The 66,163-nt window shown below is 37.3% G+C and overlaps 16 protein-coding genes and 1 non-coding gene across 21 annotated transcripts in view; 9 read left to right on the forward strand and 8 right to left on the reverse strand.

Moving 5' to 3' along the window:
- Window positions 1-1,140: 1,140 nt before the first annotated feature.
- LOC103834761 (uncharacterized protein At4g28440) lies at window positions 1,141-2,781 on the reverse strand. The gene is made up of 2 exons (XM_009110845.3): window positions 2,417-2,781; window positions 1,141-1,517 (listed from the first exon to the last, which is right to left on the reverse strand). The coding sequence occupies exons 1-2, from the start codon at window positions 2,682-2,684 to the stop codon at window positions 1,327-1,329; spliced, it is 459 nt and encodes a 152-aa protein (XP_009109093.1). The 5' UTR covers window positions 2,685-2,781; the 3' UTR covers window positions 1,141-1,326.
- A 4,977-nt stretch (window positions 2,782-7,758) lies between these two features.
- On the forward strand, window positions 7,759-10,239 carry LOC103834762 (ADP,ATP carrier protein 3, mitochondrial). 2 transcript variants are annotated; one of them, XM_033277160.1, is made up of 4 exons: window positions 7,759-7,969; window positions 8,282-8,754; window positions 9,268-9,639; window positions 9,710-10,239. In XM_033277160.1, exons 2-4 carry the CDS (start codon window positions 8,290-8,292, stop codon window positions 10,004-10,006), a joined length of 1,134 nt encoding a protein of 377 aa, XP_033133051.1. In that variant the 5' UTR covers window positions 7,759-7,969; window positions 8,282-8,289; the 3' UTR covers window positions 10,007-10,239. The 2 variants fall into 2 exon arrangements, with proteins under 2 accessions (XP_033133051.1, XP_009109094.1); XM_009110846.2 differs by lacking the exon at window positions 7,759-7,969 and adding an exon at window positions 7,987-8,140.
- A 312-nt stretch (window positions 10,240-10,551) lies between these two features.
- LOC103834763 (transmembrane E3 ubiquitin-protein ligase FLY1) lies at window positions 10,552-14,672 on the reverse strand. The gene is made up of 15 exons (XM_009110848.3): window positions 14,181-14,672; window positions 13,592-13,664; window positions 13,343-13,470; window positions 13,134-13,249; window positions 12,986-13,046; window positions 12,794-12,860; window positions 12,639-12,716; window positions 12,380-12,537; window positions 12,235-12,294; window positions 12,045-12,138; window positions 11,789-11,956; window positions 11,377-11,705; window positions 11,176-11,292; window positions 10,939-11,098; window positions 10,552-10,794 (listed from the first exon to the last, which is right to left on the reverse strand). Exons 1-14 carry the CDS (start codon window positions 14,325-14,327, stop codon window positions 10,997-10,999), a joined length of 1,698 nt encoding a protein of 565 aa, XP_009109096.1. The 5' UTR covers window positions 14,328-14,672; the 3' UTR covers window positions 10,552-10,794; window positions 10,939-10,996.
- An 8,626-nt stretch (window positions 14,673-23,298) lies between these two features.
- LOC103834764 (early nodulin-like protein 2) lies at window positions 23,299-24,204 on the forward strand. Its single transcript, XM_009110849.2, has 2 exons — window positions 23,299-23,544; window positions 23,645-24,204. Exons 1-2 carry the CDS (start codon window positions 23,358-23,360, stop codon window positions 24,076-24,078), a joined length of 621 nt encoding a protein of 206 aa, XP_009109097.1. The 5' UTR covers window positions 23,299-23,357; the 3' UTR covers window positions 24,079-24,204.
- Window positions 24,205-24,319: 115 nt separating this feature from the next.
- On the reverse strand, window positions 24,320-24,390 carry TRNAG-GCC. The gene has a single exon. It is a non-coding gene; the product is annotated as a tRNA-Gly (tRNA).
- A 128-nt stretch (window positions 24,391-24,518) lies between these two features.
- LOC103834765 (probable L-type lectin-domain containing receptor kinase VII.2) lies at window positions 24,519-26,739 on the reverse strand. Its single transcript, XM_009110850.3, has one exon. It carries the CDS (start codon window positions 26,688-26,690, stop codon window positions 24,636-24,638), a length of 2,055 nt encoding a protein of 684 aa, XP_009109098.1. The 5' UTR covers window positions 26,691-26,739; the 3' UTR covers window positions 24,519-24,635.
- Window positions 26,740-27,816: 1,077 nt separating this feature from the next.
- On the forward strand, window positions 27,817-31,164 carry LOC103834766. Its single transcript, XM_033277253.1, has 3 exons — window positions 27,817-28,504; window positions 30,881-31,040; window positions 31,075-31,164. The coding sequence occupies exon 1, from the start codon at window positions 27,932-27,934 to the stop codon at window positions 28,382-28,384; it is 453 nt and encodes a 150-aa protein (XP_033133144.1). The 5' UTR covers window positions 27,817-27,931; the 3' UTR covers window positions 28,385-28,504; window positions 30,881-31,040; window positions 31,075-31,164.
- Window positions 31,165-31,343: 179 nt separating this feature from the next.
- Window positions 31,344-32,347, reverse strand: LOC103834767. The gene has a single exon (XM_009110853.3). It carries the CDS (start codon window positions 32,104-32,106, stop codon window positions 31,474-31,476), a length of 633 nt encoding a protein of 210 aa, XP_009109101.1. The 5' UTR covers window positions 32,107-32,347; the 3' UTR covers window positions 31,344-31,473.
- A 546-nt stretch (window positions 32,348-32,893) lies between these two features.
- Window positions 32,894-35,009, reverse strand: LOC103834768 (trithorax group protein osa). 3 transcript variants are annotated; one of them, XM_018653891.2, is made up of 5 exons: window positions 34,772-34,998; window positions 34,620-34,667; window positions 34,243-34,530; window positions 33,402-34,162; window positions 32,894-33,368 (listed from the first exon to the last, which is right to left on the reverse strand). In XM_018653891.2, exons 1-5 carry the CDS (start codon window positions 34,898-34,900, stop codon window positions 33,083-33,085), a joined length of 1,512 nt encoding a protein of 503 aa, XP_018509407.1. In that variant the 5' UTR covers window positions 34,901-34,998; the 3' UTR covers window positions 32,894-33,082. The 3 variants fall into 3 exon arrangements, with proteins under 3 accessions (XP_018509407.1, XP_018509406.2, XP_009109102.2); XM_018653890.2 differs by having other exon boundaries at window positions 32,894-34,162; XM_009110854.3 differs by lacking the exon at window positions 34,620-34,667 and having other exon boundaries at window positions 32,894-34,162; window positions 34,772-35,009.
- A 1,992-nt stretch (window positions 35,010-37,001) lies between these two features.
- Window positions 37,002-37,621, forward strand: LOC103834770. Its single transcript, XM_009110856.3, has 2 exons — window positions 37,002-37,171; window positions 37,369-37,621. Exons 1-2 carry the CDS (start codon window positions 37,058-37,060, stop codon window positions 37,483-37,485), a joined length of 231 nt encoding a protein of 76 aa, XP_009109104.1. The 5' UTR covers window positions 37,002-37,057; the 3' UTR covers window positions 37,486-37,621.
- LOC103834769 (GPI-anchored protein LLG3) lies at window positions 37,345-40,225 on the reverse strand. Its single transcript, XM_009110855.3, has 3 exons — window positions 38,479-40,225; window positions 38,342-38,398; window positions 37,345-38,265 (listed from the first exon to the last, which is right to left on the reverse strand). Exons 1-3 carry the CDS (start codon window positions 38,558-38,560, stop codon window positions 37,982-37,984), a joined length of 423 nt encoding a protein of 140 aa, XP_009109103.1. The 5' UTR covers window positions 38,561-40,225; the 3' UTR covers window positions 37,345-37,981.
- A 1,632-nt stretch (window positions 40,226-41,857) lies between these two features.
- LOC103834771 (E3 ubiquitin-protein ligase RMA2) lies at window positions 41,858-43,411 on the forward strand. 2 transcript variants are annotated; one of them, XM_033277237.1, is made up of 2 exons: window positions 41,858-42,139; window positions 42,672-43,411. In XM_033277237.1, exon 2 carries the CDS (start codon window positions 42,676-42,678, stop codon window positions 43,267-43,269), a length of 594 nt encoding a protein of 197 aa, XP_033133128.1. In that variant the 5' UTR covers window positions 41,858-42,139; window positions 42,672-42,675; the 3' UTR covers window positions 43,270-43,411. The 2 variants fall into 2 exon arrangements, with proteins under 2 accessions (XP_033133128.1, XP_009109105.2); XM_009110857.3 differs by having other exon boundaries at window positions 41,884-42,139; window positions 42,640-43,411.
- Window positions 43,412-43,870: 459 nt separating this feature from the next.
- LOC103834772 lies at window positions 43,871-46,274 on the reverse strand. The gene is made up of 3 exons (XM_009110858.3): window positions 44,407-46,274; window positions 44,191-44,316; window positions 43,871-44,109 (listed from the first exon to the last, which is right to left on the reverse strand). The coding sequence occupies exons 1-3, from the start codon at window positions 45,712-45,714 to the stop codon at window positions 44,056-44,058; spliced, it is 1,488 nt and encodes a 495-aa protein (XP_009109106.1). The 5' UTR covers window positions 45,715-46,274; the 3' UTR covers window positions 43,871-44,055.
- Window positions 46,275-47,719: 1,445 nt separating this feature from the next.
- Window positions 47,720-48,421, forward strand: LOC103834773. Its single transcript, XM_009110860.3, has one exon. It carries the CDS (start codon window positions 47,914-47,916, stop codon window positions 48,172-48,174), a length of 261 nt encoding a protein of 86 aa, XP_009109108.1. The 5' UTR covers window positions 47,720-47,913; the 3' UTR covers window positions 48,175-48,421.
- Window positions 48,422-49,851: 1,430 nt separating this feature from the next.
- LOC103834774 (U3 small nucleolar RNA-associated protein 6 homolog) lies at window positions 49,852-53,149 on the forward strand. Its single transcript, XM_009110861.3, has 6 exons — window positions 49,852-50,325; window positions 50,842-51,507; window positions 51,790-52,215; window positions 52,302-52,477; window positions 52,558-52,741; window positions 52,839-53,149. Exons 1-6 carry the CDS (start codon window positions 49,924-49,926, stop codon window positions 52,923-52,925), a joined length of 1,941 nt encoding a protein of 646 aa, XP_009109109.1. The 5' UTR covers window positions 49,852-49,923; the 3' UTR covers window positions 52,926-53,149.
- Window positions 53,150-54,244: 1,095 nt separating this feature from the next.
- On the forward strand, window positions 54,245-55,321 carry LOC103834775 (ethylene-responsive transcription factor ERF054). Its single transcript, XM_009110862.2, has one exon. The coding sequence runs from the start codon at window positions 54,323-54,325 to the stop codon at window positions 55,151-55,153; it is 831 nt and encodes a 276-aa protein (XP_009109110.1). The 5' UTR covers window positions 54,245-54,322; the 3' UTR covers window positions 55,154-55,321.
- A 3,806-nt stretch (window positions 55,322-59,127) lies between these two features.
- Window positions 59,128-66,163, forward strand: part of LOC103834776 (protein TSS) — a 10,402-nt gene continuing 3,366 nt past the window's right edge. Inside the window, exons 1-18 of the mRNA XM_009110863.3 lie at window positions 59,128-59,479; window positions 59,589-59,650; window positions 59,758-59,850; window positions 61,963-62,035; window positions 62,133-62,447; window positions 62,526-62,590; window positions 62,668-62,799; window positions 62,893-62,934; window positions 63,008-63,532; window positions 63,615-63,772; window positions 63,889-64,402; window positions 64,549-64,611; window positions 64,691-64,792; window positions 64,885-65,193; window positions 65,281-65,373; window positions 65,460-65,561; window positions 65,950-66,054; window positions 66,129-66,163. The exon at window positions 66,129-66,163 is cut by the window's right edge and continues 99 nt beyond it. Coding sequence (XP_009109111.2) covers window positions 59,410-59,479; window positions 59,589-59,650; window positions 59,758-59,850; window positions 61,963-62,035; window positions 62,133-62,447; window positions 62,526-62,590; window positions 62,668-62,799; window positions 62,893-62,934; window positions 63,008-63,532; window positions 63,615-63,772; window positions 63,889-64,402; window positions 64,549-64,611; window positions 64,691-64,792; window positions 64,885-65,193; window positions 65,281-65,373; window positions 65,460-65,561; window positions 65,950-66,054; window positions 66,129-66,163 — 2,858 coding nt within the window. The 5' untranslated portion in view covers window positions 59,128-59,409. The remainder of the gene's footprint in view (window positions 59,480-59,588; window positions 59,651-59,757; window positions 59,851-61,962; window positions 62,036-62,132; window positions 62,448-62,525; window positions 62,591-62,667; window positions 62,800-62,892; window positions 62,935-63,007; window positions 63,533-63,614; window positions 63,773-63,888; window positions 64,403-64,548; window positions 64,612-64,690; window positions 64,793-64,884; window positions 65,194-65,280; window positions 65,374-65,459; window positions 65,562-65,949; window positions 66,055-66,128) is intronic.

Below are 66,163 nucleotides of genomic sequence, written 5' to 3' on the forward strand. Positions count from 1 at the left end.
TGTGCGGTTAGGTATAGTTAGTTTATTTAGTGAGATTTTGAATGATACAAATAAACAAAAAGAAGTGTTTGGTAGGTGGTTTTTCATGTGTAAAATACTGTAATCTCATGTGGTTTGCATGGAGTCAGTGAATCACATAAGCATATATTTATTTATATATTTTCAAAGAGTGTTATTTTGAATTTAACTCTTTTTATAAAATGTGTGCATCTAAGACTGTTGAAAAAAGAAAGCTTGATATTTAAAAACGTGAGAGTTTGACTTGTCCAAGCGACATCCTTGCGTTGTGCTACTACTGTTACCAAATGTTGATCAACTATGCAATCAACACCAAACTAGTAAAAGTCGGACGACGCAAAGATTTTTTCAAAGCTCATGCGTAGCTTATTTTTATTTTTGTATAACAATTAATTTAAAAAATTGAACTTCTTGCCGGAAAATTAAAACATACTACTAAAATCTAACACATCAGTTCTTGACCTTAAGATTACTCAATATGTTAAAAATAACTAAACTCATTAAATGAGTTATTTTTTGTTACATTGAAAATGGTTAAAACAATTCTTGTTAGAAAAATATGTAACTGTAAATATTATACAGTAAAACCGCTGTAAATTAATAAATTTAAAATCATCTCATTTGATAGAATGATATTAATAAAATAATAATACGTAATTCAAATATTTTATTAATTCAGATATTAATTTAACAAATATTAATTTTAGAATTTATACTATATCATGTATACGGACCATTTATTAAACCTTATGTTGGGCCCATTAAAGATTCGGAAATCTATTTGTTATGGGCCCATATCAACATCATTTCCTACGACCAATTCAGGATTTATCTGTGTGCGACCTCATCTTTGACTATGTTCTTTGACTATGTACCAACACTTGTTTTCTCAGTTTTGAACTTTGATAATGATATGATCTATGGAGAAGGAACCAAAGACATTATGAATCTATATGGTGTTTACTTGATTGATACATGTTGTTCAGTAATAGCTTAAACACATTGGGTTGTGTAAAATTGTAAGCAAGCTATATCCTTTCATCTGAAAAAACTTATGATCAAATCGTGAGAATCTTCCCATACAAAGAAGGGCCCAGCAGGGAAATCTATCATACAAAGAGGTAGATTAATAAGATTAAAAGGAGCAATTGCATTAATACTCATGTTTCATGTTTTAGGGTAAAAGGAAATCCTACAAGAACCACTCACAAATCTTCATCATCTAAATCAAAGACATTCACCACAGAAGAATCAGAACCAAAACACAACACTCTCAGGGGTTAACTTTCAATAAACACACTAAAAAGATCACTGATCTTTAACGTTAATCAGCTCGTATTCAACCAGAGACAGATTGTTATCCTCTTTGACTGTGAAAGACGCTGGCTCAGTTGCTTCGATGCGTCCCCATTTGTCAACCCCTAGCCTCATTGTACCCTTGTACATGTCTATCCTCGAATTCCGCAGTATCATTGTTTCCCCAGGCTTCATAAGATCAACTATACACACACCACCAACAACAAAAAAAACCCAAATCAATCCAATCACTAGGCCAAAACCAGTGCAATACTATGTAGAAAATTTAACTCAACATATATCTCAACAACTGACCAAACAAGTTTCACCATTACCAATGACAAGATGAAGTATACATTATACAACTCCAAGTCCACTAAATTGCACAAAGACAGTAGATTTCCACAGTAATAATTCCATTTCCATTATCAGACAAGATAGCTTTATGTAATAGTTTCCCGAACATGAGACATAACCAGTTTAGTGTCCGACAATAAAAATTGACGGAGATATAACAAACAGAATGAAGAGAATACATATAGAACATTTAACTCAACAACTGAATCACCAATTGTAACATGAAGTATACATTATTGAACAGGCAGATTTTCAGACAAGATAGCTTTTTCTAACATGTTCCAGAACATGACATAGACACACATTACCGGTTTACTCTCTGCCAATAGAAGCTGGCGGAGATATAAACCAGAGAACAAACAAAGGATCAGACTTTATCAACATGACGACACCATTTCAACATCTTAAAAAGCGAAAGAAAGAGTGTGACTGAGAGTAAGCAAGTTTCATCATTACCAATGGCAAGCTCAAGTATACTCTACTCAAATTTTGCAGGAAAGATATCATACAAACTCCAAGTCCACTAAATTGCACAAAGACATCATTGAATAGACAGGTTTCCACCCCATTTTCAGACAAGACAGCTTTTTGTAACATGACATAGACACATTACCAGTTCATTGTCTAGTAATAAAAAATTAACGGAGATGTAAACCAAAGAACAAAAGGATCAGACTTTATCAACATGACGATACCATTTCACCAACTTAAAAGCAAAAGAAAGAGTGTGAGTAAGTAAGTAAACCTTGGTCGTTACGAGCAGTGAAGAGAATACATCCGGTTTCATCTCCAATGAGACACTCAGCGATTCGACTGGGCTGAGACGGACGCCCCATGGAAGCACCCGGACGAGCCTTCCGGGTAACCGGAACCACCGGATTGGCGTCAACGACCTTAACAGTCAAAGTGTGACCAGTCGTTCCAGGCTTTAGCTGTTCCACTTTCACAAACACTGGTTTTCTCTTCGCCGTCGTCGTTCCCGTCGCAGCCGATGCGTTTCCTGTAGTCGCCATCGCTCTCTCTAAAGGTTCACAGAATCACTAACCCTAATGGTGGAATCTAGGGTTTATAAAGGAAGACGATTGATGCTTCACTCTCTCTCTCTCTCAAGACGGACGAGAGTGTTTTAATCACCTGCTTTACGGTATAGTGAAACTGCCACGTGTCGTTTTCTCGTTTTCTCGTTTGATGTTTATCTATCACATTTTTTTTTGAAACGGTTCTATCACATTTTCAGTACATATCAATTCGTTAAATAAAGCTATTTACTAGTATTTAGTTTTTTTTTTGGTTAAATTTTTGCTATTTAGTTATGGGCTAATTGGCTTACTAGCCATATTTTGGTGAAAACTCAAGGAAATGGACATGAATTTGACATAATGCAGTCACTAACTTTTTACCTTGATTTCTACCGGTTATAGCCTTATATGTAACAGGTTACCGGTTCTTTCACATGGAGAAAACAACGTGGTGGTTTTCTGTCCCCTAATAACAATGAAACACTTTTGAAAACATGTGCATAAACCATATTCAAAATCAAAAAAAGGAAAAGATGCAGAGAGAGAAATTGATGATAAGTAAGTGTAAAAGACAACGTTAAACAAACGGAGAATCCAGAAACTATAGTTCCATACTATATATTGTAGATAGAATAATATAAAGATAAATATAGTTCCAATTGAAAGAGAATCTACATTGGACAGTTGAAATATGCATGATAGACGCAAAATATGTAATACTTTATCCAAAATGAAGTCATATATTGCCAAAATAAGTCAGATATTGCAAAAATATAAGTTACCATCTTATGTTCCATTTATAACACTGCAAAAAAAGTTTAATTTCCATTTCACAAGTAGTACTACACATAATAGAGAATACTATTTTTTATATCGTAGAACTATTCCATATGGTAACATAACCATATCATTTATGAAGTTGGAAGCAGATCAAACAAAACGTACTGGTGGCCAGTAAAATGCATTATCATTCTACATGAGGTATATAGAATAGAAATGGTAAAAATGTATTTGCAATCTAAAGATCATCTTAACATATTTTTCAAATGCTGATATGGTCATGCCTTCATGGAAGGTGGTAATACATGCCCCAATGCCAACTCCAGTCGTACATAAACTAAACCCTATCAACTATCACTAAACCCTACATAAAAATATAAACCCTAACCCAATGTCAACTCCAATCTTCCATAAACTAAACCTTAGCCCTTAATCACTAAACCCTATATGGAAATATAAACCCTAATCCAATGTCAACCCCAATCTTTCATAAACTAAAATTCCAAGTAACATGCATTTCCATTCTACATGAGCTATAGAATATAAAATGTGACAAACGATATAGCACAGTACATATATATATTGTTCAAATTTTGAAGTGTCTATGATTGTAGGGGAAAATATTATGTACTATGTTATATCGGTAAACTAAATCCACGTGCAATAATACAAGGGACATTTATTTACATTCGTCATTAGCCACATGAAATACAAAGCTAATGGGAATGGTAATATAACATTTGAGAGTAAACACTAAACCCAAGTTAAGAAAATATAAACCCCAATACATAGGTAATCCAAATCTTTGTGAAATTAAATCCACATGTCATACTATTGAGAACATGTATTTATATTCCTCATGACCAACATGAAATACAAAGCTAATAGAATTGGTAATAGAACACTTGATAGTAAACACTAAACCCAAGTTAAGAAAATATAAACCCCAATACATAGGGAACCCAAATCTTATGGAAATATAAACCTCATGAGCCACATAAAATTTGCAGTGGGAAACGTAGGTACAATCTCATGCGAATGTTATTCCATATAATTGTGCTATGTATTTATTATTTTAAATGTTACATTCCATATACCGTATACTATGTTACTTGGATACAAATCTAATGGGGAAGTGGTAAAACTACACTTGACATTAAACACCTAACACAGGTTGATGACAACTATTACATATGAAAGAGTAGGAGGATGCCACGAACACCTCCTGATTTACCAAAATATTTTCACGTGTAAATTTAAACAATGGGTATAAGGTAATGGTTACGAGAAGGGAAATGTGTGCTATAGGGTTACGAGAAGACTTTTATTCCATTGGAACAATACTATTTCAAATGGTACTATGTGTATAGTAGATCAAGCATTGAGCACCATGATATACAAAGATAAAGGGGATGGTAACCAAACAATTGATAATAAACACTAAACCCAAGTTAGAAAAATATAAACTCTAATTCCTAGACAACCCAAATTTTACTGAAACTAAATCATGGTAAATACTTCATATATGAACACTAAACGTACAAACTTACACAACCCAATTCCAAATTTAAGCAGAGAGGGACTGCAAATAAGATCATTTCCATTTCATATACACTAAATCAAATAGAAATAGAAGCAGTTACAAGTGCAAAGTCTGAATAGCATACCGAATTGGTTTCCCCACGAAAAGCCACCAAAGTTCGAAGTCCTTCTCATTGATCAACTGTCGTGAAAGAAGGTAATGAAGAAACATAACCGAGAAGGTATGGGACCCCATCTTCAGTACTTGGCCAAACTGTGAAGCACTCAACATCGTCAGGTCCTCATCATCTAATGCACTCTTTATCACTTCAATCCAACGGAGATTGAAATAGTTGTTAACCCTTATCTTGCCACTGGGTTCACAGCCTGTCTCAAACAATCTACTTGGAAGCTCTAACTCATCCATAACAAACCTGAAGAATGGAAAGTAAGAGAGTCAAAGAGTGAAGATGGTTCACAATGTCATATGCAATATATAAATGAATAATGAGCTAAACATGGTAACAACCGGCAACCGAATGGAACAACATATCATGTGAAAGTACCATTCCATGTAAAATGGAATATTATGAATAACATACTATTCCAGTTAATATGACACTCATCAGGCTAAATATACAGATACGGACGTAACATATATGTGGTTTGGGTTTAGTGTTCCACAAAATAATCTATATTTCTAGACCATGAACAATGGACCACAAAGACAGAAACCCAAAGCAAGCATAACTTAGATTAACGACATCAGGCTGAGGACCACACCCAAACACAAAGTGAGACAAATCAAACATTATCGCAAGTGCTACTATCCTACATGGAATGGTTTAATGGGATACAAATACTTACGCTGTTGTCAAAGCAGAGAAACAGAGACGAATCAAAAAGCCAAAAAACTTACGCTGTTGTCAAAGCTCTGAGAAAACGCTACTCTGTGAAGTTGGAGATGCCGGCGGTGTTACTCCCCTCCGCCGAAACCGTCGCGCAAAACCGAACACCGACGCCCAGAAAGCCGAAGCCAATGAGAAGGGAAGATGACGGAGATGAAAAGTTGATTGCAGTGAAAGGCGAGCCGTAGGAGCAGAGAAGCGGCAGGGTCGTCTGGAATTTCAGAGAGAACCGACGAAGAAAGCGAGAAGGAGAAGGTGTGTGGAATGGGAGAATTACACGATTTACTTTGGACAGTAAAAGTTATAATTCTTTTTTTTTAATTGTAGCAGGTTAGCCGGTGAAAGAGAAAGGGTAGGATAGTATTATTATGTATTATTGACGCCGTCTATACATCTGTTAGGTAAAAGTGCTATACGGTGAATTACCTTTTTTTTCATGTCTATAACTCCTAATTTCCCTTTAGTTATACATGCGAGGTCCACCACTAGTGCTCGCTACTCCTCTTCTTCCGTTGACAGATTGAAGGAAGGTGAGTTTATTCTTGAGATAGCGAGCTCTCCAGAACGAGTGGATAATGACAGACGAAATTACATCGCGGTCAAACGGATATTAAACATATAAAATTTACTGAGGAAGACATGACACATGCGCTTTAGATACGACGTATCGTTGGATAGATTCAAGTAGTATAAAAAATAGCCACATTCATCATTATGATCATACATTACAATTGTTCAGAAAAAAATATACATTACGAATTTACTAAAATATTTTGAATACTCTTTTCGAGATATCATATATTATCTTTCGACTTTGTTCTTGTAATTATCATACTCTTGGTCGTGGACAATATTAAGCTCACTATTTTAATAGGAATCTACTTACATAAAATCATTTTCAACAAATTTCCTACACCTAACAATTACTTATATAAAATCTTGATTTTTGGTTTTATCTCTCACAGCTATAGAGACATCAGTTTTGGCAATGTCATTAATCTCAGATCAATGAATAATAAAGTTTACACGTGTTTTGAGTCTTTTGACAAATCTTGAGACTAGTCAACATTCTATCTAAGTTAGTAGGCTACTTTGGTTGGTTGCGTTTCTAAGATTTTGATCTTTAGTCATGACTGTTTTTGTGTAGATTGTTCGGATATGTGCTCAAGTAAATTAGATGTAATATAATGAGACAACAACAGATTCCCAATCCTTGAAGATATTAGTGTAAGCATATCAAATATGTAGCTAATGGTTAGGCATGTGCATTTTTACCCCAAGCCGAAGTACCTAGCTATCTAAATCTGATTCGAAAAAATCGAAACCGAATCCAAACCGTTATACAAAAATATCCGAACAAAACTTATGAGTTTAGTACTTTAAGATTTGAATATAATCCGAACCGAATCGAAATCTGAACTAGGATTCGAAGATATCCAAAATTAGTTAAGTATGTTAATTGTTTTATATATGTTAAGGTATTTAGATATTTTATAGTATTCTAAAGATTTTTGTAGTTTATTTTTTATTCTGAATAATTTTTAGTTAGTTTTGATAGTTTAACTAATTTTTAGTTAGATTTGTGAATACTTTATATAGTTTAAATTTCTATTTGTTAATTTTTCCGGTTTAAAAAATATTTTTTGGACGATTTCAGTTCGTAAGATATTGTTACAATCTGATCCGAACCGAACTGAATCCATCCGATCCGATAATTAGTAAATCTGAATGGGATTTGTGACCAGAAGACCCGAATCAACCGAACCGAGATCAACAGACCTAAGTAATGGTTGCGATTCTAAGTAGCGGTTTATTGGTCTGTGTTCTGTTTTCTCGTTGTTTGTTCAGGTATGACTTCAGATACGTTTGGCCTATACGTTTGGTTATGTCATCGTTATTTTGACTAATCCATGTATAAATTCAATAAAACTAAGATAAACAATAAAAACTAAAAAGGATAAAGACAATATAAAATAATCTTCAGGGCTTGGGTCCCTTGAAATGGGCCCAGAGGACACGAGTCAAAGGAAAGCAGTAGCATTTGCCGCTTCGAAGAGAAAGATATCTTCGGTAAGCTTCCATGGATTCCTCTAGACTCTCCACATGTATTCTTAGCTTTTATCTTTGACTCTTCTCTTACTTTATTTGTTTTCTCTCTATGATTGTTCTTGCTGCTCATGAATTCTTTGCGGCTCGTTTCTTGATATTGACCAAGAATCATCTCGTTTGATAAGCTTGCATGTAGGTTTCTAAGTGTCCTCCTGTGTTTGTAATGATGTCTTGATGGCTTTAAACAAAATAAGTACCATGTTATATGTTGCAATGAAAAATTGTTGATCATGGCTTCTCTGTTCTTGATTCATATTGTGCTGAGTTTTGTAGGAACAAAAATGAATAAACAAAGGCATCCATCGGTGTTTCAGAAGATTCGTGGACAAACCTCCTTGATTAGTACACTATCTCCAACTGTGCAACCTCGTAATCACAGCATCTCTGGAGCTTTTGTCAATGGAGGTTTGCAGAGTCTACTGCAGTCAACTAGTCATGGCACTTCTCTTATACCACGTGGCTCACTTCCCGTGCTTGCTCAAGCTCCTACCGAGAAAAGTAGCACTGGTTTCTTGATTGATTTCCTCATGGGAGGAGTCTCGGCTGCTGTTTCAAAGACTGCAGCCGCTCCTATCGAGCGTGTGAAGCTATTGATTCAGAACCAAGATGAAATGCTCAGAGCCGGGCGTCTCTCTGAACCATACAAAGGAATCACTGACTGTTTTACCCGGACAGTCAAAGACGAAGGCGTGCTTTCTCTTTGGAGAGGCAACACCGCCAATGTTCTCAGATACTTCCCCACTCAGGTTACCTTCTTAGGTTTGGTTCTTGTATAGATGTTTGACGCTGCACAGCCGTCCACTTCTCTTATATATTACTTAAGATAGGTAGTGTCTTCTGATACGTAGAATGATGGTGGTTCGGGTTTTGATACCATAATAAGTTAGATGAGTTTCTATACTGATTCGAGTAACAATTATTTTGGAATGTACTAGTTATGTTCATTCGAGTAACAATTATTTTTGGAATGTGCCGGTTATGTTCGTTCAACTAGAAATAGTCTTGTTATTGCTTTGACTCATATTTTGGATCCTATATTTTGGATCCCGCTCTAATAGCTCCGAATAAATTAAATACATGCATTAAAATAAGAAGGCTTCGGTCCATCTGTTTTGTATAATAGTTAATATTCCTTCTATCTTCCGGAGTGGGAGATTTTTTTCTCTTATAGCTTATGTCGTTGTAAATCTCAGATCCGGCCATGCAGTTGTGTTGGCCATGCGGTAGTGTTAAGTAAACGTTTCTTTATGTTTTTGCAGGCTTTGAACTTTGCGTTCAAAGACTACTTCAAGCGACTGTTCAACTTCAAGAAAGACAAAGATGGATACTGGAAATGGTTTGCAGGGAACTTGGCGTCTGGTGGTGCAGCTGGTGCTTCATCTCTGCTTTTTGTCTACTCTTTGGATTACGCACGTACCCGTTTAGCCAACGATGCCAAAGCAGCCAAGAAAGGTGGTCAGAGGCAGTTTAATGGCATAGTTGACGTGTACAAGAAGACTGTAGCCTCTGATGGTGTTGTAGGACTATACCGCGGTTTCAACATCTCATGTGTTGGAATCATCGTGTACCGTGGGCTCTACTTTGGATTGTATGATTCCTTGAAGCCTGTAGTTCTTGTTGATGGTCTCGAGGTAGAGAAACTCTTCACTTCAGTACATTCAGAGTCCTTTATTAGTATTGTGTACTCATTTGGTTTTATAGGATAACTTTTTGGCGAGTTTCTTGTTGGGATGGGGAATCACCATTGGAGCTGGACTGGCGTCATACCCGATAGACACGGTGCGAAGAAGAATGATGATGACATCAGGTGAAGCAGTGAAGTACACGAGCTCTCTTCAGGCCTTTAATCAGATTGTTAAGAAAGAAGGAGCCAAGTCGCTTTTCAAAGGTGCAGGTGCCAACATCCTCCGTGCTGTTGCAGGGGCCGGTGTACTCGCTGGCTATGACAAGCTCCAGCTCCTTGTGTTTGGCAAGAAGTACGGCTCTGGTAGTGGCTAAACGATGGATGAGGTGTACGAGTGAATAAAACTGTGTGTGTTTATCGAATGTACTCTGTGAAGTTGTGGCTTTTGTCTTGGTTATGTGACTTCCTTTCCAACAAAAATAAAATACAAAGAAAAACACTGCTGGTTTATGCTTGTTTACTTCATATCTTAACAATATGAGAGGTGCATAGATTTTTCTATGTAAAGTTTATGCCAAGGCTTGTGTTAATAATAATATTGGGTTTACTTGGGTTGTAAGGGAGTGTGTGATCAAACTCCAACCCTAAGGTTTGGTCTTGAAGTGTCAGTCTCAGATCCCACTTAAACCACTTCAGACCGCTACTACAAGGAGTTGAGTTCTGTTCCTTGAACATATGCCACTACTTGATTCATCCTCTCTATATAATTTACAGTTCAAACAAAGGATCCATAACTTGCCTTTCAATGGCGCCTCCATCTATCGCCGTACCTGCCATTGCTCCTGGTCCAGGTTTTACGCATATGGATTTCACAAGTATGCGGCAAAGAAAATGGAAGAAGAACAAGAAATGTGCTAAAGATTGGGCTGTGGGGTGAAAGAATATGCACTAAGATTGTAACATTAAACAAGTTTATACAGAACACAATGTCTATTCGCAATTTTCTAGCTGCGGTTACAGATTCCGTGTTTGTTCTTCTGCTTTCATCTAAAAACCTTTCTACACCTCTCCCAAGGACATAAATCCAAAGAGCCAGCCCCACCCCACCTGTTTCAGTTAACTTCGTATTTTGTGAAACACCCCACAACTATTCCAGACAGACCTGAAAAAACGGTTGAAAAAACAATCAAACAGAAGCATGGTTCCTCAAAGGTCAACCAATCACAGAGCCAAGACCCTATCTATAACCTATTAGGAAAAAACAATGAAAACATTTAAGCTTAGGAAGTTCGATTTGAGTTGTTACCCGCAAATTAAACTTGAGTGAAGTCTGTACATCATCCTAACAAACCAAAATCATCCTCTTAAGCTGGAGGAAGGGAACGCCGACAAGTCGGGCACTCCATCTTTATATCCATCCATCTCTGTAAGCATCCCGTGTGGAAGAAATGTTCACATGGAGTTACCTGTTTTCACAACAAGCATACGCTCATGATTCTCTCTATTGGGGAAAAAAGTAACTTGAGTGAAGAACCAGCTCTACCATGAAATCACTGGTACGCTGTCTGAGATTGATAGCAGTCATGCAGATGACACAATCAGTGTTGCGGCTTACGTCCTGATTAAATCTCCTGTGGTAGTTGTATTTCTCTGGTAGCATCTGTGCATATCGGTGAATACGATGAATAAAAGATATTAGAGGTAGTCAGCGATGGGAATGTAATCAACGTGTAAAAGAACAAACCTGACGGGGAACAAAGCAACGTGAACCAAAGTAATGCTGAAGAAGAAGAATGACAGCTTGCAACCCCATGAACGTGCACAAGAACACGCACCAGGCCTTGCTAGGCACTATACGCATGAAGTTGTGTGGGCATCCAAAAACATACAACGGTATAGCTAACCGTGTGGCAGTCATGCCCACGATGTAATACGGGTGCAGGGGCTTTCTTGAATCCCGGATGACGTTGGTGACTATCTGTGGTATCCAAAATGAGTACATGAGAAGAAGAATCGGCCGCATGTAGTTGTGGAGCTCGTACATTATCAATATCCCTCCAAGTAGAATCCCATCTGTTCAAAATATTGTGATAATGATGAAACATCAGCTTGAACCTTGAATCGGATAAACAAACACCAAAGAACTGAATACTAACAGAAACGGCTGTAGAGAAAGGAGAGTTCACGCCTCATTGTCTCCCAGCCTTCTCCGCTGATTGAAGGCCTGGTTGCTTTCCATATAGCCAGAAGATATCTCATCTCGAAAATCGAAAAGACTACGAATTTGAAGAACGCGGCGGTTGCAAATGCATTAAATAGAGATTCTGCATGAGAGAAAGTTGCAGTGAGGTTTGAGAAAACATTGCAGTGTCATGTAGCAATGCTCAAGTATTATTATGTGGATAAACATACCAACTAATATCCCAGCAGTGAGATGTAAAAGGCATAAGTAAGCATCCATGATTGCTTGATGTCCGATCATTACAATGGATACCTTGGCAGCACCCTTCCATACAAGAACAATTCCATAAGTTAGCATTTTTTAACTCATTTTATGCAATAATAACGATATCAGACCATCTAGGCTACATCAGTATCTTACAGATTGTGTGTTACCGTGCTCCATTTGCCGGATCAACAAAAGAACCTGGAGGAAAGAGACCTAAGTGCAATAGAAAGTTAAGGAACACGCTAAAACTGCACAATTGTAGATAAGCATTCTGTTACGACTTTTGAGCAAAGGATACAAAAGTGACCATCAGTGTATAGTTCACAGCTTTGTTGTAGTAGACCTCGACATTCACAGAAGTTGCATTCAGGAACAAAGGCGAGAAACAATCTCCGTCATCGCCTACCCCAGGACTTTCCATCAATCCTTCCATGTGATAATAACTTTTGTCTCCATCTATCAAATATAGAAAACTCCCTCAACGCATGATTAAATGTGACTTGAGAGACAAAGACTACGCCATGATCAGCTCAATGTTTTAGAGTTAGAATGCATACTGTTGTCACTAGAAGCCACACGGGATATCTGCGCTGCTATTTCGATGTTACAGTGCTTATCCATCTCATTTCTTGGCGCTAAAGTACAAGAGAATTGAACATCAGGGTCGCTGAAAAAAGTAAACTGTTAAGGAAAGTGTTAGGCTACTGCTTACAAATCTTCCGTTGCAGTATTCTGTCTCTTGTAGATTCTTGAAACACTTGCGAGGAAAAGATTCCAAGCTGTGAGACATCAGAAAGTTGACCTTAGTAAGCTCTTCGAACATTTTATCACATCAAACAAGCCATCAACAGATCAAAGCACTATCATTGCCAACGTGGGTCAGACAAAGAGCCTTAGACATTACCAGATGATAGGGATTTGAGAGAAGATTATTCTCATCTTGCCCTGCATCACTCTCCTTGCCACTGTTAAGGTCAAGTAATGCAAAAGACCTTGGAGTTAAAGACTCAATAACAAACCTTAAAGCAGTTAAGTAGAACAAAGGCTAGTACCTGTTGGCCACAAGGCGAAGTTGTCTAAAGGGCCATATATATACACCTTCCAGACTTATTTGGGCACCACCCAAATTTTGTTCATTGTCAAATACGTCATGGAATAAAACCACACCCTGTTCCATCAACATTTTTTACAAGTTCAAATATTGCATGCTAATAATCAAAGACGATCTTGTAGATCATAGTTTATAAGTTGAACTGTTCACCTGAACATAGTGCACACCGGTTATCTTTGTTGGAACAGCCACTAACTCAACCACAGAATTACCATTTGATTTCTGGAAGTCTTGAAACTTCGAAGAGCTATTTAATGAATCCAGAAACTTCCAATTCCCTGGGAAAAAAAATGATATTTGATAAATAGTCCACAGCACAAAGCAATAGTAGTACCCACATCACATGAGAGGGTTCAGGACCATCGCAAGCAGAAAAACGAAGAAAGACATGCCACAAACCTCTATATGTTCCTGTTATGTTCCATGCGGAGAACCGTCCTCCTTCAGGTACTTGTTTCCTACCAAAGAGCCACTACAAAATCACCAATATCTCATGAATCAAACCATTAACCAAACAAAAATATTATCTTGTTATCTTTGCGCACTCCCCTAAAATCATCTAGCAATACAAACTCAAACCCGCAAATCTCATCCAACATTCTCAACTACCATGAGTACTACTTCTGCAAATATTAAGCTGGTAACATCTCACCACCCTAAATACATAATTATTCTCTCCCCCCCCCCCTTTCAAAATATTCACAGGGTGAAAAAAAAGCTTGCATACTGATGACAAGCTCAATCAAGCTACAAAAGATGAACCTAAGAAATAATCCTACATTTTCATTCAATATGGTCAACGTTGTGATAATCATTTGACTCTGATCAGCTCAACATCTCTAGCACTATAAGCATACAATCGCAAACTGATCAGACTTTGTAGCTAGACCAGATCATTAAGCTACAGAGCTAAAGCATCAAACTTTTTTCTGGGAAACATCAAAAGGAAGAAACTTTCGAGCAATCATCAATGATAAAACACACAAACCTCGTCGCTCCATGTTCGAGCTTTCTCCCTAATGGGTCTAAGCCCCGTAGCTTGCTGCGGAAACGCCAACCAAATCGATAACAAGAAGATGATCTGAAATTCGACGAACCCTAATCCCAAAACCCCCAAATGTTGACGCTTCTTCATATCACAGCTCCAAGCTTCGATTTTTATGATTCAAGCCCTAATTTAAATCAATACCCAGAACAGATTCGAGGCTAATTCTCGAAACCCACGTCACTGAAGAACACAATCCAACATAAGGTTGATTCGAGTGAAGTCAATCGTAACTGAAGAAGGAAGAAGAAGATTGGTATGAGAAGAAGCTAAAGGAGACGAGATTGAAGATTTTGTATCTGCCAATTTGGTCTGCGGGTCGTTGAAGCCTCGCGATCAACTCTTCTCTAAAGGTTTTTTAATTAATTTAATTTTGGTTGTTTTATGAAAAAGGAGTTTTCTTGTTGAAATCTCGCATTCTCAGGTCTTTCTTACGCCTTAAAAACTTGTTATTTCCATAAACATTTAGCTGTTACAGATTAATGTTACAATTGCTTCAAAGTTAAAACATGACTAGAAAATGGAAACTCGATTTCACGTTTAACAACCGACCAGAACTTGGCCTAATAAAGAACGAGAATTCGACCAAAAAAAACCTAAACTTTGCACGAATTGCCAAAAAAAACATGAACTTTTGGGCTGACCAAAAAAACACCAAACTTTCATTGACTTTAGAATTAATTAACAATGTTTTCGTTGAATTGCCAATTTAGCACGCCGTCAACAAATTTAACAGAAATATTTAACGTCGTTTATTGTTGGCGTTAAGTAAAACGACGTCGTTTGCAAATGAGATGAAACGACGTCGTTTTACATGATTTGAAATTAAAAATATGTAAACCCCTAGAATCGAACCCAGGTTGGTTGGTCAAATGACAAGGTATTTTACCACTGGGCTACTGGCACTTTCAATGTACTTACTAACATGTTTATTTTTATTTGATACATGTTAAATATAAAAAATTCTCTAAAAACTTAATAAGATCTTTAAAATTCCAAAAAAATTAAAAAATAAAGAAGATTTTTATAAAATTAATTTAGAAATTAAAATTAAAAATAAAACTTTCTTTTTTTTTTAAAAAATAAAAACTCTTCCAAAATTTTCTAAAAACTTAAAAGATCTTTAAAATTCCAAAAAAAATAAAAAAAATAAAGAAGATTTTTATAAAATTAATTTAGAAATTAAAATTAAAAATAAAATTTTCTTTTTCTTTTTCTTTTTAAAAAATAAAAACTCTTCCAAAATTTTCTAAAAACTTAAAAAGATCTTTAAAATTCCAAAAAATTGAAAAAATAAAGAATTTTTTTATAAAATTAATTTTGAAATTAAAATAGAAAATAAAAATTTATTTTTTCTTTTCAAAAAATAAAAAATCTTCCAAACTTTTCAATTTTTTTTAATACATTTGCTAAAAGTTGAAATTAATTATACACACATAAAAAGTTGATAATTGTAACTTTAATTTTTTGCATTTTATTATAATTTTTAAAAAAATTGGATTTTTTTTTAAAATGAAAAATTTGGAAATTTTTTTATTTTTTAATTTCAATTTTAATTTCAAAATTAAAGATAAAGTTTTTATTTTTTAATTTCAATAAAATTTTAAAGATCTTTTTAAGTTTTTAGAAAATTTTGGAAGAGTTTTTATTTTTTAAAAAGAAAAATAAAATTTTATTTTTAATTTTAATTTCTAAATTAATTTTATAAAAATCTTCTTTATTTTTTTAATTTTTTGGAATTTTAAAGATCTTATTAAGTTTTTAGAGAATTTTTTACATTTGATATGTACCAAATAAAAGTAAACATGTTAGTAAGTACATTGAAAGTGTGAGTAGCCCAGTGGTAAAAGACCTTGCCATTTGACCATCCAACCTGGGTTCGAATCCAGGGGTCTACTTATTTTTAATTTCAAATCCTGTAAAACGACGTCGTTTTCAAATGAGATGAAACGACGTCGTTTCACTTAACGTCAACATTTAACGTCTAGTTAACACTGTGTTAACTGAGAGTTCACGGCGTGCTAAATTGGCAAGTCAATCCTAAGTTTATTAATAAACTAAAAAAGTCAACAAAAGTAAATGATTTTTTTGGCCAGGCTCGAGTACAGGTTTTCTTTGGCAATTCGTGAAAAGTTTGTGTTTTTTTTGGTCGAATTCTCAATAAAGAACGCATATCCACTTGTAGAAAATCAAAGTTATTCAAGTTTTGTCTAACTAGTTGTATCGAGAGAAAATATGTAACGCCTTGATCTTGTTGAAAAAAGCCCATTTCACTTTATCCTTAAAACAATACTAGATTTTGACCCGCGCAACCGCGCGGGTGTTTGTTTTTACTTTTTTTTATACATAAATTATTATTTTTAAACATTAGTGATATTTTTTTTAACATTAATCATATACTTAAATGTTTATATAACTATTTCAAATATAATATTTTTATAATTTACATGTTATAATTAATCATTTGGTTAAAACCGTATGTATTTTCACTTATTATATATTTATCTTATTGTATTTGCATTTAGTTATTAAGCAAATTAATATATTCATGAGAAAACATATTTGAAAATTATTTTGTATTTAATTTATGCTAAATTCTGACCCGTGTTTCAAAGCTGTATTTCTTTTTACTAATATTTTTTATGCTTATTCATTTTAGATAATATATTATTGTATATACAAAAGTCTAAGATATGTTAATTTGTAGACATGTATTATAAGGTTTGTTAATTTTAAGCCGTTCTATCATCATATTATATTTTTAAAATAAATAATTTATATTTATGAAAATAAAATTTAAAAATTTATCAATTGAACATAATTTTATCATATTTATTTAAGTATAATAATTGTATTTTAACATGATCATGACTATAAAGTGGGTAAAATAGGATATAATTTATTTATTTATTATTTTATAAACGATAACTTAAAATATATTAAATTATTGTTAAAATACTTTTACACAGATTTATTAGAATTTTTAAATATAATATATAAATATATATTATATTTAAAATGAAAATATATTATGATTAAGGTAGTTACAAAGATTTTATATTATAAGCTTTAAAGAAATACATGTTAATTTTTATACATGTTTTATATATTTTGCTTAATCCATCTTACCAACGGATTAGATTTTATTTTTGAACATAAACATTTTATACTTATGAAAATAAAATTTATAAATTTAATACAATTTTATTATACTTAGCTCAATATAATAATTTTATTTTAATATGATTGATTATGATTATATAATATATAAAATATTACAGAATTTTTTATTTTTTATTTTATAAACGATTACTGAATTTATTAATGTATAATAATATTTCAAACTAATTTCGAAATTATTGAGAAATATATAAATATAATTTCGAAAATGAAGATCTTGTAAAAATCTTTTAAAACAGATTTGTTAGATTTTTAAAATAAATATATTTATATTTTAAATAAAAAGATATCAAAAGATATTATGATTAAAGTATTTTAAAGATTCTATGTATTATTAGTCTTAATAAAATACATTTAATAAGATTTATAAGTGATGGTCCAAATTAAAAAAAAAAATCACACATGAAAGAAGTCATGACTTCTCTTTTAATATATAAGATGACTACTTTTTCTTTATGAAATAAAAACAATACATTTTTAACTTAATTTATTAATTTATTATAAATCATTAGAATTCACAACTCTATTATATTTTGGACACTTTGTTTTATAAGAATTTTACATCTAACCGTTCTATTTTCTTTCTTGTAAATCCGCATTGCAAGTTCTATTTACAATTGCACAATGTCAAATTTTTCATTATTATTAGGTATGTTTTGGTTTGGACTTCTGTCCAAATAGTACATGTTAGATCGTAACTGATGATCGGTTCACTTTCTGATATTAAGTATGTTTTTTCCGAGCCGACTAGATCAGCTGATAAGATTTATCAAAAAAAATTATTAAATTTTTTTATATTAGTCTGCATTAAACGACATTGTGATCGGCCTCAAATTTCAGACATATGATTATCTGAAAATAAAAATACTAATAATCTCTTAGCTAAATCATTTCACTATGTGATCTTCCACAAAATAAAATAATACGTTATGTAATTATGTAAGCTTATTAACAATTGATTTCATTTTTTTTTTTGTTAGATGACTAACAAATTGGAACATCTGTTGGAAAATGGCTGTTTGCGGGGAGTAAATAAAGTGTGTGAAAAGAAGATAGCCGTTAAGTCCATTGCATGTCGAAACGTGTAAAAAAGGAAGAGGAGCAAAACCAAAACGGTTCAAATTAATTTGCATTTCTCTAGAGAATCCATTCAGGCAAAAGCTTCATCTAACGGCTATGACTTCTCTGATTTCACCATAAATACACATACAAGCACCCAAGAGCAACACAGAGTTCAAGAGATCAGCGAGTTATTATAGAGGATCATATATATATATGGAAAGGGTTATAATGTAAATGATATTAACCTAGACTAGGTTCCTTACTTAGCTATATATTGTAACCTGTCTACTTCTAATAAGACTCACATTCACTATTCTATATGGTATCAGAGCCGTCGCTCTCCTAAAGACCTAAACTTTTCAAATTTCTTTTTCTCTTTCACGACAAACAATGGAGTCTCCAGCTCTCTCTGAAACAATCTCTACCAATCCACAAACACTTCTCAACATCAACATGGCCAATGTCTCGAAACTAACGGCCACAAACTACCTCATGTGGAGTCTCCAAGTTCATGCCTTGATTGATGGTTATGGCCTTATTGGTCATCTAGATGGATCTACAGTGATTCCATCTCCGACAGTCACCGTTGATGGTGAAACGACGGTGAATCCAGATCACACACTCTGGAACCGTCAAGATCGCTTGATCTACAGTGGTCTTATTGGTGCAATCACGTTGCCTATCCAGCCCCTGGTCTCGCGTGCGACCTCTGCTGCCCAAATCTGGGAAATCTTGGCGTCCACGTATGCCAAGCCAAGCCGTGCGCACATCAAGAACCTGAGGAATCAACTCAAGTATTGGAAGAAGGAAGAAAAGACGATCGATGTCTATGTACAAGGAATTACTACACGACTTGATCAACTTGCAATTCTCGGGAAGCCTATGGAACATGAGGATCAGATTGATGCGATTCTAGATGGTTTGCCCGATGAGTACAAGACGGTGGTTGAACAGGTAGAGGGTCGTGAGGTGCCTCCCACGATCACCGAAATTCATGAGAAGTTACTCCATCATGAAGCTAAGCTCTCGTCAATGACGCCTGCGTCTATTCTTCCTGTGTCAGCGAACATGGTGCAGCAGAAGAGCACTCAGGGTAACTACAACCACAACAACAAGAACAAGAGTCATAGCAACCAGTTCAACACGCAGACCAGGCCCTCTTACTCCAACAACAACAATATGAACTGGCAGAACCAAAGTCGTGGACAGAGACCTTACCTTGGCAAGTGCCAAATCTGTGGTACTCAAGGACATGGAGCTAAACGATGTCCCCATCTCCAAAGCTATCAAGTCACGTCCCAGCAGTCTCCCTTCACACCTTGGCAACCACGGGCGAATGTAGCTGCTGCATCACCCTACACGGCTAACAACTGGCTCCTCGACAGTGGTGCTACGCATCATATCACCTCGGATCTGCAGAACCTGTCCCTGCATCAACCATATGAAGGAGGTGAGGCCGTGGTGATTGCAGATGGATCGAATCAATCCATTACACACACTGGTTCTGTTATACTTCCCTCTTCAACTAAGCCTCTTAAGTTGACTGATACATTATGTGTGCCAAACATACACAAAAATCTCATTTCAGTTCATGGTTTATGCAATACTAATCAAGTCTCCGTCGAATTCTTTCCTTCTTCTTTTCAGGTGAAGGATCTGAGCACGGGGACCCGGTTAGTTCACGGAAAAGCTAGAGAAAAACTCTATGAATGGCCGACTAGTCTTGCTTCACCAGCGGCCATGTTCACCTCTCCATCATCTAAAGCTACACTATCTTCTTGGCATTCACGCTTGGGTCATCCCTCTATTTCTATTCTTACTAAAACAGTTTCAAAGTTTTCTCTACCTATTTCTCAGTTGTCTTCTAAACCTATGTCTTGCTCAGATTGCATGATCAATAAAAGCCATAAACTTTCTTTTTCAAAATCGAGTATAACTTCTACCCGACCTCTCGAGGTTGTTTTCTCTGATGTCTGGTCATCTCCTATTCTATCAACTGATCAGTTCAAGTATTATCTTATTCTAGTTGACCACTACACAAAATATACATGGCTTTATCCTCTAAAACTCAAATCTCAAGTCAAGGAAACTTTTGTAGCTTACAAACAGTTGGTGGAGAATCGTTTTCAAACAAAAATGGGCACGTTATTCTCAGATAACGGTGGAGAGTTTATAGCATTACGTGCGTACCTTCAAAGTCAGGGCATCTCTCATCTTACTTCACCCCCTCATACACCTGAGCACAATGGTGCTGCTGAGAGGAAACACCGACATGTGGTTGAAACTGGCTTGACCCTCATGTCCCAAGCATCAATGCCTAAGACGTACTGGCCTTTTGCCTTCGCCGCTGCGATCTACCTGATCAATCGTATGCCTACTCCGAACCTCGACTATGACTCCCCGTATCAGAGACTCTTTGGCAAGCCTCCGAATTACTCCAGACTTCGTGTGTTTGGGTGTTGCTGCTACCCATGGCTGCGCCCATATACCAAACACAAGTTAGAAGATCGATCCAAAGCTTGTATTTTTCTGGGTTACTCCACGAGTCAGAGTGCTTATCTGTGTCTCCATGAGCCAACCAGACGAATCTATACATCTCGTCATGTTACATTCGAGGAGACGATCTTTCCTTTCTCGATGAACAAATCAGAAAGAGGCAATGTCACTCCCGCAGATGATGTCACTCCTGTTTCTGCTCACCTTCCTCCGGTTATTCAGGTTCCGCTGCAGCCGTCGACGGTCCCGTCTCCGTGCTTAGATCCTCACCCAACAACACAGCCGTCTCCACCAGTGCCACAACAAACTCAGGTATCGTCCCCTTCAACTCAATCTCCATCTTCTTCTTCCTCCCCCCTTACTTCTGAGCCCACTGCTCCAAATCAAAATGGGCCTTCACCCCAGGCCCAGACTAACCACCAAATAAATGAAACCCAACAGCAGGAAACACAATCCATACCCAATATCCAAACCCATGATTTGCAAACCAGTGAACCACCAAATCAACCACCGATAAATTCTCAAACCACCCAAAACCCACAAAATTCCTCAACCGCTGTCGACTTACAACAACATCAGAATCAACATCCTATGCAGACACGAGGAAAGAACAAGATCGTGAAACCAAATTCAAAGTTCAGTCTTACCGTTACAAGCCAATATCCCAGTCCTGAACCACGAAATGTTACTCAAGCTCTTAAGGACGAAAGATGGAGAAAGGCAATGTCAGTGGAGTATGATGCTCAGATCAAATATCAAACTTGGGAACTGGTTCCGCCTCATCCCTCACAGAACCTTGTAAGTTGCCGCTGGATATATACAACCAAGTACCTACCGAATGGAGAAGAAGAACGACCAAAGGCTCGTCTTGTCGCACGAGGCAACACGCAACAACACGGAGTTGACTATGGCGAGACATTTAGTCCTGTCATCAAGTCGACGACAATAAGGCTGGTTTTGGACATTGCGGTAAACAGAGGTTGGCAGATTAAGCAGCTCGATGTAAATAACGCATTTCTTCAAGGAGAACTTCACGAGGAAGTATACATGACGCAACCTCCGGGGTTTGTTGATCGAGATAGACCAGATCATGTGTGTCGTCTCAAGAAGCCGATCTACGGTTTGAAACAAGCTCCACGTGCCTGGTACTTGTCTCTCAAACAACACTTGGTTGACATTGGATTTGAAAACTCCTTAGCCGATACATCTCTGTTCACACACAAGTCTGCCTCTCATCAAACGTACATACTTGTGTATGTTGATGATATTGTAGTAACTGGTAGTGATCATCGTCACGTCTCATGTGTGCTGACCTCCCAGGCGCAACGATTCTCTATAAAAGATCCGACTGATCTTCATTACTTCTTGGGCATAGAGGCAACGAGGTCTTCTAAGGGTCTACACTTGATGCAGAGACGATACATATTGGATCTCTTGACTCGCACCAACATGGTAGACTCCAAGTCTGTCTCCACACCGATGCAGACGACACCAAAACTCAAACTCAATGATAGCTCTCCGCTCTCTGATCCCTCTCAATATCGATCAATTGTTGGTAGTCTCCAATATCTTGCGTTTACTCGCCCGGATATCTCTTTTGCGGTCAATCGTCTGTCACAATTCATGCACCAACCTACAGAACATCACTGGCTCGCAGCGAAAAGAGTGTTACGCTATCTAGCTGGAACAACAAGTCATGGAATCTACATGAGAGTTGGATCACCGCTTACCCTCCATGCCTTCACAGATGCGGATTGGGCAGGGGATAGTGATGACTATGTTTCAACCAATGCATATCTCATATATCTCGGGTCTACTCCAGTTTCATGGTCATCAAAGAAGCAGAATGGGGTTGCGCGATCATCAACGGAAGCAGAGTATCGGGCTGTTGCTAATACTGCGTCGGAGGTTCGTTGGATATGCTCGTTGCTTCAAGAGTTAGGTGTTCAGATCCCGGTAACACCAGCTATTTACTGTGATAACATTGGAGCTACGTATCTATGTGCTAATCCTGTGTTTCACTCAAGAATGAAGCATATTGCTATTGACTATCACTTCATTAGGGGAATGATACAACTTGGCATGGTTCGTGTCTCTCATATCTCTACAAAAGACCAGCTTGCAGATGCACTGACCAAGCCGCTCAGTCGCCAACAGTTTCTCACTGCAACATCCAAGATTGGAGTCACTAAAGTCCCTCCATCTTGAGGGGGCGTATAGAGGATCATATATATATATGGAAAGGGTTATAATGTAAATGATATTAACCTAGACTAGGTTCCTTACTTAGCTATATATTGTAACCTGTCTACTTCTAATAAGACTCACATTCACTATTCTATAGTTATTACTTTGAGGTTTAGTTAAAAGTTTTGGAGAGATATGGGTCTGGTCAAAAGCTTTGATGCTTACTTGATGATTGTGATGTTAACTGGTTTAGTGTTTGCATTAGGATTATCAAATGGTTACAAGTTCTATGTAGGTGGGAAAGATGGTTGGGTTCTTACTCCTTCCGAGGATTATTCTCATTGGTCTCACCGGAACCGGTTTCAAGTCAACGACACTCTTTGTAAGTATCTCTCTGTTCTCATCTGTATAATGCACAAATTAATGTATCATAATGTCATTCTAACCACGATAAAAAAAAATTCCACTGGTGCAATTGCAAGATTTTAAGTACCCCAAGGGAAAAGATTCAGTGTTGGAGGTGAGTGAAGAAGAGTACAACACATGCAACACGACGCATCCCATAACTTCCCTCTCAGACGGAGACTCGCTCTTTGTGCTTAGCCGCTCGGGTCCGTTCTTTTTCGTCAGTGGCAACTCGGAAAACTGTCTCAAAGGCCAGAAGCTAGCCGTCAACGTCATGTCGACCGCTCATCACAGCCGCAGTCCTCGTCAGCCATCTCCCTCACCATCACCGACACTGTCTCCCATCGCTTGGTCATCTCCAGCGCCTTCTCCGGGAGTGGTTCTTTCTGACTCAGAAGCTCTTGCTCCGGCTCCAGAACCCGCCAAAGCTCGCAATTCGGCCAGTTTGGTTGGTCCTGGGATGGTTTCTTTGGGATTAGTTCTCGTTGTTTTCATAAGGTCCATGGTCTAGAGTTTATAGTGGTGATTCATGAATGTATTAATTAAGTACTCTATAGTTTGCGTTGAATTCAATATTTAATGTGCCATTATATGTTTAAACTTCTTTATGTTTTCCTTACTAAAATAGAGATTATCACTCTCTGAACCATTTTATCAGTTGCACCATCTCACTTATTTCAAAGACGTCGATGGCCCAAAAAGGAGGTGATCTGAAAGAAAATAATAGGGTAAAAAGTATAAAATATAAAATATGCACCAGCCGGGAATCGAACCCGGGTCTGTACCGTGGCAGGGTACTATTCTACCACTAGACCACTGGTGCCTCGTTGTACGAGCAAACAACAAGAAAACTTGTAATCATTACATTAAATGACAGTTTATGAAGTTTCTAAATAGGATTTTCTTTGTAAAAAGAATGTTAAAAAGTTTCTAAAATAAATTTACTTCAGAGTTCAGACATAGATGAATTCATGCAAGTCTAATAAACAGACAAATCACACAACCTCTATATATATACTGTATAGTATAGAAATACTATAAAAAAAAAACAACTCTCACACTGGCTTTTCACCTTCCTTGAAAAATAGAACTAGAACTCCTAAAGGAATGAGAATGAGAAGTCGAGTTCCATACATCTAAAAACGTGGGATGTTGTTGTTGTTGTAGTATTCCATCACTAGTTCCCAACAAATAAGAACTCTTCATCCTCTCCAACAAGCTCACTTCCATACCTTCCCTCTCCCTCTCATCATCACTCAACGTCCCTTGTTCCAATATATGCACCACTTGTCTCATCTTCGGCCTTACCCTCGGATCAGGATGCACACACAAGAGTCCTATCCTCAAAGCCATCTCTACTTCCTTTACCTCAAACCTTCCTCTCACCTTCAACCTCTCGTCCAAACCATCAACCACTTGGTCTCTCTCCATCAGTCCCCACATCCACTCCACTATCCCTTCCCTTCCTTCCTCTATTGGCTTCCTCCCACACACTACCTCCAACACAAACACTCCAAAGCTGTACACATCCGTCTCCACAGATGCTCTCCCTGTCTTAACCAACTCAGGCGCCATGTAACCCGCGGTTCCAACCACGTGCGTCGTACTAACCATCTCTTTATTAGTATTCTGCAACTTAGCCAACCCGAAATCGCCAACTCTAGCGTTCATATCCTTGTCAAGCAACACATTGCTCGTCTTGATATCTCTATGCAACACTTTTGACTCCCACCCTTCGTGTAGATACAACATCCCCGAAGCTACGTCTCTTAACACTCTCATCCTCTCCTCCCAATCCAACACCTCATCGCAATCAAATAACCGCTTATCCACACTCCCATTCTCCATATACTCATACACCAAGACAAGACACTCACCTCCTTTCTTACACCAACCTCTAAGCCCCACTATATTCTTGTGTCTTAACCTCCCCAAACTCGAGACCTCGGCCAAGAACTCACTCGTCCCAGCCACGGTATCACGAGGGCTTGTCGTAATCCTCTTCACCGCCACTTCTTTGCCTTCCAACACTCCTCTATACACCTTCGAGTTCCCTCCGTACCCGATCATGTTCTCTTCCGAGAACCCTCTCGTAGCTTCCACAACGTCTCTATATTGCACTCTATGAGGCCAATACTCAGTCTCCCAATCTTCAACATCGTCTTCGTCTCGTCTTCTCCGCTCTCTTCTCCTCACAACGTAGAGAACAACCACAATAACGCAAACTAGTAACGCAACGGCACCAATAGAGACCCCAGCGACGAACCCTTTAGAGTTCAAAACAGAGCCGTCTCGTAGTTTAAACGAAGGAAGGTTCCTAGTGATTAAAGCGTCGCCTACGGAGAAGTCAGAGTTGCTAAAGCTCCATGAGAGGATCCTGTGGCTCTGCACTAGTAGCCCCGTGGATGCCGTGAACCCCACGAACATGTCACCGAGTAAAACTCCGGTGAGGTTCAGAGGAGTGCTTATGAGAGGTCTTAGTGGTTTCAACGAGCCGGCTCTAGCCATCGTGACGTTGATCGCCGAGCCGTTAAACTCGATCCAGACCTGATAGTTATCTCCACTGTTAAGCCTGAGCTCCGTGAAGGAACCGTCGTCTCTGTAGAAACCGGCGACGGAAGATGAAAGGGAGGTTAGGGAGTTGACGTCGACGCCGACGTGGTTGTCGTTGATGTCGTTGAACTCTTGGTTGGAGAAGACGTCGAACTCGACTGCGAAGATTCGGTTGGTAGGGTCGCCGTTGTTGGTCAAGTTGAGGAGGCCGAGGTGCTGAGCCGACTCGGCGGCGGAGGTGTCGGAGGAAGGGAGGAAGACGAAGGCGAAGCCGTGGCCTGGGAGTCTGTGTTTGAAAGGGGCCATGGAGAAGATGAATGACGTGGCGAAAGGGAGAGGGGATGAGGAGGAGGAGGCGGGGATTCTTGAAGGGTAGAGACCGCGTCCGATGGAGGAAGTGGTTTCGTTGGTGAGGGTTAGGATTGACGGCGGAGAGTCGACGGTGGCGTCGATGAGGAGTGTGTTGGTGGTGGTGAAGTTGGAGTTGTAGACGAAATCAATGCATGAGATTGGTCGGGGTAGTAACTGGGATATGGTGAAAAGTAGAAAGATGGAGGCTTTGGAGAACATCTGGATCAGAGGACAAGACAGAGAGAGAGAGAGGAGGAAGATGAAGTGTTTGGTCCGAACTCAAAAAGAGAATTGATTTGATTATTGTAGTTGTCGTCAAAGAACCAATAATTCAAATCAATTGTCTGCAACTGGACGATTCCATTTAGATAAAAAGCCAAAGTCAAAATAATATTAAATTATTAATTGACAAGTTTGAACTTTGAATGAACAAAAAGGCGACAAAACACGTCATAATATCCGGTGTGCGCAAGACCATGATTACTATGAGATCTTTATTTTTTTGTCAACACCATGAGATCTTTACAGTAGTATATAAGTATATAATATTTTTTATTTTATTAAATTTTTATAAACAGATGAACCAATAAAAAAATAAATAGGCAAATAGTTTATAAAAATGATATAAATAACTTTACTTTTCTTTTGTTACTTTTTTATTTTTTTTAACTAAAACGTGTTGAGGATATATTTCTTTGATAATCTCTTGGTATTAGACTCTTCCGACTTCCGAGCCGCTTGGAGTTAATGTTGAAACTGGTCTTCTTGTTGTTCTGTCCACATTTATGGGATCTGATGAACTTGTTGGTCAAATAAGTCAGCCTGTAAAAGTCAAAACATTCATCTTCTTCTGATTTTTCACTTCGATTCTTTCAAACATATTTCACATTACTAAACGTATTCGTTAACTGTAAGCATCATAGCATTAATTATAAGACCACATCAATGCGCTAATACTAAGTAGTAACTACTAATAACAAGGCCTCATGTTATATTTACTATGTATGTCCAAAGTTCAAACCATATAGTAAAACATTGTATGTAGCTATTTGGTTACAGAAAAGGTGCATTTATTTGGTAGATGGATTTGTTTTTCTGGACAAAATTTGGTAGATGAATTAAAAAGCGAATAGAGAGGAAAAATAAAAATGGAAACAGAACTCTCTCCAAACTGTCAGAATGCTGTTTGCAGGAAGAGGCACGTGACAAACACTGCCCAATCCCTGAGCTCAACAGGAATAGCGTGCCTTTCACGTAACAATACATTCAACCAGGGCTCAAGTAGAAACAAAAGAACTTACGGCCAGCCACTTTCCTTTTCTCTCATTTCTTCACCGCAAAGACTCACCCTAAAGAGAAGAAGATTAGTCAGAGAATGATATTTTTTACTTATACTTATTCACCATAACTTCTACAAGCAGACAGAATCAACAGATCTAGAGTTGTAAGAACAAGAGACGATGACCACGTACAAGCTATTTTTGAGAGCGATAAGCAAGAGAAGCACATGGGTCTGTCTCTTTCTTGTAGTCTACGCGACCCTCTTGTCTTCTTCGTGGAACTGGCTGAATTCGATTGTTGACTGGTACGGAGAGAACCACAATACGTCATCATCTGGTTGGCCTGCGGTTTACGCTTCGGTGCTTCTTGGAGCGGTGTTCGGAGTTCTGTCCATGGCTGCGGCGCTGTTCATAGCCGTGCCGGCCATCGTTGTGATATGGATATCAGTGGTGGTGACGATGGCGTTCGCTGGGAAATCGAGGAGGAGCGTGGTGGTTGAAGGGAGGATAGTGACGAAAGAGATCGCTGGGTTTGTGTTTAAGGTTCTACTTAAAGAAGGAAACTTTGTGGCTCTCCTTTGTGCTCTCCTTGCTTACTTCGTCTTCTTCAACTCTTACTCTTCCTCAACTTAGCCAATTTGTCATATAAACATTTTTTACAAGTAATTATCAAAATTTCTTCTGATTCATTGTTCTCAGATAAAAAAAAAAAATTGTATTATTGTTCCTAGTTTAACAAGATTTTGGTTGAATCTGCAAGAGTTTTTTACACTGCAGGTCAGTTTTCAAGTTTTATTTACATTCTAAGACAGTTTCTGCTAGTGGGGTAGTTTTTTGTAACTAAAAACCAAACCATTACAATTAAAGTCATTCATCTAACTAAAATGGTCCTACCATCTTATTAAGTTGATTATTATTTTTATTTGAAACGAACAAACAAAAAATTAAAATTAAAAACTTCTTCTTCACATTTCATTTTTTCGGTATCTCAATCCATGGTGGATGCATCATATCATCTATGCTGCAGTTCTTCTTCGCCGTACTTTTTGGCCCTCCTCCGTCACCATCGATGAACTTCAGCCAAGCTCGAGCAGAAGCCGTAGCGGTTTGTCTTTTCCTTCGTCGCCGCGAAATCATCAGAACATCTTCCTCCTCGACGTCGTTCTCTGCAATTCATCTCCGTTGTACTCCGACAATAGCTTGACGCCCAGAACAAGTCCGACGAGATCTCCAACGGAACCGCACATCTCTGAAGCCCGACGAGAACTTCGACAGACCAGCACATCTCTGCAGCCAAGCCTCGTCTCAAAGCTCTACTCGGCGTCGTCCTCCGTTTCATTTTTGCTTCTGCCGTCGTTCCGTCTCATCCACATCTCTGAAGCCGAGGAGTTCTGTCCAAATTTCGTTTTTGCAACTTAGATCCTTGTACTTTTGTATTCTTCTTAATTTGGCACAAAATCTTTAAATGTGTAGATTTCTCCTCAATTTCAGCCCAAACTTTTAGATTGTACAAACCAGCCCCCACAATACGTAAATATGTAGGAAAATGTAATAAACACCTAGATACACACATAATCGAGGTAAATGAACAAAAATGTTATTAAGAACCATTAAAATCATAAAATACCACCATGCTCCTAAATAATGTGACATGATTTTAATGTTTTTTTTTGCAAAATATTTGTAACTACAAATCACGTAGACACAAATTTTTGATTAGTAAATTTAACGCTTAAAATAATTTGATAATCATGATAATCAAAATTTACTATTGGTCATGTATGTGAACATGTGTACATAAAGATTACATATATACATGTGTACATGTGTACAAAAAAATTATATATATACATGTGTATATATTTACGAGTGTACATGAGTACATTATTAAAGCGATGTACAAGTAGATACGATCTTAAGATAAAAAAAATTGTTTGATTTACCTAGATACATACTTGCATAATTGTTTATAACTATTAGTGTACATGTGTATATTAAAATTGAAGGTGTCAATGTGTACAACATATATGGTAGTGTACATGTGTACAATACTTGGAAATTGGGTAGAATACAACGTTAAGATATTATTAAAGCCATGTACAATACAAGTAGAATACAACGTTAAGATACATTTTTTTGTTTGATTTACATGGATACATACTGCATAATTGTTTATAACTATTAGTGTACATGTGTACATTTTTTTTTGGTCAACTTATGTACATGTGTGCACTACATGTATACGCACTTGGAAATTAGATAGATTGCATTCAAAGATGTAGTGGCAGTAAACTATGAAATTTCTTAATTATCATTATATAAAGCATTACGAAATTGATTTTCAAGTTGATCGTGAAGAGGAATATAATTTAGTAACAAAAAAAACTTTGTTGACATATAATTTAATAACATGATTATAATAGTTTATAGCATCTTAATTAAGTTCATTTATGTAATTTTAAGATGCATTTAGAGATTTTTAGTGCATATACGTCTTTATTTGCACAATCTAAAAGTCTGAGAAAATATTGAAGAAAAATCTGCACATTTTAAAACTTAGTGACCAAATTATAAAAAAGAGAAATTTAAGGACTAAAAATGCAATATTTAAAATTTGGCCATTGTTGATGAGCTTCAATTTAGAGCATAACGAAAGAGAACGATATATTAAACTTAGATTTGGTTTGACGAGGATCACGGAAGAGAAGCATAAATCGGTGAGACTGCCAAGATAGTGGAGGATCTAAAATGAAATCAAGTTGATGTAATCGAGGGTTTGACGGACGCGGATGAGCTGCGGTGTAGTCGACAGAAACACCGTGGGGGATGAAGGCGCGATGGAGTTGTTGTGGTTTAGGAGAGACTCGCAAACGACGACCAACCATAGATTTATGTTGCTTCAAGCTTGAGATTCACAATATATATGAGTTTATTGTATTTTCTGCAACTATGGTGAGATGAATAAATAATATTTTAATATTTAGTTAGACTTTAGTTAGATTTCAATTATTTTGTGAGTTGGAAGATGTAAAAGCGTGTATTGGGGGAAGCAAAAGTGTGTGAGGAGTATAAACTGACTTATAGTGTTATTAAAAAGTGAAAACTGTCTTGTGGTGTAATATTTTCAATCTGCAAAGCGATCTTGTTTGTTGGATGGATGTATTTTCTGACGTTAGAATGAATGCTACACGTCATTATACCAACACGTGAAATTATTGTCTGTTTTGTTTTTGTTATTTCTGTGAGAAGCACAGATTCATGTACTTTTTGTCGGTCACTCTGTCTTTATGTCCGTGGCAAAGCTTCTGATCCATGATATGGAGTTTTAGAACCCATTGAGAGCTTACTGTTTTAGCACTATAGCCCATTATTAAATTAATGGAAAAATAGTTACTGTATCACCTAAATGAAAATGAAAATAGTCAAATTGATGTTATTAAGTAAACGCTTGGTCAAATTGAGTCAAAGCTTAAAAGTTCAAAGGTGATGAGTAATTTAAATGCAAAAACTTAGATTAGATGAGTGGAATCTGATGCCGCTTCCATTCATGTAATCAAAAGTTCATAGAGATATTCATATAAGATATTCAAAGAAATAAAACAGATGATTTCATAATTTGTTAAGCAAATCCAAAAACTAAGTTTCATTTCATGAACTGTACCATTACATCTAAACGCTACAGAGAAAGGATCTTCTTCGACAATGGTAAATAAAAAAAAACACTAACACGAACTACGCTTGGCCAATCTTGGAGAAGTCCTCGGCGAACTTGCCTCTTCAACCTTTTGGGTCTTCTTCTTCTTCTCCTTCAATCTCTTCCCAACCAATCCCAATTCAATTGATTTCTTACTAGCTTTAACAGCTTTGATCTTGCTCTCTCCAGCGACTCTATCAAAATCATCAGAGAGTTTCCTCCTGATCCTAGCCACACCTTCATCTCCCGATCCGATCTCCTCCTCATCACCATCATCAGCGTTCAGATCTATGTACCTTCTTCGTTTCACAGCAACAGGAGCCGCAGGGGGAGAATCGTAATCGTAATCAGATCTCTTCTTCTTCTTCACGTCGGAATTTCCAGATTCGAGTTTCGTCGGAGTGGATTTCTCGAGTTGAGCGCGGAGCTTGTCAACGTTTCCTTCGATCCGGCCCTGGAGACGGAGGCGCGTGAAGTTGAGACCACCCATGGACCAGTGGGCCTCTCTGGCCCACGAGAGAAGCGGATCGAGGACGGAGAGGGGCGGATCAACGCGGTGAGAGTTGAACTTAGGGTTGTCGAAGAAACGAGGTCGGGGAAGGGCGTTTCCGTAGAACTCTACAGGCCTGATGGAGGAGCTTTTCTTCACAGGCGTCATCATTTTGTAGATTGAGAAGAACAAATCGAGTAGAGAGAGATGGAGGAGGATGAGGGATGGAGATTGGGAGGTTAGAGATGTGATTATATGGAAGGAGATTTTGGCGGGTGCGGTTATTGTTGGCGCCAGACTCTGCCGCGCTTCTTGAATTAATTAATTTGGCGCCTCTTCAGTTTGGCCACCGCGCTTTTTTTATTTTGGTTCTTCATGTACTGTTCTGTTCGCGCGTCCTCCCAGTACTTAACGTGAGACATTTATGATATTTTCTTATAATGTTTTTTTAATTTCTTTTCCTATTTACTTTACTGTATATGTTTTTGTAGTGTAAAAGCAAAGTTAAAAGATATTTTTTTTTTCTATAAACAAGATTCAGTTTAGAACGATTCAATATAAACCAACTCAAGATCTAACTCAAGATCAGAGATTTAGTCTGGGCTTGCAGGTTCGGTTAGTTCGGTCGACCTTGGAATTCGGTTAGTTTGGGTCAATCAAAATCTCACTGAAGTGAACCGAATTTTTTTTAAACGGTTTGGTTTTCAGTTAGTTCAATTTCCAAAAAAATGTATTGAAGTTTTTGGTTTTGTAGTTAGTTCGGTTTAGTTCGAAATTGTGATGAAAATTGGCACTGCTTGATAAAAAAAAAGTTTGAAAAAAACAAACCAACCAATCTGGAAACCCAATTTTAAACCCTTTTTTTAGTTGCAAACTGAACCGAACCTTCAAACCATACTAACCAAAAACCGATAGGTTTGTATAATAACCGCAGGTCTAATTTGGTCCAAGAGGAACGTTGAAAGTAAAACCACAAATAAATAGGCACATAGATTGAGTCACATTACGAATACACAACAGACTTAAATCTATTGGGCCCAATAAAACTAGGGCCTATAGAGTAACGTAAGAAACGTTGAGTCTATAAAAGGGAGGAAGCAGTTTTTATTGTGAAACCCCTCCTAACATGCAAGTAGAGAGTAGCTTCTCACCACCCTCTGGGAGGCCCTCCTGAGGACTGCACACTCAACCTGTCAAGGAGTGCGTTAAAGTCGATAGCTTGCCCACTCTCCTCCATCCTCTGTATCACTGCCATGACGTGGTCTCCTCTGAAACCCATGCTCATTAGCTTCTCTATTAGTTCACCGTATTTTGATCTCAAGACAGGAGATGGTGTCCCAGTGTTACCACTACCACCTGCCTGGTGCTGCTGAGGTGCGTACCCACCACCTGGTGGACCTTGCATGTAATGGCCTTGTTGTTGCTGCTGCTGCTGCTGCTGCTGCTGCTGCTGCTGCTGCTGCTGCGGCTGAGGTGGTGGGTATTGCATCCGCCCACCTTCATACATGGTATTGGAGTACCCGGGAGGAGGAGGCCCCGTGGGTGGATACCCATCGCCTGTCTGGGGGCTATATGACATCTTTATTTGCTGTGGAGCCTGTGGTGGTGGTGGTCCACCGTATCCGTAACCTTGCATCGACTGTTGGGGAGGTCCACCGTACGGTGACTGCATCTGCATGCTGCCTGGCAACGGTTCTACAGGAGATTGGTTGCTTGGTGGTGCAGGAGGCGTGTATGGTTGGTAGGCTCCACTAGACTGTGGCCTCGCCTGTGGCTGCGGAGGCCAGTTTTGCTGGTACTGCGGGAATGATTGAGTTTGAGCCGAGCTTGGGTGAGATGGAGCAGCAGGTGGGGGCATGAAGTGAGCCTGAGCTGGTGGTGCTTGAGGTTGAGACGGGGGAGGAGGAACAGGCGCTGGTGCAGGTGTGTTTTGAAGCTGTGTTGCAGGAGGCATGTAATACTGCTGCTGCTGCTGCTGCTGCTGTGGCTGCGCTGGTGGTTGTGGTGCTATTTGGTGAGGTAAAGCCAGTGCAAGCTGCAGGTTGGGTGCATCTGAGGTGTTCTCATTCTTCTTATGCTCTGGAACAGGAGTCGCGACCCGCTCCTCACCATGTTGGGAGTGAGAGGAGGAGGATGAATCTTTGGACACAAGTTGAAGCCTCGCCAGCTCCTTCTGAGTATCAGCCAGCTCTTGTTTGTCTCTGAGAACTTGAACTGACCTATGCACCTACATCAAAACACACAAACTGTCACCCATTGCAGAATCATAAATTCTTACAAAGTAAAAAAGGACTTAGCAGAACACACCTCCTGAAGATGTTTATCCAAAGACCTAAGCTTAACATCAGCCTCCTCGTTATCACGAGTCAAATCCGATCTCATTTCCCCAATAGTCTTATCAAGATTGTAGCAATACAATTCTAACTGGGACAAACGTGAGCTTAATCCCTCGAGAAACCGCATCATGTTGTCTGAATACTTCTTCATACTTCTCTCAACAGTAGCAGTAAGCTCTTCCCTCAAACAATCCTCTGGTGGACCGTAAGAGCCTGTAGGAAAAACCGAAGACTTGGCCATCCTGGTCTTGTGAAATTCCTACAAGAGCAGTATCTATCATAATCAAGTAAATGAAAACTTATTCGAGGGCATGACTAAAGCTGAACATAGCTCAACAAAGTTACAACCTTTATAGATATAAAGCAACAGGGCATGTCGATAGGTTTTCGATTAACCTAAGAAAGGAATCATCTTTACTTCAGATTCAGAACAAAATCAAAACCCTAGAATCCCCAAATATCAATAAAATTCGGCGATCGAGCAGAATCAGTGTGTTCACCTTGTTGGAGTTGGAGCCATTAGAGGAGTCGTGGTTGGTGAAGTCGTCGTAAGAGCAGAGGATATCATCGGACCCGAAATCGAAGCCCTTCGATCCCGGGTTGACCCGACCCGATGCTCCCGAAGCCATGGATCCGAACACTGAGATGGATTTGTGAGAGAAGAATAAAAAAGAAGGGGGAGATCGCTTTGATTACTGCTAGTCTTGTGATCAAAGCAGAGATTTCTTCAGACCTTTGTGAACACGCAAGCAGCAGAAGCAGCAGGAAAACGTTTTGCTAAAGATATTTGTGTTTTCATCCCCAGAGAATTTATTTATTATTTGTTTGACCCATTTGTTTGGGTTAGTCAATTTTACGACCTTTTTCGAATTTGAACGGCGTCGTTTTAATAGTGGTGTTTGTTATTTCAACAAATAAATTCGGAGGTTGATTTTATTAGAGAGAAAGAAATAGGTTTTGATTGCTAGTGTGTACTTTGGGGTCTCCTCACTGGCCATATCACTGAAAGTAAGTGCTCTTTGATCCATTGTTAGAGGTAAGCAGCTTCTCAACATTGATATTGTTCTTCCATAAGTTGTTTATGAAGATGCTTCTTTAATATGTCTACACTCAAAAGAGTAAATGGTTAGATGAGCTTTGATCTTGGTCATTATGGAGTCTGAGCATCTTGTTGTTTTGGTCTTATCACTCAGTATCTTTCTAAGCATTGACTACTGGTGGTGGTTGTTTGGGATATATAGTCACAATTGTTAGCTACGCTTTTTTGAATAACATATTCTAGTTGTCGCACCTGCACATTTTTGAGGCTTTAAACATTTTTTAAGATGTTTAGTAGAAGAAAAAAAAGAATTCATAATTTTGGGATTTATGTCTATGTAAATTTCAGTAGACTGCTTAGATCTGGCTCTGTGGTGGTATTGAACTGGTTCGAGATAGTTCGGACAAGTTCTTCTAAGAAATATTTGTTATTATGGTACATTTCCCTCTCATTGATCCACAATTTGAAAGTTGTGCTGGAGTTGTGATTAAAGTATTAAACCGATTCTTTATACTGACTATGTTTTGTTGGGTTACTAACAAGGACTCCACATATGCCCCACTGAGTTGCTTCATAATAGTATACATTTTTGGTTAAAAGGTTGCTTCAGATCCTTCTCTTCAACTCTTTGTAAGATTCTATCGAACCTATTGAAGCCGTTGAGTAACTCCTGGGAACTGGGAAGAGATATTCTACAATCACTTTGGTGATAGAATGTTTTACATCCAAGATCGTAAACTAAGTAGTTGGCTTCTTGGTTTCGACGTGATCAATGAATGATTCACGTTAACATATGGAATACCGAATACGGTTTTGGCCGGTGAAAAGTAAAGATATGTGGACGCAGTTAGCCGCAAAGTCATGCTTTGATTTGTATCCATACATCTTCAGTCAAAAGCTTTAATAATAAAACATTAACAGGGATCATTTACGTCATCGTAAGATGCTTTAGTCATATGCTTATGTCGTTGACCATGCTTAATAAATTATTCAAAGGACTGGGATTCCTTTATTTTTTTAACCAGAAAATGACCGAATATGGTTTTAGTAAAATATTGAATATCTAACGAGATTGTATTATCTTTATCAGAGAATAAATGTGCTAACATTAAATTTGACGTAAAGAGAAATCTCTCCAGAAATGAGAAAACCATATGGAGTTGGATGTGTTAAGGCTTTTTGCCACAAATCAGTTTATCAATTTGCATTTGAGATTTACTCAAAAGCAAAATAATCAGATCCACTTGTTCAATGCCATTGTTCCCCGTCACTAGTGTCCTGACCTTATCGTATCGTATATCCAAATAAAAGCTTATCTTAGACTATCCATAATAGAGAAGTTGATTTACATTTTCAAAAAACACCAACTAACAAAAGCAGGAATGTCCAAACACGTGGGTGGCTTAGCAACCAATGAAGCACACATTTCCATTAAAAGATCAACCAATCGACAATCATGTACCTCTTTGTGTGGTTCTAACTCCAAGGTTCAAAGTCCACTTCTTTTTATGGTTATTCAAAAAGCCCTTTTCTTTTGCATTTGTTCCACACTCATTTGACATAACATGGCTCAAGAAACTCTGAGAAGAGGGTAAAACGGGGAATATATTTTAAAGATACGTGATAAAATGGTCAGACTAACATAATTTAACTTTTCTCGTTGCATATATAAGCCGTCAGTTACCTGCCAATACCTCAGGGTTGCAAATTTTAATTTTATTTTTATATAGCAAAGTAAGAAAACGACATGAAGAAAACTGGAATCCTCGCTGCTTCCATCTCTGCGGCAGCTTCCGCCACCACCGCCACCATGAACACCACCGTATCCTTGTCTTTGCCAGAATCCAACCTTTCCCGTCAGGTAAAAAAGAAGCAAGCTCCTGACTCTTTTATTTGCGGGGCTCTCGATAGCACTAAGTTTATCTGTTTTTGCTATGTTTGAAGCACTCACACACTCTATAAACATGCCATTAACAAAAAAAATGTCAAACTTATCACACTACCACATCAAAATATGTAAATAATAATTATATATTTTATTTGACTGGTTTTGAGTAGGATTCAAAGGAGAAACAGAGGAAGAAGAAGGGTTCGGAAGAAGGGGGAGATAAAAAGTTTGCTCCAAGGTTTGATGGGTTAAGGTTCATTGAGACCCTTGTTACTGCTCACCGATAACCAAAGCATTCTTCTCATTTGACAAAGTTTGATATAGTTTCTATGATTTACCAACAACAATTGTTGATTTTAATGTTTAAGCTTTTTTGTTTTATAGTAATGTGTAATAATTCTTTAAAATTTGAAAAATCTTTAATCCGACTGTACACAAAACCGGTCATACATATCGTAACATACATGGGCGGACCTATTTGAAGAGAAGTGAGATTAGTTGACACCAGTAAATAATGTAATGTAACCCATTTTGATTAGTTGATTAGTTAATTCTGGCTCAGTTGATTTGAAAGTGCACGTAATGACCCCTCAACACGATTTTGAAGCTCCGCAATGAACCATATATTTACCTTTTTTACATTTAAAATACACTTTATTTACATTGTGTGACCTCAGTAGAACTTTTTTGTTGGGTCCGCCACTGGTAACATTTTATATGTCTTTAGAAAAGGCAAAACAAGAGAACGGTGAAAAGCAATGCGTGTGTGGAAACAAGTGGGAGTTATCCACGAGAAGACGTAGAGGTTGCCTTGACGTTGGTGCAATCAAGCCCTTCTTTGCCTTCTTTACACATGTTTGCGAATATGCCCAGAGGATAACGTCCATAGATTTGGATGTAGCAGAACATATCGGCAGCACATAGTGTCGTTTCATCGCTAATAATTTCCGCGTATGGGCATGCAAAGTCCTTGAAGGCCGAGCAACATGCCTTGGCTTGATACTTTGGTCCTTTGCATCTACTCGTTATGATTGTGTAATCCTTGCTCGCAAAATCTTCTTTGCATGCTGTTAATACCAATGGATCATGCATGAGCTCTTACTAAGAACAATGATTCAAGTTTGGGAAATTGGATTTTCTTACGTTTCTTTGCCCGAAGAAGAGCTCGGCTTGTGGCTGGGTGTGACACAAACGCATCAACTGCACATAACGGACCTTTTTAAGAACTTAAAACACTTTTTAATAAACACAAATTAGAATACTAAATATTTGTAAATTACGAGAGATGTGGAGAGACGAGGCGAATCCCGACAAAAGGATGATTGAAAATAGAGAAACCAAACAATGTGGAGAAATCTTCATGCTTTTGTTTCCTTTTTTGTTGTTGTAACTGTTGTTGTTTCCTTCTTTGTCACATTTGATTTTAAAACATTTTTGTGTTATGTTTTCGTTTTCGTGTTATGGAGTTATAGGAGGGGAGAAAAATTCTGCGGGTGTACCGGATAATTAAGTAGAAGAAACCATATTAGTACTTTTACTATTTTAATTTTTCAAGAAAACATTACATTAACCAAAACGTTATAGAGAAAACAAATATATTCAGTATGTTATTTTGGTTCAGCTACGTTACAACTGGTTAATATTCCTAATCAATTGGGCGACGCCCATTTCTTGGCTCAGTTTTCCTAGTTGTCAAAGGCAACTTGCTCCAATAATTTTATACAAGACTTTGAAAACATTATCATGAACGTGTATCTATAATATTATATCTACGTTTTTAAAATACATTTATATATATGCAAGTTACAACTATAAAAAAAAATTTTGGTAAAATACTATAAATGTATTTAAAGTGAACTATAACCCAATACGAACTATAACCCAATACTTTTGTTATAATTATTGTTTAAAGTGAACTATATGAGAGATCATGTTGGGATGGAGTGCATTTTCTCAACTGGTTCTTCACTTTATCAGTGATATTACTAGCCTTGTATAACAATACCAGCGGTGTAAACATTCAGAGAGATTGTGAAGATTTTAGTTTTACCTTTTAGATTTAGCCTTTGAAATTATTAAGAGAACCTAAAAAGAAAACGTTTAGCCTTTTCTTGTAATAGAAATATTTATTTAGGACAGATAGTAGTTTTGTAGTTTTTTGTAACTTTAGTAGTTTTTGTAGTTATATTTGAAAATTTGATTGATTGAGACTAAGTTTTTTAGTTTTGCAAAAACAGAAAAGAAATCAAGTTGTTGCTCTTTAACATTCTGGTATGAAGTTCTTTTCAAGGACTCTGAACTTTGTTTTTCATCATAAGATTCACGCATAATGGTAACGACACAACAGATATGAATTTGTAGGCACTCCTTTATTACTTCATGGAATGAGTTTCGGGTTGCTTACTGACAATTAGTATATATGAAATCAAGTATGGTATGGTGAACACCTTCGGTGACGTGTAGCCTAATCTTCTTGTGTGGTTTAAAGTTTAAAATGTATGACTATTGATAGATAAGCCCTTCAATCAAGGCTTTGATGAAATCTTATTATTATCTAATTCCCGTTTAATCACGCAACTTGCCAAATTGTCATTGTTATTCACTCACCACCTTTCCTGCTTTCAACTCACCACCCAACACCTGCTAGTTACAAATTCTGAAATAATACAAAGAAGTAAAGTAGTGAATAAGCAGAACTTTCTGTTACAAAAAAATAAAAATAATAATAAGCAGAACTTTTCAAATAATCTAGTGAAAAAAAACACACTAGGAATTTTGTTAAAAGGGTAAATAATGGTGTAACGGTGCAGCCATGTAGTTCCACGTCGTCATACTTGGGTGAGTGTCTATGGTGTTGCCAGAAACAGACACTGCCAACTTCTAAATTCAGAGCCAAATTCTGATCTTTCCTGTATATTTTGTCATTTTGTGCATTCTAAATTCTAATATTCTATGTATCATTTTTTCATGTAAGGGTCATGTCATGTGGCATTTCCAAAGTCATGGGTATATTTTATGCATTCTAATATTCTACTAGAGCTTGACCCGCGCGTCCGCGCAGGTATTAGTTTTTATGTATTTATACATTGATATTTGTTTTTCATGATTAGTGCAATATATTTTAGATATGTCTACATATAACTAATTGTATTCAAAAGATCTAGATCGAACCGGATAATATGATTATTTTTGATTCAAATATCTAAATCATTTTCAAATACATTCGTTATTTGAATATTTTTACTTTTCTGTATATCAGAACCAAATTCATACAGACCCGGGAGATCCAACTCGAATCTCACACTTATATCCAACTATGGCCTAATTTCAAAACCCAAAAAATCTATACTCGAAAAACGATCCGTACCTAAATGGGTACCCGAATATCTATGCCTAACAGATTTCGTAAAAAAATAAATATATGTATAGATATATATTTATGTGTTTGGCTAAATTAAATGAAATAGAAAATTTTTTATTTAGTAATATTTTTACAATATTAATAATAATCAATATATGAATATCGATTTGTTTAGATAAGTTTTGGAATTGTAATTAGTTAATTTAAATTAAATTTAAAATGCAGTGGTAGAATCCGTAAATAAAAAGAAATACAAAAGGAAGTACCTAAAAAGATATTTCAAAACCCAAAAAATCTTTACCCGAAAGAAACAACCCGTACTTAAATGGGTATCCGAATGTCTATGCCTAACTTATTCCGTAAACAAATAAAAAATTTATTTTAATGTGTTTGGCTAAATTAAATGAAATAGAAATTTTTTTTAGTAATATTTGTACAATATTAATAATGATCAATATATGAATATCGATTTGTTTAGATAAGTTTTGGAATTATAATTAATTAATTTAAATTAATTTTAAATGTAGTGGTAGAATCTATAAATAAAAAGAAATACAAAAATAAATACCTAATTTATTATAAATGCAATGACTAAATGTGTAAATAAAAGAAAATACATATACTGCTATCCAAGTTTCCAAACAATTTTTTATATAACATTGTCATCCATGTTTCCAAACAAACCATCTTTTTAAACTGCAAGTCATGTTTCCAAACAAACCTAATTTGTACTACAGTTTTAATAATATAGATGTATCATTTATTCATGTAAGGTCATGTCATGTGGCATTTCCAATATCTGTTTTCTCGTTAACATAGTCCTATCAAGTGAATATGTATTATTCTATAAATATAAAATATTACATCTTAATTTTTTTAATATATGTTAATGTATTTCATTTATAAAAATATAAGTTAGTTTACATCTCTATTTAATTTTATATTTATTAGATGTTGTATACTATTAAAGTTGTTCTATAATCAGATAAGTTATATTTAATTTATATATTAAATTATAATTTTAAGAAATTAATGTTATACTTTTTGTATGTTGTACATCTAATTGTATTTTACAGTTTTTATTTTGAGCTATATTTAGTGTATATATATTATGATACTATTGATAAAAATAATACTTTTAATATTTATGTTTTAACTAAAAGAAGTGATATTATGAAATATAGAGAATATAAGTTGCGAATATAAATGTATTTGCTAGTAAGTTATAAAAGAAAAAGATATAAAAAGGCGTTTTGTTACTTTATCAACTTATTTTTAATTAGGTAGACGTTTCTTATTTAAAAATCATAACCTATTCGGATTTTTAATTTTGCACCATATAACTTTTATAATAAAAAAAAAAGATGTGTGTGGAAAAAAATTGTGTGTGTGTGTATAACATAAGCTCTCGTGCTTCTGCACCACTCTCGATCTATTATTCTTCTAATCCATTCTGCTCTCTCCAAACCCAAATACTTCCCCTCCTCTGTTCTTTAGCTATAGTCGCATCTAGCAAATCAAAAGGTTGAGTAGTACTTAAGACAGAAGAGATCCATATGTATCTAACAAGCTTCTCAAAAGTACGTCTCTTTTATCTTCTGAAACCATAAGTCTTCATAGAAATCTTATGTCTTTGCGTTTGTGTGTGTGCATCTAAAGGTGTATAATCAGTAGATCTGCACCGTTTCTTGAGTAACTAGGCACGATATGAATCTCTTGGATTATATATATGTACTATGTAGGTTTTAGACCATACGAATAAAAACTCCTTGTGATTGTTTGATCCATTTCTTTAGCTATTTAGTTTTCTTTTTTTCGTATATGGTCTATGAATAATAACGTGATTCGAGATTATGGAAACAGAGCAAAGCGCGAAACCTAAAGGGATTAGGTCAAGTCTTGTTTTTAATTGTTCTTTAAAAATGGTTTTTCTTTTTTTCTCTCTCAAAATTTCGTAATGAGCTCCTCTTTGTTTCACTCGTTTTCTTTCTTTAAATTTTTTAAAAGTAAAGCAAGATCATGATTGGTGTTTAGATGACTTTGTTAAGTTTGTAATGATCTACTTATAAACAATGACCAGTCAAGTGAATGAGCTTGTCTTGTACGTTTGAGTAAAATGGAGATAGAGAACCAAGAAGACAACCCAGCAGCGTTGGTTGACTCCGGAGGAGACTTCGACTGCAACATATGTTTAGATCAGGTTCGAGACCCGGTCGTGACCTTTTGTGGGCACTTGTTTTGTTGGCCTTGCATTTACAAGTGGACTTATTCCTCCAACACATCAAGACAACGCGTAGATCAGTACGATAAGGATGAATCTCCAAAATGTCCGGTCTGCAAATCCGATGTCTCCGAGGATACCATTGTCCCTATCTACGGCAGGGGACAGAAAACTCCCCAGTCCGGTTTAACCTTACCGAAGAGACCATCCGGTCCGGTTTATGACGTAAGAGGAGTCGGTCAACGTTTAGACGAAGGTGTGAGTAGTCAACGGAACATGTATAGAATGCTTGATCCGGTGATGGGTGTGGTATGCGACACGGTGTATCGGAGACTATTTGGTGAGTCATCGAGCAACGTGTCACCGTACCGGACAGACCGTGACACAAATCTCCGGTTAAGGCCGCGGACAATGCAGGCGGAGGAGTCTCTAAGCAGAGTCTACTTGTTCCTCCTTTGCTTTATGTTTATGTGTTTACTTCTCTTCTAGTTATAACTTATAAGTTTAGTCGAATGAATATGTATGTGTATGTGTGTAAGAAAAAGTAAGAGTGTTGCATGTTGAAATGGTATATGATGAGAATAAAATAAAGTCAAAAATCAAGAAACTACACCAAATTGGCTGTTGTATATTTTGAGCTACTAGTAATAATATGTGATGATGGATAAACTCATAAAAGTAGGCTTATCTTTAACTCAATCGATCTTGTACACCAATAAAAGATGATAGTGGCATTAGAATGAGACGCAAACGGTGTTGCTTACGTCGGATAACGATATTTCTTTCCTTCCAAACAAAACAAGGGCCCTACGTGGCTACGTTTGATTGATAACGGTGAACAAGACAGTGTCAATGGTCTTGGTACGGGTCTTTCTTTATACATTAAAAATGTTGTAAACAAAATGGTACCATGACTGAATTGGAGTGAGAGTGAGCGGTTTCATTAAAAGCATATAGCAACCTGACATGATCTATGGCCAATTGGGTCCGCTTGAGACAACCCCCTCTCCTCATTCATGGGATCCATTCTCTTTTAGAATAATCAAAAGTTGTAATCTAATTTGCCTATATCGATAATAGATTTTAAGAGTTCGACTTATAAGTTTTTTATATTGTTGATAACAATATGAAAAGTGAATTAGGCCTCAAAAGTGATCAGATAGTATCAAAAGTAATAGGATTTACAGAGTCCTGTAAAATGCAAGACCAAGGCCTTATTTACACACACAAACACACATCAAATTAAGAGAGCCTCAGCTTGTTGTTTCTCCTACATTACAACTCCACCCTGTAGAATCGAACTAGCTTCATGTTCTGTACTCTCTCCTCCTGCATTCCACATTTTTGTCTTACAATTTACCACAAAGTTATTACAACACAATCAAAATGTATATCTGTAATTAGTATTACCTGATTTTTGACTGATTCTTCATTCTGTTGCGGAAAATGAAAACCTGTTGAGCAGTTCTCCAATTTCTCCGGGTTTTTCACCCATGCTTTTCTACCTTCACTCACTTTCACCCCGAACCTCCATGTCTACCACATCCCATACATATATACACTTATGTTAAGAGATAAGAAAACGCTATTTGAGTTAGTGGATTAGTAAGTGAATCACATAGGTACCTGAGAAAGCGGAAACGTGTCTCTCTCGATCACATCTCCTTCAATGTTTATCCCAGTGCCTTGACATTCTGGACAGAACACTGAGAATATTTGCCAGCTCACATCACTTACCAACCCATTCCACTTCACACCACTCTGATGCTTTGTGCATCTCTTTTTCCCTTTTCCACTCACCATCTTGTTCCCAATTATTTCACTCTCACAGAAGAGAAACCAGTGCACTACACAAGACACGTGAAATAGGTGGAACGCACCAAGGAGGTTTCTGCTGCCACACACAAGCTTTCCTGTCTTGGTGTTAAGTATCGCTGCAGCGTCTTTCCCCGGAAGCATCTTCTGCTTACAGACTTCGCATATCCTTTCAGAGAATATCCTCTGTTGCTTCCTAAGCTCCCGTCTTACCGTTCTATTCTTGATGACTCTTCTGTTCACGAGATGATCATCGTAATCAGCTAGCAGAGCTCTTGAGCCACGAGCTGAAGAAACCTCCTCGGAAGAATCATCCTGACTACACAGAGAATCACTGGTGTCCTCTGGATCCGAAAACGACTTCTTCCTCTTCCTGCCGTTATCTTCCCCGTTTGATTCAGATGTGAGAAGACGGCTCGGATGGTCGAGCAAACCCAGCCTACCCAAATTGTAGAAGTAGGAGAACGTGACAACAGCAAAGTCATGCTCTGGGACAGAAGCCTTCTCCTCATCGGAAGAACCCTCCTTTCCTAACCACTCGCACCATAACTTATCAATCCAAGTTGCGCGTCCTTTCGTCTCAAACAACCTAGCAGCAATACGACCAAAGCCAATAAACTTAGCTTCCACATCAAGAGTTCTCTCCTTAATCAGCAAACCAGAGATCAACAGATCATCTGCAGCAAGTTGATAATCTCGTCTCACTCTACTCTCATCATAAGCAACAATAGCAAACCTATCACCATCATCACTGCAACAACGCTGCAAAGGACCAGCTTCACCACCACAGATCAAACTCTTTTCCTCCTCTTCCACCGTTGAGCTATCGAAGAAAAGAACCCCATCATCGAAAGGCCACGGATTTTCACCAAGAAGAGTGATCTTAGCACAAGACAACCTCTCCTTGTGAAGGTTCCCGTTCAAATGTCCAAGCAAGATAGCATCACTATAGCAAGGAGCAAGACACAAAGTGCAGAAAAACACAAATCTCTTCCCATCCTCACGTAACTCGATATACGTGTGCCCTTGCGCCCTCAAGTTCCTCAGAGTAGTTCTCGCTAACTGCTCTTTCAAACTAACAACAGTCTTCTGCAACCCTAATTCTTTCTTCTCAGACATTACAAAGACTCACCAGAAACCCTAAAACAAAAAAAAACCTAAAAATCCACAATTCTTAATTCTCCAACAAACTTAGGATTCGACTAGAAACTTCGAGAACACACAACAATTTTTTCTTCAGGGATACGATGGGATCTCGAAATTCAGATGCAGAGTGAATTTAAACAAGTGGAGTAAGAGCAGAATCAACAAAATATATTTCCACATATTCGAGGCGTACTCGGAGCAGGGAATCGTTTCATTCGCACACCGGAAATTAGGTCAACGCGAGGGGAGGAGCGATGAAGATGGAGAGAAGATCTCGAGTCCATCGCCAACATTATCACCCGCAGCTCGCGAACGAAAATCTCTCTTCTCTCTCTCTATCTCTCTCAGGGTTCAGAATTGGCCGGAGAAGCGGAGAAGAAACGACAGAGAAAAACTGTATTCAGAGGAAGAAGAAAGATGAAGCTAACCGAAGAAAATTGAAGCGTGAAAATTTAATATTCTTGTATTTAATTATTCACGGGAAGATGGTGTAGCCTCGGATATTAACCGTCGGATTTGAGATGGTGATGTGATGAACGGTTGAGATGGAGTCGAATTTTTTTTAGAAAGAGATGCTCGTCCCCCTATGTAGTCGCGGGTATGGATGGATGGATAAGCTTCACCATTTTAATTAATGATTAAATTAACTAATTTATTAGTCGCTTTTTAAATTCGAGTCCTTATCTTTCTATTTCTTCGACATTAGCCACCTAACTTTTATTATCTTCGACATTCTACCCGCACATTCTCGTCTGAAAACTAACATACCCAATCTTGTCTTATTGTTTAGGCATGTAGAGTTTATCATATTCTGATAGTTTTTCTTTCAAATTGAGGTCTCTTCTCTGTTTATTTTAAATCATATAACGATATTCAAACTCTTGTTTTATTATACGAAGAGTAATACACGTAAATCTTGTGCTTATTGTTTAGGCCTTCCAGACCGCATACATAAAATGTACATGTACAAATTATTCAGTTATTCATTTTTTTCTAATCTTTTTTCTTTTAATATAGATCTCATCTATGTTTATTGTTAATCATATAAGGAGATTAAACCATGGAGTCATAACATTATAGTTTTAAATTTGTTTTGCATTCAAAGTTTTCATGTACAAATGGATATATTTGTATTTCTGGATTAGTAATATAGCATTTGCAAACGGATCAGTTTGTTGCTGTGGTAGATAATTGTTGGTTCAATTCCATCTAGATTAATATTCCTTTTGCCAAATAAAGGAGTTAAACGAATTGAGATGAAACACGTTGTTAGGCCCAATTGAGAAGCTGCTTTAAAAGCCCAAGTTACACATGGTTTATATCCTCACAAAGCCAAGCTGTATTAGAGGCCCGAGACACACGTGGTTCACAGAAGAAGATGATAACTCTGGTTCTTCTTCTTGTGTTGTTTTCTTCCAGACTAATCACACATCTCTCTTTAGATTAGCAATCCCCTTACTTACCTCAGCGAATTACGATGCTTTTGAAAACTAATCCTACTTTTATTATGCAATCTCGAAGCGAATTATCCAATTACATTCTACTTTTGCGTTATATAACCAAATCATGGTTTTGATTGGTTGTGTGAGAGTTTAAGAGATTACATAGAAAAAAACAAAACTCACTAAAATAACCGGAAGCAAAGGGACAAGAAGCATTTGATACCACGTGACGACCCAATAACCGGCCTACACGCCATCAAACCCCTCGTGGATTCAACTCTAGACTCTAGGAAGCTCCCATGCAAAGAACCATCTCATTGTTGTTATCCTTTCACGTGCAAAGAAAAGACAAAACATATAAAGATACAAATTAAAGTTAAACTCAAGTAAAAACAAAGTCACTTATCGCTAAACTACAATAAAGGTGGGACCCAACATAAGGAGTCCCATAATTGAGACATGAAGTGCGTGACTCATCTTACGGATAGGACCCTCTAAGGTCGCCACCTGGATCCCACTGATACACTGCATGGTATCGCTTTATTTTAGATCTTTTCGAATTTATCATTTTAACCCTTCAATCCACTTGCTCCTTTGGCTATAAGTACATACCTCACCTTCCTTTCATCTTCCGACAAAATCCACTTACTCTCTCTATATTACACAGAGCTTCTCAAACACTTTAAAGCTTGCAAGATCTTAAAGAAAAAAGTTAGTTTGTACTAAAAGGATGACTTATCTGAACAAGCTTTGGATGGCAGCATCGTTCGTGGCTGTTCAAGGAAATCCCGATCACGGCGTCAAGTTGAAAACCGGTCTCACCTCCGCCCACCGCATTCAACGCCGCCTTTCCTCCGATCTCCGCCCTCTCTGCGCCGCAGATGTCACTGTTGACGGTGTTCCTGCAGAAGATAGACTACGTGCATCTTCTTCCACTCCCGATGAATCTATCCGTCAGGTTATGTACCTCAACTGCTGGAGCCAAGGCTGATTCTAACTCCATGCATCCGCAGATATGATGTTGACTCGCTCGTGAACTCACTGAGTCGAGAAAGTGCGAGTCCGATCTCTGAAGATAACTGTACATAGTTTGTTTGTCGTAGACTAGTCCCAGTGTGTGAATATTAGACATGTTTAAAAATATCAAAAGCAAGCGTTTCGTTTATGAGAACACTGTTTCTGTTTGCATCTCAGTTTCTCATCAAATCTTGATAGTGATCACCACTAATTCAACTTTATCCACAGTGAATTTAATTCAGTTAAATATTTAATTCCAAATGATTCCAAACCATCATTATCAAATGGGTCCAGACAAGCCAGTCGTATTTAATTTTTAGTGGTTGTCTTTATTTGAGTTAGGTCGACTATTCTATATTGAATAATTAATGCAAGAGGCCCAGCTGAACAAAAAAAATGCAAGAGGCCCAAATACTAACTCATGGTCTACATTGGGCGTTGGCCCATTTGTGGCATAACTTTGCTTTGAATGAAATGGGAACGTATCTGCTCAATCCAACCGTTCATTATGGACCTCCCATATGTGCCCAAAGTATAAAATGTCCGATCAAAATTCAATTGGGCGCTGGTCGGACCACAAGGATATGTTGGTTGCCTAAGAACAAAGAAGAGATGGGAGATTCTAAGCGAAGTTGATGTGTGCAGTGGTGGTGTGAGTGATTAGAATCCGGCTATAGCCTATAGGCAAGGTTCAGACTAAGAACAGAACACTTCGGGGGTGGTGCAAGAGAGAGACCTCGAGATTCAGGTGCTCCAAAAGAGTTGCTAAGTTGGAAAGCGAGAATCAGGATTTCAAATTTTGACAGATTACGGAGTTTGTGGTGACCTCATTGTGAGTTTGGTTAGGATATGAATTTTTTTCTTTTTGCTTGCTTGGACGGAGAGAATGTAAGAACGTTTTGTTATTAGGATGCTTTAATGTCTTGATAAGACCCATTAAGATTGTCAGTTTTGTTTTTCGTTTTGAGAGTACCCCACTGAAGAGTAGGAAAAAGGCTCGGTTTATAACTAACACATAAATGTGTCGGGTTTAGTAAAAACAAACTCAGTTTATAAACAAATAGTCAACAGCAACAGCTTGTTCAACCAAGCCGATGCCCTCATTATTATGATTCACATGTTTACCAAAATGATTCAAATAATAATTCGTAAATCACATGAAGCCAGCCAGATCTGGACCCAAAAAAAAAACCTTAAAGGTAAACAAGTAAGGTTTAGCGGATAATTTTAGAGGCGAAACTATAGTAAGAATGCCCCCACGTTTAAACACCGCGATTTAATATATGCCTCTATGACTAGCATTTATTTTCGTTGAGCATTCTCGAAAACAAGCTAAAGGTGAGTGAGGCATTCACACAGCAAAAACACAAACACAGTTTCTCCAACAAATCACAACAAACACCAAAACCACATACGAACTCGACAACTGATAAATCTAATAAACCCCACAGTAACGCAAAAAGAACCAGACGACAAAGAGAGATCAGAGAAGATGTATAGTGAAGGAAGGAAGGAAGAAGTAACTCCATTATATATGGTCCTTGCAAAACCCTAATGATAACATCCCTAAATGGGCTTGGGCCGAAGAAACATTGGGCTTTCTGCTTTACGGCCCATTAAAAGAAAAACCATTTAAGCGTCGCCCTACCGATATCAAAACGAACGAAAAAAAACTGTTGCCCTAAAAAATCACAGTCCCGCGCCGGAACCAAGCAACTAAACAATGGCGGACGTAGTTCAGTACCGCCTCGAGCGGATGGTCGAGGAGCTCGACGACCTAGAACGCAGAGGAATCTTCACGCGCGCAGAGATTTCGGAGATCGTGAAACAGCGACGTAAGTTCGAGTACCGGCTCAAGCGTCCGAGCCCGCTCAAACAGGACTTTCTAGCGTACATCGACTACGAGTCTCAGCTCGACGAGCTCCGAAGGTTGCGGAGGAAGGCTGTTTCGTTTCAGTCTGGCGAGGAGAAGAAGAAGAAGAAGAAGTCGATTTCGGATTACGCCGGCGTGGCTAAGATTGTGGAGATTTATAGGCTTGCGACGAGGAGGTTCAAAGGGGATATAAGTCTTTGGTTTAAGTATCTTGAGTTCTGTAGGCAGAAGAGGAATGGTAGAATGAAGAAGGTAATGTTCCTTTGTTACTGCTTTATGTTGGTAGTGTTCTTAATTAGGGTTTAGGGTATAGGGTTTAGTGCTGTTTGATTAGGGCTTATTAGAAGCAATGTAAACGCATAGGTTATAAAAATGAATGACTTCTTCCAGGGTTTAGGGTTTATAAATTGTCAACCTTTTCCTCAAATTTAATTGAAATTTTATATATTTCATAAATATTCTATTTGAAATAGATTTCATTTTCATTTTTCTAATGCAAATATATAGATCATAATCAACATAGAGAGGTTCATCGGTGTTTTAGAAACATGTTTATAAAGTGTCAACCTTTTCCTCAAATTTAATTATTATATACTCCATTTCATAAATATTACTATTTGTATTCACTATTAGTATATTTGAAAAATTATTTCATTTTCGTTTTTTTATGTCAAATATATATTTCATAATCAACAGGGAGTTCGTCGGTGTTTTAGAACATGTTTGTTGGGTATGTTTGGACTGAATCTTATCTTGTGCAATGTGTAGGTCTTGGCTCAAGTAATAAGGTTTCACCCGAAAGTAGCTGAAGTGTGGATATATGCTGCTGCATGGGAGTTTGATCGGAACTTGAACGTTGCCGCAGCTCGTGCTCTTATGCAGAATGGTCTGAGAGTTTGTCCGAACTCCGAGGACTTGTGGGTGGAGTATCTGAGAATGGAGCTCACTTACTTAAACAAGCTGAAAGTTCGTAGAGTTGCACTTGGTGAAGGTGAAGGGAGTTTGGTTCGTGACCAGAAGAGTGTTGAGGATGAACAATGGAAGGATGAGAATAAAGAGCTGTTTATGTCTCTAGATGATAAACAAGAAAAGGACAAGGACAAGGACGGCTCTGACGTTGAGGATGATGATGAGGATGCGAGTGCGAGTGAGAGAGTTGATATCTTTAAAGAGAAGGGATCTAATGTTCTTCAGGCTATTTATGGTGGAGCCCTTGAGGCTCTTCCTTCTAGTTTTGACTTGAGGAGGCGTTTTCTGGAGATTCTAGAGGCAACAGATTTGGCGCATTCAGATGATATCCGCAATACGATTCTTAGTGACCTGAAGCGTGATTTTTCCAGCGACCCTGAGTACTGGAATTGGCTTGCAAGGAATGAAATGAATGGTTGTCTTAGCGTAGAGTTTGCGAGTCCTCAAATGCAAAAGGCGATTCAGGTTAAAAAAACTCACCTTGACTTTTGTGTAGGCTTATAACTTGAGATACATATTCATTAACTGCTCAAGTAATTGGCAGCCATGGTTGTCATGAGCTTCCTTAGAGTGAATTACCTAAATCGAATCTTAGCTTTGATGTTCCTTTCTCTGTTTAATATTGAATGCTAGGAACATTAGTTATGGGGGGAGCTGTCTTGTCTGGCTCATGTACATTATGTTCAGATTTTACTAATAGAAAGTACGATATCTGATAAGTTTTTATGTCTTGTTTTCTGAATGCAGGTTTTTGAAGAGGGCTTGCAAACTGTTACTTCAAGCTCTATGTTTGAGATGTATATAAAGTTTTTGATGGAGGCCATTGAACGGTCAAATGGCGACGATTCGTCTGGGGAGTTCATTTCACATCTCATAAGTGTGTACGAAAATGCTGAAGGAACGGGGTGTTTGACTGAGGAGCTTGCTAATGATTATGTTTCTCTCTACTTGAAACTGGGAAGGACCGATGATGCTCTCACGCTAGTAGAAAAGCTTTGCTCTGGAAAATTTGCAGGATCAGCTAAGTTATGGCTTTCAAGAGTTTCCATTGAAACTAGATCACTTTCAAGTAACTCTACTCCTAGTAAGGCAGATTTGCATTCAACCTTTGATCTCCTTTCAAACGCTTTGAAGAACGTGCCGATTGCAGAATCTGAGAGCTTGTGGCTTACGGTATGTGACTAATAATATTCTAAAACTCCCTATTTTGTTGATATATAAAGCCAAAACTAATGAAATGCGAATTGATTGTATCACAGGCGTTTAAAATCTTTGCTGAGCAGAAAAAATATTTTGACAAGCTTGTAGAGATGTCAATCCTATCGGTTGCCAAAGGTAATAACGGGAGCGACCCTTTGTTTTCTCTCGCATCCGTAGTGGTGAAACTTGTTCTTCAAGCAAAAGGAATCCACAGGGCAAGGGAGATATACAAGAGGTGAATGAATCATTACTCCTTTCGCTTGAGTCACACACATGCCACTTTCTTTCTCATCACCGTTACCCTAAAATTTACAGGTTCGTGGCTCTTCAACGTCCGGGTCTTGTTTTCTACAAAGACTGCATTGAAATAGAGACGAATCTTGCATCACAAGGCGATAAAGATAGTCTAAGAAATGCCCGGAAGCTTTATGAATCTGCTGTTGCAAGTTACAGTCAAGATGTGGAGCTGTGGAAAGATTACTACTCGTTCGAGACAAAGGTAAAGAGATTCTTGACACCATGGCTCATATCCAAACTTTGACTTTATGTGAATTGCTGTACTGACTATGTTTTTTCTTTTCTTGTGAGTGTTGCAGATGGGAACATCAGAGACGGCCAATGGTGTGTATTGGCGTGCAAGAAAGACTCTGAAGGAGTCTGCGGATTTCGTAGTTGGGTCTTGATTTTAATTTAGTTTTTATTTTAGAGGAAACACAATGTTTGCCCTGTTTTCTTGGTTTAAGGTATTTGTTTTTGATCCATCAGAAATTACTTTTTGTTGTTGTAAAAGGGTTAAATCTGTTGAGTTACACTTGCACACATTTTTGATACAAGCCATGATGATGGGCCAAAGGACCTCTGTGTCTCTGGATTCTTAAGTCTATACCAAATATCTTGTTATCTTTTATAATTAGCCCACCACCATTTTTAGTTATATCTATTTTTTTGCCTTTCAAACTTTTTCGTAATAGCTATGACTTTCAAGAATTAGGTGACCTTAACATAGATTTGAAGATTCGAAGAGTAACATTTGCGTATATGCACGTGATATAATACGCTGAGATTATTTACGAAGAAAAAATGATTTTGTCAGAGAAAATAAATTATATAGTTTGTCAAACTTAGTTGTTCAAAAAAAAAAAAAGTTTGTCAAACTTAGTTGGTCGGTTATTAAAACCAAAAAGGCAGAGAAAAAAAGAAGAGAAAAGAGGAAGAACAACAACTTGGTCGGTTTTGCTAATGTCTTTTCAGAGGTGGAGACAAAAAGAAAATATCATAAAAACTGAAAGCTGAGTTTGACAAATCACCGATCCGTAAGATTGAATACTATAATCAAATATCCTATTATAATAAACTACATAATAATATCACTAATTAAATAGGTTGTGTACGTTAATCCTTAGCTGCGGCTAGCCGACCATCACCAACACCATCATCAAATTTATTCCAATCTATATGCATTAAGCTCGTCAATGTCATTAATTATGGATATTTTCTACAGTCTAATCTTATCTTTTGAGCTTGTGACTTCATGACTTGTCCCATGTAGCAAGCATGAAATAAATATCTTCCACCGTCCAAAGATAACAGATAATGTCTGTATCTCCGCGTTGTGTTTTTATGTGTCAACGTCTCGCTTTTAATATGCTGATATGGTCTGGACCGGGGAATGAATTAGAGTGAAAGTAAAGTAATATTTTAAAGCATCTCTAATACAAATTTCTTAAAATGAAGTTTACCGTTAAATCTAATTATAAATATATAAAATATTAATATTTAATTATAATTACTAGTAAAAGATTTAAAAATAAATTTTCTGGTTTGGGGTTTTCATAATCTTAAAATATCCAACACAATGAATGGGTTTGGAGTAAAAGCAAAGTAATAATGTTGAAGTAGTCAAACCGAAAGATGAGATATTTATAACTAAAATACAAAACATATGCCCCAAAGGTCTCATATATAAATCTCATCGAGGCATCTCTCTGTCTCAATATTCTTTGTTTTTCGTTAGCTCTCTTTCTCTTTGTTCCATACTCTCTGTTGTGGCAAAAGTGTAAATCACCAGTGAAACAGAGAGATGGACTTTGATGAGGAGCTTAATCTTTGCACCACCAAAGGTAAAAATATAGATCCTTCTTGTGGAGAAGGTTCTTCAACAACGTCCCCAAGATCCATGAAGAAGCTGAGAAACCTTGATCATCGACCTAAACCCTATTTCTCATTTTCTTCTTCCAACTCCTTGGGAGCTTTCCCCTTTCATCTCGATCCAACGTTTCAAAATCCACAACTCGGGTACGTTCCGGTTAACCAGCAGCACGACCAGAAGCAAATGATCTCGTTTAGTCCTCAACAGCCGCAGCAGCAGTATATGTTCAAGTACTGGAGCGACACGTTGAATCTAAGCCCAAGAGGAAGAAGAATGATGATGATGAACCAAGAAAGTAGTGTTCAGCCGTACAGCGCAACCAAGCTTTACAGAGGAGTGAGACAACGTCAATGGGGTAAATGGGTCGCGGAGATACGTAAGCCAAAGAGCAGAGCACGTCTCTGGCTTGGTACCTTTGATACAGCTGAAGAAGCTGCCATGGCTTATGACCGTCAAGCTTTTAAATTGAGAGGTCATAACGCAACACTTAATTTTCCGGAGCATTATGTGAATAAAGAAGCTGAGGTTCATGATCCAAGCTCGTTGGATCAGAAACAGACCGAGACGCAGCAGCTAAAAGAGGTTAACTTGGAGAGCAAGGAAGTAGCGGTGAGTGATGGTGGGTTAGAGGAAGGGATGGCTGAGGCGTGGTTCAATGCGGTTACAGCTGGATGGGGTCCTGAGAGTCCTCTTTGGGATGATTTGGACAGTTCTCAGTTTTCACAAAGCTCATCTTCTTGTCCCATGAAACCCTTCTTTTGAAAAAGGTCATAACAATTTAGGTTATAGTTTAGGGTTTTTGATCATTAGCATTTGGATGGAGACAGTTTTTGTGATCTCCCACTCCATACATTAGTATCATTGTTCATCATTTACATGTGTGTGTGTGTGCTGCTGATTTTGCTACATATATAGATGTCTTTTTTGTTCCTTGACTTTGTTTCCTGGTTTGAACAAGTTTATTTATCTGCACTGGAAAGAGTTAGCACCTTCACATACTATCCAGAAGTTATACTGACCTCTGCTTCTTATTCAAGATATTTGTAAATCTGTGAATATGTCTTTTGAGTTTCTACAAGAGGTGCACTCTGGAGAAGCTTAAGGCCAGGGTCGGTCCTAGGCATAGGCCAGTCAAGCATTGTACTATGGTTCCCAATTTTTTTTGAAGAAATTATAGAGAAATAAGTTTCTAAATTTGTAAAATATATATTTTTATCGAAAATCTAACTAAATGGTACTCCTAGAATCTTAGCGCCGGCCCTGCTTAAGGCAAAGGACACCTCCAAAAGAACGAGAGGGTTTGATTTAATGGGCAAGAAGAAAGGTTCAAAAGTCTTTAGCCAGCGTTCACTTAAGAAGAAGCATGCTGGCTTGTATGCAGTGTCTCGTTTAGCCCATTTTGCCTTGTTTGGTCGAATATAAAGAGAAGGTTGCGTAACATAGACAAGGCATACCAAAAAGTGTTACATGAACGAGTATCTGATTAAGATAAAAAATGTTAAAAGATATATGTATAAGCTGCACCAAACTTTCTAAGCTCCACAGCATTAGCCACCAAACTTTCTAAGCTCCACACCATTAGCCACTGTGGTGAAAGGCCTCATCCATACTTTTGGACTATCAGTTTTGGGTTGTATAGCATGTTCATTTGTCCATGATCTAAAATCTCTAATATCACAGTTTCATCATCAAGTCGCAGTGGTTGTTTCCAAGGCTCTCCAACATCCTACTATATAAAAGAAGCTAAATCCTACCTTTTCTAGAGGTGCCACATGGGCAAAATAATCTCCACCTATCAAATTGCCATGTCACTAGCGGATTGGACTTCAAATTAAAATTGCAATAAAAGATTTGGGCTTCGTTGTCGCTTACAAAAATCTCGGTTTGTCTACGATTTGCCGGTGGGCCAAGTAAAGAAAAATCTCGCAGCCCAGCCCATTAACCCAAATCGCCGTCTTGGTAAAACTATTTCCTTCGGACAATTACTTATTTCAACTGTCAAACTATTTTCTTTTGAATTTTCTATTTTTTTTAGACAATTTATTATTTCTGCTGTTTTCTTTAACAATGTGTGAACCGGCTAAGTTTCCTTTCATCTTAAAATTGTCCGCCCAAGATAACACAACCCCCTCATTTTACACACAGTCACTATAAATTTCTAAAAAAAAACCTAAATTCTACTATCAAACCCACCCAACAAGTTTACAACTACCAGTTCCAATTACTCATGCTTTGACCTCATTCAAATAATTATGGGCCGGCCTACTTTAATTTTTAAATAACCATGTCAATAATTTAAAAAAAAAACAAACAAACCATAACTATGTTCACTTCAAAAGAAATATGAAATTAATAAAAAATGGGCAATACAAAATAATTCTCATTCTTATCTGTGCATAACATGCAGCAGAAGATCAAAACAATTGGGGCGACACCCTCGGACCGCATCCAATAATCGTTAGGATCATTAGGATGTGGCTCATCAAAAATCACAAAAATAAAAATGCTTTCCTAGGAACAACTTTTACTTGTCTTGACATCCAGGTTTGTCTTAAAAATACTTACTTTTAATTATTCCAACTACATTTCAAATGATGGCTTTTAACCACTAAACATGAACAAATAATGGAAGGGAGGGTGTCTATTTCTACGTCTGACACAATCTACCAACGCTTCGAGGAAAGGAAAATTTATCACATTAGATATTTTAATCTTCTTCTCAATAACCAACAGTACATGCTTACCGTTCAACCATACATAATCAATATCAATGAGACAAAAATTACTACACTGATTCAAGAAAACATTCCACCGATCCCTTCATACATATTCCGGCCCCAACACTACCACCAGTTGATCAGCTTAGCAAATGCAACCAACTTCCTCCCAAGTAAAAAAAAAACCAATAACTCTCTCACATACAAATAAATACTACATTTTTGTCCCTAAAACCAAATTATTCCTACAGATGTTGTTGGCCGCATATGCCTCATCCAAGGAAGTGATTTATATAACCACTACACAGATTCAAAAATCATCATTGGATTGCGTTTAGACAGGTACTAACTTTTTATTAAATAACAATTGGTTTACAACTAAACAAAATATAATACAATAATTATTTGTAGATTGAAATTGGTACGTCTAACTTTATGGGACAAGGAGGCGTCTAATTTCAGGGAGTTAAATCACATATATACCAGGAAAAAACAAATTGTAATCATCACAAGTATCATTCCACGGTTACATGAAGGTAATAAACTAAACATAAAGTTTATGTCAAAATAAATGCTTACAAATATTTGACTTTTTCAGGACAACTATCACTCACAACCACACATGGATCGTGCTTCTACTTTGACAACGATATTAGTATCATACAACGCTTCCAAAAGAGGAATAAACTGCTATCCTAAGCCTCATAGCAAACGACACCAGCCAACTTTTAAAAAATTTACGTTACCGCTTCCTACGTCAATTAAATAGGCACACTCAAATACTATTTTCTCTTACGAATATTGAATTCCTTAAAACAATTTATTATTCAAACTTACTGTTGTTTTTTTTAAAAAAAATGATCACCGCTTCCAACGTCTTCGCATTATAAAATAAACAAAATATAACTTACCCTTTCAGAAACTTCAAAACTCCCAATTTTAATTGAACTGGACTTTTATTAAACATATAATCCGCGCGAAGCGCGGATACCGAATCTAATCTTCCTTAAATTCAATAAGAATTTGGAATTTGCCTATATATGTACACACATACGACTTACAATGTGGACTTTACTCACATTTTGTTTGGCTTTTGTCACTTAATATTCACCTGAGCAAGTCTTGTTCCATGACCCTTTGGAGCGAGGAGAACAAAGACCATGCCATGCATTTCTAAATAACCCAATGATTTCGATCAGTCCATCATCTGGAGTTAGGCTTCTCTGTTGAGACATCACAAAGAAATAAAAGCCATTTATTTCTAGTGGGATTGCTGAAGCAATATGAAGAGAATGTTAACACCTACATCACATTGTTTCTTTGGATTTGGTGTTCCCCAAGGATTTTGTCCTCCAGAAAAGCTAGGAAGATTCAAACATACGATGGTCCTGATACTGCCAGAACAAACCATTATTTTATATGAGCCCAATGCTTCATTTCATTTCAAAGAACATCTTACATATATTGCTTTGCCCAAGCCCATGATTACTTTCTGTGGACAAGTTTTCTTGCTTTCCTCGTATATTATCCAATCCTAGGAGGCTTTTCATTGTAATGAAAACTAGATTTACACAAAAGAAGAAGAAAAAAACAAGGCTGAGGGTTAATTTACTATATTTTTTTTTGTTTATTTACAAGAAAATTAGACAAATGAACTATATAAACTTTTTTGGAGAACTTTTTTCCTTAAAATTTCAGAAGATCAAGGTCGATAATCTTGTGACCTAAAAAGGCCCAAATTAAACGAAAATTTATTTTTACACGTGGACCGATAATAGTTTTGAGCCATCCCCCCTCTCTAGTTTATTCAAAGATTAGATAAAAGTAAAATAATTAAATTTGATAATCAAATTTATGAGGCTTGGGTGAAAATCTCAGTTAGATGATAGAATATATAGTGCGAGCATTATATTATTGGTTAAAGACAAAAAAGAGATAGCCATTGAGATGAAGTTGGTGATGAGGTGTTAAAGAAATGAGAGGCCTGAAATGTACTTAGCCTCAAAACACTCTTAAGGAGGAATATAGAAGAGCTCGCTCGCACCACCTTATCCTATCCTCTCCTCCTCTCTCTAAATATCTCCATCTCTATTTTCTCAATCACTATTTGACCCCTCTCCTCATTGTGACTACCACCACAAAGTCACTTTTGTGCACACACCCACACCTACTCTCTTCTCCTATCTTCTCTTATCATTCATCTCTACTTATTCACGCACACGCTTCCTCTGGAAAGTTCTTGGTACATGTAATTCATTCCCGGTTTTGTAATTTCAGTTATAAGTTTTATGTACATTGGTAATGGCTCCTAAAGCTGGGAAAACAAAGCCACACAAGAGTAAAGGAGATAAGAAGAAGAAGGAAGAGAAAGGTTGTGATTCATTTTTGTTCTTTCTTCACTCACAATGACAAGTCAAAATTTGCTTTCTTATCTCTTTTTTTTTCCTTAACAATATCATTAAAATTGTGTGGTTGTGCAGTTTTGCCCGTTGTCATTGAGATAAGTGTTGAAACACCAGACGAAACTCAAGTGACTCTCAAGGTTTGAGCTTACACTAACATTTGATTCAAGAATACATAAGAAATTGTATTATATAATAAAAGCCAATGAATACAATTCTCTCAAGTTGATGATGAGTTGTTGTGAAGGGAATCTCCACGGACAGAATCTTAGATGTGAGGAAGCTCTTAGCAGTCCATGTTCAGACATGCCACTTCACCAACTTCTCTCTCTCTCACCAGGTTTGTCTTTTTTTAACACTTTATTAAAACTGGTTTGAAACACATTACATCATCTACTAAATTCACAAGATGAAGTATAAGAAAAATACTAATAGCTCTTTTTTCACATTGAAAATACCTGAAATAATCTTTAGTGACACATTAGTAGTACCTTAACGATTTTATTTCGAGTCAATAGCATAGAGACTTTTACTATAACAAAGCATTTAGACTTTTGTCTTCATGCATAATTGCATACTAGAGATTGACCCGCACGCCCGTGCGGGTGTTAATTTTTACGGTTTTATAAATTATTTGTTATTTTATCATTAGTGTTATATATTTAAGATGTGTCGTCGTATAACTAATTGTATTCAAAATATTTGGATTGAATCGGGTAATAAGATTATTTTTGGTACAAATATACACTCTTTTCAGATACATTGGTTAATTAAATATTTTTATATTTCTACACATCAAAATCAAAATCATTCAGACCCGAGAGGATCCAACTCAAGCATCATACATAAATTTATAATATCCAAGTGGCGCCTAATTTAAAAATCCAAAAAAATTAATCCCGAAAGAAACAACTTGTACCTCAATGAGTATCCGAATGTCCATACTTAACTGATTTTGCAAATAGATTAAAAAGGAAACTCTTTCTATATATTTGGCAAAAATAAGAAAAATAGAAAGAATTTTTTATTTAATAAAATAGTTATATGAAGTGAAATATTAAGTGATAATAAATGTAATACTTTTTAATTATTTTGATTTAAATTATTATCTTGTTCATATAAACTATGCCTTTGAATTATGTGTTTTGCTATGTAATTTTTCACCAATTGGAACTAAGACAAAAGAAAGTTTTAGTAAAACATATTAAACCAAACTATTAACCATATGCAAAACTCGGTTATCTTACATTTTTATTTTTTTTATAATTGCACAAAGTTAATATTGATTAACTAATAAATAAAAATCTACATTATTACTTTTACGGTAAATATAATTAATGATGTGATATATTGTTAAAGTAATATAATTAATGAAATTACTAAAATAAAACTATACTTATATTTTTATACATTAATATTTGTTTTTCATAATTAGTGTTTTATATTTTAGATATGTCGTAATATAACTAATTGTATTCAAAAGATCCGGATCGAATCAGATAATATGGTTATTTTTGGTACAAATATCCAAACCCGTTTCAAATACATTGGTTATTTAGATATTTTAGGGTCATATACATCAGAACCAAACTCATCCAGACTCAAAAGGATTCAACTCAAAACCTACACATAAATTTATAATATTCAAGGAGTGAGTAATTTTAAAACAAAATAAAACGATACCCGAAAGGAACGACTCGTACCTAAGTGGATATTTAGTGTTCATGCCTAACTGATTTTATAAACTAATATAAATGATATTTTTTATGTGTTTTGCTAAATTAAGTGAAACTGAAAGAGTTTTTTTATTTAGTAAGCAATTATATTGAGTGAAAAATTAAGTGACAATGAATGTAATTCATTTTTATTATTTTGATTTAAGTTATGATTTTATTCACTAAACATGTTTTTGAATTATGTTTTTGGCTACGTAATTTTTCACTGATTGAAAAAAAAATGTTATAGTAAAACAAATTAAAACAAACGCTTAACCTTATGCAAAACTCAGTTATTTTACTTTTTTTTGATTTTATAATTGACACAAAACTAATATTGATTAACTACTAAATAAAATCTACACTATTATTATTATGGTAATATAATTAATGATGTGAAATATTGTTAAGACAATATAATTAATATGAGTGAAATATGGAAATACAATTAATGTAGTACTGCTATCTTCGTTTCCAAACAATTTTCAGTTATAGTACTATTCATGTTTCCAAACATTACTAAAGTGTACTTCAGTTTTAATAATATAGATGCTTTTGTCTCACCATTTTTGATGATGATTTTGGTTAATGGCGTTGCATATCTTTTCGCCTTGCAAAATTAACTTTCAAAAAAATGATAGCATTTTTGGTAATGGGCCCAGTAAGGTACTGCGTAGGCCCAAACAAGTACGTTTATAGTTACCGCCTAAAAAACCGATGGTTTCTTTCTGCTGCAGGTGCGTGGCGCTAGACTCAAGGATTCTGTTGACATCGTATCGCTCAAACCCTGCCAGCTCACCATCGTCGAAGGTAACTATCCTAATCTAACGGCTTACATCTCTTCAACTAGATTACCTTACCGTAGAATCACCACAGAGGATTATCTTATTATTTTTTGAAATCGCAGAGGACTATACGGAGGAGCAAGCCACCGCGCACATACGGCGGCTCCTCGACATCGTCGCTTGCACCACCGCCTTCGGTTCGTCGAAACCGCCGGTGTCTCGCGCATCTCCTAAGGAATCAGGTTCGAACGAGGATGCCGGCGATTCAGGCTCCAATCTCAGCCCTAAATCGGAGAAGAAACTCGTCGTCGGAGGCTGTGAGGCTTCCCCGGCGGCGGAAGTCGGGGACAAGGGCGAAATCAACATGTCCCCGCCGATTCGTCTCGGGCAGTTCTACGAGTTTATCTCGTTCTCCCACCTTACTCCACCGATCCAATGTGAGTTTCCTCTTAGCTATCGTCGACGAGTTCTGAGGCTGTTATAGGTTGCTGACTCCCGTTGATTGACTCTTCCAGATATCAGAAGGTCTGTTCGTCCATCGATCGAAGATAAAGGAGTAGATGATCTATTCCAAATCGATGTAAGGACTCTTCTTCCTTGTTGTGAAGTGGAGAGAAGCTTTGACTTGGGTTTAAGAAACGTTGTTATCAAATGTAGGTTAAAGTTTCAAGTGGGAAGCCTATCACTGTTGTTGCTTCAAGAACAGGTTTTTTCCCAGCTGGGAAGCAGCAGCTTCTGTGTCATTCTTTGGTTGAGTTGCTGCAGCAGATAAGCAGACCATTTGATGCGGTGAGTTTGATTGTAAAGGTTTAACCTTTTTCTTCCTTTTTGTTCGGTTTTGTTTTCTGATCGTTGGTATTGTGATGATTGTTGTGGCTGTAGGCTTATGACGCTCTCATGAAAGCTTTCATTGAGCATAATAAAGTACGCAAAGCTACTTCCTATGCTATGTTGATTAGGAGGCTTCAGCATCTGATAATTGTTTATTCTTTTTCAGTTTGCCAACCTTCCTTATGGTTTCCGGGCAAACACTTGGGTAGTTCCTCCGGTTGTTGCAGATAGCCCTTCTACTTTTCCGTCACTTCCAGTGGAGGATGTGACGTGGGGAGGAGACGGCGGTGGGGCGGGCCGGTCTAGTAAGTATGACCGAAGAAAGTGGGCCATGGAATTTGCGGTTTTGGCAGCAATGCCGTGTAAAACGTCCGAAGAGAGACAGGTTCGAGATAGGAAGGCCTTTCTACTCCACAGTCTATTCGTCGATGTTTCAGTTTCCAAAGCAGTGGAAATAATAAAGAATGTCGTAGAGGGTAATCAACGCTTATCGAAGGATCCTGCTGTGTTGGCTTTCCATGAAGAAAGAGTAGGTGATTTGGTCATAAGGGTGGCTAGAGATGATCCTGATGCGAGTGCCAAGCTTGATAGAAAGAGTGATGGGACTCGGGTTCTGGAGATCTCTCAGGAAGAACTTGCACAGAGGAATTTGCTTAAAGGGATCACTGCTGATGAGAGTGCGACGGTTCATGTAATTTTGTCATAGCTTGGCCTAATATTTATTTAGCATACTCTTGTTGGATTTGTATCTGAGATTTACTCTAATCATATAGGATACGTCTACCTTGGGTGTGGTGGTTGTCAGACATTGTGGTTTCACAGCCATTGTAAAGGTTGCTGCTGAGTTTAACTTGGATGGGGGCCGAATCCCACAGGATATAGACATCGAAGACCAATCAGATGGAGGTGCAAATGCACTGAATGTAAATAGGTAAAATCTTTGCATTGCTTAACATCTCTTTTGGCATGATTGACATTTGGCATACGACATGTGGAATGTTATAATAGAAAGTATTTAGCAACTTTTTCCTGAATATCCTTTTTCAGCTTGAGAACTCTACTGCACAAGTCGTCAACGCCTTCGAGCACAGTGCAGAGATCACCAAATGCCGACTCAGAACAAATACGTGTGGCGAAGTCCCTTGTGAGGACAGTATTTGAGGATAGTCTGCAGAAATTGGAGGCTGAACCCCCAAGAAATACCAAGCCTATAAGGTGGGAGTTAGGAGCTTGTTGGGTGCAACATCTGGCAAATGAAGCTTCAAGTAAAACTGAGTCTAAGAACACTGAAGATGCTAAGCCTGAACCACCTGTTAAGGGTCTTGGAAAGCAAGGTGCAATGCTTAAGGAGATAAAAAGGAAGATTGATGTGAAATCTAACAAGACTGAACAGGGCAAGGATGCCCTTGCTAACACGGTTGACAATGACAGTAAATCAGAAACTGAGGATCAGAAGGAACTCGAGAAACAAAATGAGGAGATTGACAAGATGTGGAAAGAACTGGTGACAGAAGCTGCCTATCAGCGTCTTAAGGAATCAGAAACTGGTTTTCATCTTAAGGTTTGTCTGTTCCCCAGCTATTAACATATATAATATTCGAGGCTAGTAGTATGCTATGAATAATACATCTTTGATATCTACTTTAACTAGTTTTCTTTATGAATCTTACCTTGTATACTTTCTCTCTCCATGGACCTACCATGCAGTCACCCAGGGAGCTGATTGAAATGGCCCGTAAATACTACACTGACACCGCTCTTCCGAAGCTGGTCAGTTCCTTGTATTTTTGATTTTCCTCTTTAGTAATAATCCTCAGCTCCTCATAAACTTTGGCTTGATACATTGCAGGTGGCAGACTTTGGATCTCTTGAACTTTCACCAGTCGATGGGAGAACTCTGACAGACTTTATGCACACCAGAGGCTTACAAATGCATTCCCTGGGGAGAGTGGTAAACATTTCTTTTCATAGTCTCTGGTACCTTCATCTCAAGCAAAGTGCACGACTTCTTTAAGGAATGGCTCTTTTCTCCTTTCATCTTAGGTTGAGCTGGCTGAAAAGCTCCCTCATGTGCAATCCCTTTGTATTCATGAAATGATTGTTCGGGCATACAAGCATATACTGCAGGCTGTTGTAGCAGCTGTTGAAAACACTGCTGATTTGGCCATCTCAATAGCATCATGCTTAAACGTTCTATTGGGAACACCGTCTGATACTGAAAGTGAATATGATGAGAAGATAAAATGGACTTGGATAGAAGCGTTCATTTCCAAAAGGTATGGATGGGACTGGAAGCATGAAGGTTTCCAGGAACTGAGGAAATTTGCCATTCTCAGAGGACTGTCACACAAGGTTTGTGACTCTCAATAATTATTATATTATTTCAATTGCGACAATCTAACCTTTGATTCTCATATGTTACTTCACTCATCGGTTTAGGTTGGACTGGAGCTTGTTCCTAAGGATTATGAGATGGACACGTCAAGTCCATTTAAGAAGTTAGATATCATTAGTATGGTTCCTGTATATAAGGTACCATGCGTAACTCTCTTTGTCTAGTAATAGGCCATAAAAGGTAAAATTCTTAAGTGGCTAAAGAGCACTGCTTTTGTGTGCAGCACGTAGCATGTTCATCCGCCGATGGACGCACTTTATTGGAATCATCCAAAACTTCCTTAGATAAAGGCAAACTGGAGGATGCTGTCAGTTATGGTACCAAGGTATAACGATAACTTTCTCACTCCTTCTTATACTAACATGTCATGAAGCTCTTCACTAGTCTGACTACGCTGCTCCCTTCTTTGCCTGCCCTCTTCCCACTACCGCCACTCATTATATAACCTTTCTTCTCTGAACTGGAAGCAATTGAACATTTTTCTTCTCTTCTTTTATCCTCATCAACTTTTTTTCAGAACTAGCGTAGACTTACTGAGTAGGCATTTTTAGCACCATGTAAGTTTGAATTAACGAGTTCTGTTTTCACGGGCAAGGATGCTTTTGCACTGAAAGAATCAACACTCCAGCTTTTTCCGACACTTTTTGTCATTGAATAGTTTCTTTTTTGTTCGAACTGTATAAAATAGTTGATATTCTGGGACGACTTTATAGGCATTGGCGAAGCTTGTAGCAGTGTGCGGCCCATATCATAGAATGACTGCCGGAGCATATAGTCTTCTTGCTGTTGTCCTGTACCATACTGGGGACTTTAACCAGGTATACACTTTGAAAGAACTCGAGACAGTCTCCAAGGCATAGCTCAAATCATCTAACCAGTTTTCATTATTCAGGCTACTATTTATCAGCAAAAAGCACTCGACATAAA

The sequence above is a fragment of the Brassica rapa genome, chromosome A08 (assembly GCF_000309985.2).
Source record: "Brassica rapa cultivar Chiifu-401-42 chromosome A08, CAAS_Brap_v3.01, whole genome shotgun sequence".
Taxonomy (NCBI): domain Eukaryota; kingdom Viridiplantae; phylum Streptophyta; class Magnoliopsida; order Brassicales; family Brassicaceae; genus Brassica; species Brassica rapa.

Coding starts and splice junctions, on each gene's coding strand:
- LOC103834761 (XM_009110845.3), bottom strand. CDS start 2,684: ATGGCGACTACAGGAAACGCATCGGCTGCGACGGGAACGACGACGGCG. Junction 1,518..2,416: donor CACTGCTCGTAACGACCAAG/GTTTACTTACTT, acceptor GTGTGTGTATAG/TTGATCTTATGAAGCCTGGG.
- LOC103834772 (XM_009110858.3), bottom strand. CDS start 45,714: ATGTCTGAGAAGAAAGAATTAGGGTTGCAGAAGACTGTTGTTAGTTTG. Junction 44,317..44,406: donor ACACGTTTCCGCTTTCTCAG/GTACCTATGTGA, acceptor GGGATGTGGTAG/ACATGGAGGTTCGGGGTGAA. Junction 44,110..44,190: donor AAGAATCAGTCAAAAATCAG/GTAATACTAATT, acceptor TGTGGAATGCAG/GAGGAGAGAGTACAGAACAT.
- LOC103834775 (XM_009110862.2), top strand. CDS start 54,323: ATGGACTTTGATGAGGAGCTTAATCTTTGCACCACCAAAGGTAAAAAT.
- LOC103834768 (XM_018653890.2), bottom strand. CDS start 34,900: ATGGCTTCGGGAGCATCGGGTCGGGTCAACCCGGGATCGAAGGGCTTC. Junction 34,531..34,619: donor GTTGCTTTATATCTATAAAG/GTTGTAACTTTG, acceptor CTGCTCTTGTAG/GAATTTCACAAGACCAGGAT. Junction 34,163..34,242: donor TGGATAAACATCTTCAGGAG/GTGTGTTCTGCT, acceptor GTTTTGATGTAG/GTGCATAGGTCAGTTCAAGT.
- LOC103834765 (XM_009110850.3), bottom strand. CDS start 26,690: ATGTTCTCCAAAGCCTCCATCTTTCTACTTTTCACCATATCCCAGTTA.
- LOC103834762 (XM_033277160.1), top strand. CDS start 8,290: ATGAATAAACAAAGGCATCCATCGGTGTTTCAGAAGATTCGTGGACAA. Junction 8,755..9,267: donor TCAGATACTTCCCCACTCAG/GTTACCTTCTTA, acceptor ATGTTTTTGCAG/GCTTTGAACTTTGCGTTCAA. Junction 9,640..9,709: donor TTCTTGTTGATGGTCTCGAG/GTAGAGAAACTC, acceptor TTGGTTTTATAG/GATAACTTTTTGGCGAGTTT.
- LOC103834770 (XM_009110856.3), top strand. CDS start 37,058: ATGAAGAAAACTGGAATCCTCGCTGCTTCCATCTCTGCGGCAGCTTCC. Junction 37,172..37,368: donor AATCCAACCTTTCCCGTCAG/GTAAAAAAGAAG, acceptor GGTTTTGAGTAG/GATTCAAAGGAGAAACAGAG.
- LOC103834774 (XM_009110861.3), top strand. CDS start 49,924: ATGGCGGACGTAGTTCAGTACCGCCTCGAGCGGATGGTCGAGGAGCTC. Junction 50,326..50,841: donor GGAATGGTAGAATGAAGAAG/GTAATGTTCCTT, acceptor TGCAATGTGTAG/GTCTTGGCTCAAGTAATAAG. Junction 51,508..51,789: donor AAATGCAAAAGGCGATTCAG/GTTAAAAAAACT, acceptor TTCTGAATGCAG/GTTTTTGAAGAGGGCTTGCA.
- LOC103834763 (XM_009110848.3), bottom strand. CDS start 14,327: ATGAAGAAGCGTCAACATTTGGGGGTTTTGGGATTAGGGTTCGTCGAA. Junction 12,717..12,793: donor AATACTGCAACGGAAGATTT/GTAAGCAGTAGC, acceptor CTTGTACTTTAG/CGCCAAGAAATGAGATGGAT. Junction 12,538..12,638: donor TGTGGCTTCTAGTGACAACA/GTATGCATTCTA, acceptor TATATTTGATAG/ATGGAGACAAAAGTTATTAT.
- LOC103834771 (XM_033277237.1), top strand. CDS start 42,676: ATGGAGATAGAGAACCAAGAAGACAACCCAGCAGCGTTGGTTGACTCC.
- LOC103834766 (XM_033277253.1), top strand. CDS start 27,932: ATGACCACGTACAAGCTATTTTTGAGAGCGATAAGCAAGAGAAGCACA.
- LOC103834769 (XM_009110855.3), bottom strand. CDS start 38,560: ATGAAGATTTCTCCACATTGTTTGGTTTCTCTATTTTCAATCATCCTT. Junction 38,399..38,478: donor CTCGTCTCTCCACATCTCTC/GTAATTTACAAA, acceptor CGTTATGTGCAG/TTGATGCGTTTGTGTCACAC. Junction 38,266..38,341: donor TCTTCTTCGGGCAAAGAAAC/GTAAGAAAATCC, acceptor TGGTATTAACAG/CATGCAAAGAAGATTTTGCG.
- LOC103834764 (XM_009110849.2), top strand. CDS start 23,358: ATGGGTCTGGTCAAAAGCTTTGATGCTTACTTGATGATTGTGATGTTA. Junction 23,545..23,644: donor TCAAGTCAACGACACTCTTT/GTAAGTATCTCT, acceptor TGCAATTGCAAG/ATTTTAAGTACCCCAAGGGA.
- LOC103834773 (XM_009110860.3), top strand. CDS start 47,914: ATGACTTATCTGAACAAGCTTTGGATGGCAGCATCGTTCGTGGCTGTT.
- LOC103834767 (XM_009110853.3), bottom strand. CDS start 32,106: ATGATGACGCCTGTGAAGAAAAGCTCCTCCATCAGGCCTGTAGAGTTC.